At 36.6% G+C, this 72,089-nt stretch overlaps 1 long non-coding RNA gene across 1 annotated transcript; it reads left to right on the top strand.

Moving 5' to 3' along the window:
* Positions 1-49,723: 49,723 nt before the first annotated feature.
* Positions 49,724-54,131, top strand: LOC115285621. Its single transcript, XR_003905609.1, has 3 exons — positions 49,724-49,744; positions 51,938-51,996; positions 53,976-54,131. It is a non-coding gene; the product is annotated as an uncharacterized LOC115285621 (long non-coding RNA).
* The last annotated feature ends 17,958 nt before the right edge of the window (positions 54,132-72,089 follow it).

Here is a 72,089-nt window from a genome sequence, read left to right as displayed (position 1 = left end):
TCTTGGACAAACCAGTTTTTCTAGCTGAGGGCAATTGCCAGAGAACCTTGACAGCTAGGAGTACTCAGCTGGCAGCTGGAAGACTCACTCAGTCCTTGTGTCCTGGAAGGAGACATGGGCAACATTTTAGTATCCATTCCAGTCTTTGTGTCTCTCAGATTTAGTTCTTTGTATGTGTTCTTGGAACAGATCTTCCAGGACTCCATTTTATTTTTTGGGACAACTGCCCTAAACTCCTGATTATCCTTCATTGCGTTTGGTTATTTAGATTGAGTCATACCCTTATTGGCTACCATCTTTCTTTCTCCTAAGGGAGACATATTATATTAGTCATCTCCATAACTTTGTGAGTCAAGTCACCCATTTACTCCCTTCTATGCTATGACCTTGCCACTTACTACAATAATTCCGTCTACCTAGTTTCTGTTGCTTAAGTCTCCCCACCTGTATTTTATTGCTTGCAGCTTCTAATATCTCCATTACTCTCAGAGAATGCAGTTCTTTAACACTATAACCTATCATCCACCTTGGCTTAATAGAGAATGGACATCACTGAAATTCTTAGGGATACTGATTCCCTTATCACCAACATATTTATTATTGCTTTGGTATAATGAGCCCTCTGGGTAGTTCCAAGGAACACAGCCATTGGTGGTACTTCAGACCTTACAAAGTAAGGTCTAGCATGCTCTTGGCTGGAAATGTAAATCTCTTCTCTATCTGCTATAACAATTTTGACATTTCTACCTCAGCTTTTAAGATCTAGAAGTATGTTGCTGAGACCCTTGTTAGGTCCCTCCATGGCAATGCACCCATATAAATAAATTATCCAATTGTATATTCTTTTCTGCCATTGACATATCATTTTAAGGATCCAATCCCATGAGTACCTCACCTCCTAGTTCCTACTGGTATATATTGCCAAATTCTTGTAAGAATAGTTCTTTTTCTCCATTTTCAGGTGCAGCACTTCCCTAGTCTGGTTATATTGGGACTTAGTCCTAATTATCATCTTGGTATCCAGGAATGGAAGTAGGGGGGATTTGAAGGGGATGGTGGAAGGGGGCAGTTCATGTCCTCTTGTAGGTGGAGGACTGTGCATCATCCTTAAGCCAGAGAAAGCAACATCCCTTAATAAGGAGAAGTAAGCCACCTTCACAGGCTTAGAGAATTCAAGAATATTTAGTGATTCAATATTTGAATGCTGCAACACTGGCATCCCACCCCATGACTCTGGGCCCAGGACATAACTAAGTTTGGCATTTAACTCTCTTAGGAGCTTATGGTTAAATTCTAGACCTGGTCTGCAGATTTTTCTGTTCTCAAGCTTGAAGAAGTGAGAGCTTCTTTATCTTCTAACAGGAAGACTCCTGACTTCCACTCATAGTTCTAAATACCAGTTAATTCTCCCAGTCTTTTATTATCCTTTTCCAAAGCATCAATTATACCTAGCAACACACATCAAATTCCATTGTCCTATAGTTACTATTTCCCCATTGTTCTCAAACACCTGATACACTGGTCTTATTAATGCAACTGCTTCCATAGTCATATTATCCCAGTTCACTATCAGTAGAAGTTTTAAGGGTTACTTTTGATCCTTTATATGAGCAGCTATGTGCACCACCTGCTACCAGTCGTGGAGATCCCAGTGCCAGAGACCTGGAGGATAAAAGCTCCAGATTGTTATTTTAGCATCGACTTTCTTAAGGCTGCCCATGGAACCAATTCCTCCAGGTTGGGTTCTTCTGGAAGCAGAGTCTGAGGTGGAGATTAGCATGCAGAAAATTTGGTAGGGAGTGTTCTTGAGATTAAGACCTATACAAGGAAAGGAAGGAAGCAGAATTGGGTGAGGAAGAAGTTATATTGTTATACAGTCCACAGTAGACTCCGCTGACCCCTAAGGGAACTCCAAAGCTGGGATAACTCCTTAGATTTAACCTGCTTGTGGCAAGCACTCACATATCAGTCATCGAGTGTGGTCTGCTTCTGAAAAATAAACTTGACCTGGGTTGAAGAAGCTCCTTCCATCTGAAGGCAATTTCTGGAGAAGTTATAATGAAAGCTTTAAGCCCATACCACTCCTAGTATCTAGAAAAAAATGTGTCTTTCAGTTTTAAAGAAGTATCTGGGCAATGTAGTAGAACATCCATTAATGAGGAAATATAAAAAAATAAAAAAGGAATATTTTATATATTCATTTTATACAAAATTCCCTTCCTTTCCCTACCACCATTTACTTTGTATAATGACAAAATTTAGTCAGTGTAAGTAAATCTAAGCTATCACATAGAAGAACATAGAATTTAGTGAAATTGTGAGAACACACCCCCATTTGATTTCTTAGCAAAGTGTCACAGGTTACATAAGGTCAAGAGTTGACATATAAATTTTTAACATGTATGATAAACTCATAATTACATATATTGCCATCAAAATAAGCAAAAATAGTAAAGAGGTTGCAATACCAGGGTGAAAGTTGATTAGAGCTCAAAATTATAAAAATCTTTTAGAAAGCAGTATAGGAAGAGATCAAAGAAAATATTTATATTGAATAGGTCACGGTGGTATTGTGTAACACACAGAGGTTTCAAAAAGAATAAAGCTGCAGTTTATTTAAAAAATATTGTTATCTTGCAGTATTTCTAATTTATCACAAGAATTATACTGGAATGCTTGTTACAAACAGATTTCTGGTCTTATTCCAAACTCCTCAGATTATCTTAAGTTGGGTGACCCCAAAAGAAGACCCTGAGAAAAGTGTTTGAGTACAAATAATATATTTGGAAGAAGATTCCAGGAAGCAATGGTAAGGGAGGAGGGAAATGAAACAGAAAAAAAGTCCTGATTATTGGTCAGGTTACAATTGAGGATAGCTGGATTTCAGTATTGTTAGAGAATTCTGGGATCATGCAAATATTTACAAATAGTTATTTCACCCAAGAGGCAAGGAAGTTCAAACCCCCATTAGTCATTGACTGAGATCTGTTTCCAGGAATATTAGTGCTTCAACACTTTTTATCTGTCCCACATGATTAAGGAAGAACCCACAGGAGGAGAGCTGCAAGTGCTCATAGTAGATGTGTCAGAATAATGGGTCCAGATTGGATAGGTGACCAACGGTGTGTGCCAAAGACATTTTCCAGAAGAGGAGAATGGAATTAATATTTTTTAAAGTATATATATTTTAAGTTTATTTATTTATTTTGAGAGAGAGAGAGAGAGAGAGAGAGAGAGAGAGAGAGAGGTGGGGAGAGGCAGAGAGAGAGGAAGAGGGAATCCCAAGAAGGCTTCATGCTGTCAGCACAGAGCCTGATGCGGGGATCAACCTCACAAACTGTGAGATCATGACCTGAGCTGAAACAAAGAGTTGGACACTTAACTGATGACTCAGGCACCCAAAAAGCAGAATGGAATTATTATTTTTAATACGATTATTAGGTAAGTAATATGATCAAATAGTTTGTATAATACCACTCTATTACATATAGATGGACGTTAGACACATGTTAGAAATGACCAATATAATGATATTACCTCCATTGGGAAGTATGTAGCCACAAGGTGGAAGAGGCCAACTGACAGTAGGTGTGAATACAACCAACCAGCCAAAGGAATTCAATAGCCACCGAATCATAAAGCACTTAGATGATGAATTTCCAAGTAATCTTAGTATAATAGTAATTTGGGGAGCCTACTTATTTAAAGATGCTTTTGTTATTTGTTTATATGAGTTTAAAAAGATATATTAAAACTGATAAATTTTTAACCCACTCTCTACTAGTCATTTAATTTCTTGAGAATTTTTCAATACACCTAATAAGAAAGATGCTTTAAGGCAAAAAAAATTAAATTTAAGGTTGTCTTAGGTAATGAAGTTAGGGTCCTCCAGATGTGGACTATTTCCTCCTTCAAATGTAGAGACATTTGGGGGATCACAGTGATATTCTTTAAGCTTTAAAGAGTAGTCTCACCAACAGTAGGAATGTTTGCTATCCCAAATATAACTATGTTCAATATAAGATCTAAATTACCATAGTGCTACCTTTAATGAGATGTATTGGAAACAGAGTTTGAAACAAAAAGAAATATAAGAAGGCATCAGGTTGCACATTTGGTCACCAAGCTGAAAAATGTTAAAGAATCAATTATATTCACTTTTCTAGCTGTTTTGGGGGGGTATTTAAAACACTTCAGTTTTCATTTTGAGTCTCCTAAGAGTATGTTGCAAGTGGTGAGTAGGACATAAACCATGCATGGCCTTATCAGTCAGAGTGAAGAATTTGGATTTTACTCTAAGTGCATTTTTCTCTAAACAATTGAATTACTTTAAACAAAAGATTACACACCATTGTTTTTAAAGAGCTCACTCTCAGGAATTAGAGCCAAACAAAGGTGAATAATTAAGAGAGTACTGTAGTAATCCAGACAATAAAGAGAAAGGATTTAGGATTTAATGGAATAGAACGCACAGATTTGAGGTAAATGTTTCAGATGGATTGGTAGCTCTAACTGCTGAACTGGATGCAGGGCCATGAATACTTGGATATTTAGAGAATATTGACAATCTCTACCACAGTATGATGTAAGAACAAAGACAAAGTAAAAGTAATTTCCAGTTAACAAACAGTGAGCGTTTTCTATCATCAGATTTACTGAAGATTTTGTAAAAGCTCCACCTTAGGAAAATAAAAATTAAACCTGAAAAGCTAGATTAAAATACAACAGGAAATAACAACAACTGCTTTTGTTAATGTATAGTAAACATTTATTGCATAAAACAATGACAAAATAAGGATGTCTGTGGAATTTTTTAAATGATAGAATTAAAATACAGAAAAACAATGACATGAAAGTGTCAAGAATTAAACAAGGTCAGAGTATTTTAAATCCCTGTATGGTTTAAGAGAGGGTTGAGAAGTGGATTCATTTCAGACTTTGTTATGTATGCAAACTAAAAATGTGAGTATATAGTAAAAAGTAGAAAAACAATGTATAACTTTCAATCCAGAGTATGAAAAAAAATCAATAAGTGAAAGAAAGATAAACTGATAGCAAGGAAGAAAGGAAGAAAAAAGCATGGTTAAAAAGAAAGTACAAAATAAAATGCCAGAGGGAAGTGGAGAGGAGGAATGAGTAACATGGGTGAAAAAGAGTGGAAGATATAGGCTTCCAGTTATGGAATGAATAAGTCACAAGAATAAAAGGCACAGAATAGGGAATATTGTCAATATTATTATAGTGTCGTCTCATGACAGATGGTAGCTACACTTGTGGTGAGCATAGCATAACTTATAGAGAAGTTGAATCACTATGTCATATATCTGAAAACTAATGTAGCATTGTGTGTCAACTATACTCAAATAAAAAAATTAATGGCATAATAAATACAAATACATTGATAATGACAATAAATATAAGTGGATTAAATATACCATTTGAAATTCAAAGACTGACCTTTTTAAAACAACCCGGTTATGTGCCTTTTCAAATAAAGAAACGTACTGGGGTACCTGGGTTTCTCAGCTGAGTGTCCAGTTCTTGATTTCAGCTAAGGTCATGGTCTCATGGTTGATGGGACTGAGCCCTGTGTCTTGACCTTCTCTTTCGCTCTCGCTCCCTCTTCTCCAGCTCATGCTCACTTGCTCTCTCGCTCTCTCTCTCCCAAAATAAATAAATAAATAATCTTAAGTAAATAAAATAAGAAACATACCTATAGCACAATGACAAAGAAAATTTGAAAAATCAGAATGGATAAAACACATTAAGGCAACTTAGGCAGATACTATCCAGGATGTAGCTGGTATGGCTATATATAAACATCAAATAAATGATACTCTAAGATAAAAAAAATTATTAGAAATACAATGCTTTTAACACACTATATATTGATTGGTTTGCCATATGTAGTATATAATTATTCTAAATATGTATGTATTTAATATGAATTGACTCGCTGCATATAATATGTATTATATATATTCAAAATATGCATGCATCTAATAACATCACCCCAAAATACAGAAAACAAAAATTAACAGAATTGTGAGAAATCAACATGTCAATTCATGTAATATATAAAAATAGTAAACAATTTGTAGTTTTGGTTCTTGATGTTAAATTATTTATTTTCTTAGTTCTCTAATGCTATGCGAAAACCACCGCAAATCTTAGCAGTTCCAACCATTTATTTTTCTCTTGAATCTGTGGTATGAGCAGACAGTAAGGATAGCTTGTCTCTGCTCTACTGAGCCTCATGTGAGACGGCTTAAAGGCTGACGATCACCTGAGGCTTGGTAGCTGATGTTTGGCAGCTATTGTCACTCAGTGGAGGCCTTAGCTGGTGTATTTGTCAAAACACATATACGTGGCCACTATATGTGGCCTAAAAGTCTTCATTATATGGTTGTTGGGTTCCAAGGGTGAACATTCAGAGATAGGTGGGGTGGGAAGAGGCCAAGGTAGAAGCCATATCACCTATCGTCACCTGGCCTCGAAAGTTATACGGCATCACTTCCACTGCATTCTGCTAAGGCAGTCACAAAGATCTGCCTAAATTTAAGTGGAAGGCAAACAGACTTTATCTCTTAACTGATTAAGTGGCTAGGTTCTAGAAGAGCATTATAGAACTGGAAATTCTGCTGTGCCCTCTTTTTAAAAAATGTAATATGCCATATCCTTGGACCACAAATATAGCAAAACACCCAGCATTTTGTCAATTTGACAAATAATGACTTAAACTTAAGTACTCTGCCTACTTATCTTACTTTAAAATAAGTATCTTTACCCAGTTCTCTTTTAAAAGTTAAATCAATTTTTGAACTACATGAATTGTTAGGCAACCGAAAACTTATTATCTAAAGTAATTACCCATTATCAGAAGACAGCACTTCCTTCGTTGATAGGTGGAAGAAGTTGAAAAATTGCAATTGGGATAGGAAACAAATGAGGCCTATTTTATAGTTGCCTTACATGGAGTTTGCTCTGGCTGTTAAAAACCCTAGACCAGTTATCAACCTGGGTCAGATGGTGAGATACTCTACAAAATGCTTAACATTTGAAGTTCAATAAGTGAATAAGTGTTTACTTAGTTTCAAAGTCACATTTTTCTTAGTAAATGGGGACAATGTCAATATACAATTATACTGAGGTTTTATGAGCAATGCACCAAAAAAACTAGTTTTTTGTTTCTTCATGTGTTTTTGCCTTGTTTGCCTTCAAGGGATAGCATCTGTAGTTGATGACCTCCATATTTTTATTCATTTTTGGTCATAATCCTACTGATAGCAGCACTATGTTGAAATTTGTGTTTCCTCCATAGCATCCATCAGTGTATTCCTTATACTGACTTCATATGAGTTTAAAAATGATCACAATTGTTTACCAAAAAGTCATTGAAAATGACACATTAAAAAATATTAAGGATACAGAAGATTGGAACACACAATTAACAAATTTCCACTAAAGAACATCTGGTGTACATATGTGTTTTCTCTAATGATTTGAGAAATACATTATGAGTAGATAAAAGATTACATAAACTAGTATTAGGCCATACAGTAATAAACTATTGTTAGTAGTGTATGTCTTCTACTAGGTTTTTAAAAGTGCTTTAGAGTTTTTGTAGGTAAGTTTAATATAAATTTTATTTTAAATAAACTAAATTTTATAACTGTTCTTGGTAAATAGGAATGTGCTTTTATATACTAATTTACATGGAGGAATCTCACTGAACTCTCATTACTTCTGAGAATATATCTGTGGCTTCTCTCTGGGTTCAATGTGCTCGATGACTCTGTCCACAGAGGCCTCTGAAAGAGGAAATGAGAACATAACGACTGTTGGAACAAGTTCTGACATTTGTGGTGGAGGGCAGGCACTCTGTTCTGGAGTTCTTATTCCCAAAGCTTAGTTTGGTGGTGCAGTTCCCAGCCCATCTCCCTGGCCCTCAGCTGTGCACTCAAGGCATGGCCTCAGCTAGAGGCCCACACTCTCGTTTTCACCATTCTGAGTGCATCCAGTAAAACACTACGGGTTATGAACAGCTCCTATAAAGCAAAGACTCGTTATGTAGAAAACCTCTTTTACAGGGAAAAAAATCAATTATTACCCCACTTAGGTAATTACCATTAATAAATTGCTTCTTAATCCAATACTTAAATTTAATAACTGTAAATACTTCACTGACATATTTGTTTAATATTTTCCTTGGCTGCTCACATTTACTATCATAAATATGGCTTAATTATCTAGGGATTATATTGAATATTCCTAAATAAGTGAAGCCTGTAGTGAAATATTCTTAGTATACTGATTCTTCAAGTAGGATTAAAAACACAGATCAGTGAACTATACAGCTGTTTTATTTTGTAGAATTTGAGATATATTTTGAGGGCACCCCTGTTTCTTTTCTTTTTTTTAATTTTTTAAATGTTTTTATTTATTTTTGAGAGAGAGAGAGAGACAGCGTGAGCAGGGGAGGGTCAGCGAGAGAAGAAGTCACAGGACCTGAAGACAAGCTCCAGGCTCTGAGCTAGCTGTCAGCACAAAGCCTGACGCAGGGCTTGAACCCATGAACTGTGAGATCATAACCTGCCGCTTAACTGACTGAACCACCCAGGCGCCCCGAGGGCACCCCTGTTTCTACCTGAAAAGAATAGTTTCCAGTGATAAAGATCTAAAATCCTACAATGAGATTCAAATAATCATTGTTAAAATTATTAAAAATCAGATAATTCAGGGAAATTATATTATATTATCTGAAATCACCTATAGTTTAGTCTGCCTTATTATCATAAATACACAAACTTACCCTCAAATCAAGCTCACAAAATACCTCCTATACAGAAGAAACACAAAAATCACATGTCAAACAATAGGTCTGGTGTTTGGTTCCGAATGTAAGTGGGCCCTTGGTTATGTTAACACCTTTCAGTTATGAATGTCTTACGTGGAAATAGATTTTTCTGACTATGAAATAAAGCCCTTGTAGAAATGAGATGTTAAATATGGACAAACATGGTGAAGGTTGTGAAATCACAGCAAACACATCTGTAAATGGAGAGGCTGGGTAGAAAGTGTGTGCAAGAATGATACAAAAAATACACTCATGTTGCCCAAGAACACAATCAATCTGAACTCTGAACAATCTAAAATGTAGTCTGAGTGTCATACTCATCAATTTTCTTTTATGCAATTGATATGTGTCCATAGAGATCTTCTTGTTAACATATACACCAAAATTTCAAAAGATCATTTTTTAATTAAAATTTGAAGTCCAAAAAGAGTTATGTGATAAAATTTTGGAAGTCATGAGAGGCCTGAATTCCAGACACAAGTTGGGTAAATGCTAGTTAGAAAAATGTCTTTAAGTAAATATATGGCTCCGAGACTTGGTTTTCTCAAATAATAAAATGACCCTCATCAATTTTAACTAATTCTCAAGAAGACGCTTAAGTTGGTGATTTGGGAAGGAAATCATATAGTTATTCATTCATCAGGGCCTTTTTGAATTCTAATAATACACTACCACTCAGAACAAGAAGGATGAAGTCTTGGCTTTAATAAAGCTTACATTCTATTAAGGATGAATAGATAAAGATATAATATGCCAGAAGACAACAAATGTTTAAAACACACACACACACACACACACACACACACACAGATTAACCAGAGTGGTAAGTGTGGTAGTACGGTCTGGGGTTGTGTTCTACCAAGTGTGGTCAAGAAGTCATCTCTACAAAAAGCCATCTGAGTAGGGTTGTGAAGGATGCAAACTAGTGACTGAGCCAGTTGCCTCAGAAGAGAGTGATCCAGGCAAAGCAACATGCCAGGACAAGTGTTCCAGGACTGAAGCAAGAGTGGAATAGCCATAGGACAGCATGGAGGAGAGCATGATTGAGAGAAGTGAGTGAGGGGAAGTGGAAAGGGAGGTACTGCTGTCTAGAACTCATAGGGTGTTACTCTGAGTTACCCTGCAAGTCACTGGAGATTCTTAGAAGGAAAGTAGCATAGTCTTATGTAAATGTTAGCAGGATCACCCAGACTATGGAGGAATGACCCGGGGTTGGGATGGCATGAGTGGAATGGAGAAAACTGTCTTATTGTGACAACCACGGCAAATGATCAGGGTGACTAAGTAGGATGGTGGTTGTGAAAGTGGTGAAAAGTGGTCAGTTACCTTTGGTCTCTATTTTAATTTTTATTTGTTTATTTTTTGATGTTGATTTATTTTTCACACACACACACACACACACACACACACGCACGCACACACACAGTGTGAGAGAGGGAGGGGCAGAGAGAGAGAGGAGACATAGAGTCTGAAGTGGACTCCAGGCTCTGAGCTGTCAGCACAGAGCCTGACGCAGGGCTCAAACTCATGAACCATGAGATCCTGACCTGAGCTAAAGTTGGACACCACCGACTGAGCCACCCAGACACCCCGTGAGCTCTATTTTAAAGAGAGAACCAAGAGGATTTGCTGATGGACTGCATGTGGTGTACGAAGGAGTCAAAGATGGCTTCAACATTACCATAACATTTTTGAAATGGTACAAAAATTTTTAAAATAGATCAATGGACAGCCTTCAAGTGTTTTGTTTCTTTCCTACATGGTTCAGATCAGTGGTTATCAAACTTCCGTGTGTGGCAGAATCATCTAGAAAATGACCAGAGTGCAGAGGTCAGCATATCACTGCAGGATAGGACCTGAGATTCTATTTTACAAAATATCTCAGGTAATTGTAACACATGCTCGAGTTTAAGGACGACTGCTTTAGGTAAAGAAAATCTTTTTGAGATATTTGCTAATATCCTTTTGCAGCCAAAGCCAAATAATAAATTAGAAATTTACTTATTTCATTCTATGACTAGGGACTGGTTTTGTTTGTTTGTTTGTTTGTTTATGTTATTTAGCATTTACTGAGTAAAAAATGAATCTCTTTCAATTAATCATGGATTTCTTTTCCTTTCTGACATTTCCTTTTCTGCTTAGATTTAATCCCCAAACTGAATAACTTCTCCAGTTTCCCTATTGTGTTTGAAAACTGCATTTATTCTTGTTGCCTGTTGCCCATAACCAGGCAAGTGAGTGTGTGATTCTCTTACTGTTTCCATACACAGAGGAAGGAATATTTTCTGGCACAATGGAACGCCGTGCTAATAGTTTCTGCTTTGCTACACTCACCCTCTTGCTCTTTGGGGCTTTAAGTTTCCCATTGTGCCCTCATTCTTCCAACAGAGGAAATTGTGCCACCCACAGGGATCATGCTGTGTTTTCAAATCCTAGAGGTAATGCAACAATGGTCATTCCTGGAAATGGGGAAACACAGAGAAAGGAAAACAGTTTTTGTATCTGGGTCATCCCAGCTGCTGCTGGCTTATGAAAGAAACACAAGAAACCCAGGCACATGGAAATCTGTGGTTTGTACCTAGTTCCTTTTCACACAGCAGGCTGCCTCTGTGTGGCTGAGAGGGCGCTTGATGAGATGCAGTGGAGTGATGGGGACTTCAGGAGAGAGACTGGAATGTGAGGATAAAATATTGGACAATAATGCAAATGAAGTAAAGGTAATGGCCAGTATTACCAGGGTCCATTGCTTTCAATAACACAGATGCTTTCAAGAAGATGAATTTCTAGGACAAGAGACAGCACAGATACAATCTAATTGACAGAACTCTATGGACAACTGATTCTATTATTTTCAACAGGCTGAATCAGAGAATCTGTACAAACACAGACATACCTAGTAATAATATTCAAAAGAGAGGAATGTATAGAAAAAAGACAGAATTAACCTCTTTGTATTCTTTCACATAAATATCAAAAGATGCAAATTTTCAAAATGGCCCAAAATATAAACTTGAAAAATAGAATCCATGTGATGTTAAATGATTTCGTTAATGTAGTTGACATTTAGAGGAAAAATAAAAAGAAAAATCCTCTCAATCTGATAGCTCTTTTATTCATTAATCTTTCAAACAAAACTTCCTGAAAATCCATGCATCACCCACATCTGTGGAATTCTCTGAGGGAAATTAATTCTAAAAAACAATTACAACAGATTTCCATAAATGGTTGCACCATATACTAGTTTACAAGATCTTAATATATTGATAGGTACTTGTAACATTTTATTTAGATTTATTGATTAAACTATATAAAAGATATTTTTCCTTCATTTTAATGAATCGTATCCTTCAATTTTCTAATTAAATTTTTTTCTCAGTTTTAAACCAGAGAGAGAAATGTATATTAGGTTTTTTGCAAAGATATTTCTAAAACTATAAATATTTAATTTTTAAATTGTATTTATTATTTTAGAAGCAAGCAACCAATGAAAAACACATTGGAAAACATCTGCATTTTAGTTGCCTTACCTGTTAAGTCCTGCTCTACGAAATTTGTGAGAATATCATAAAGCTCATTAAAATTCTTAGGAGATATGTGCCTCATAAATGTAGGATTACTAACTTTTTTAAAAAATTGAGTTAGACATCATAGAGATTTAGACACATGCTGTACTTGGAAATCCCTCAAAACAGAACTGGCCTTACCTGTTCCCAAGGATATTGGTGAATCAATACTCTAGTAAAATGGACTTTGATTGTCTTTTAAATGAGACAGCACTTGTAAAACTATAAAGAGCTTACAGAGAACACGAGTTTGAGCATCATTAAAAATATCCATCTGGGTCACAATTGCAGTTTGAGGATCATAGTCTCTGGCTTTGAGGAGCAACAATTAAACAATGTAAATGTATTTTTTATAAGATCAAATAAAACTTTCCCAGTTTCCTAAATTCCATGTTCAATTAGGCTTAACTTAGAAATAGAAAAAATTTACTTAAGCTTCTGGCTCAATAACTGGTTTCTTTATTTGCCAAATGTTTATTAAACTATCATTCAAAGCACTTCTTTCTAAAGAAAGGGGGTCATAAATTTAGGGAGGTCACATTCCTTTGGGAATCAAGTGAAAACCAAGAATTCTCAGTCTCACTGCTGTGCCTATACACGAAGTTGTACTTACAGTGTCAAGAGGTCTTCTAACCATCTGAAATCCAGATGAAGAATTCCTCATCTCCAAAGGGCCTAAGGTTAATTCCATTAAACAAGCACTTACTGAGCACCTGCCTTTTTTTTTTTTTTAAAGAAATGTCCTAGGTGCTGAAGACACACAGGGAAAGAGGCACTGTGGCAATCCTAGAAAGCAATATACATATTTTGGATAAAACATATCTTACTGAATCACATGAATGACCATTTGGCTTCACAAAAGTGAATAAAAAGTAAATATGATGATTTTGAATTAGTCACAGAATTTTGAATACAATAACAGAATTGACAATATTCAGCTAAAGGAAACCATGAGCTTTTTGCCCCTTCCTTTTTCTTTTCTTTCTGCTTTTTGCTGCCTTATTATATTGTAGGTAATCATGAAACCTAAGTTTTGCTTTTAAAAAAAGTACACTATAGCTTATAGTTGAATTAAACATTTTTGAGTACCTACAATATGAAGAGTACTGCACTAGATACTGTAAAGATAAGAATTTAAATATTTTAGTGCTTTTATTTCCATCCATTTCTATGCTTTCATAATCATGTGTTCTCTCTCACTGAACACTTGCCTCTGAAAAATGGTATTTTAACACTTGACTGTCTCTTTAGCAAAAGTCATCTCATTGAAATGATAAAACAGACTATATCCTGCTGAGCACTATATTGTGTGAGCAAACAGAAGAAAGGAATAAAGATTTCCTCAACATTGATGAATGTAAGGAGAGAGAGATAAACAAAATGTCAAAAGATAAAGGATAAATGACAAAATGTATGTATATAAGTATGTGTGTGTATATAAATGTCAAAATGTGTGTATGTGTGTGTGTGTGTGTGTGTGTGTGTGTGTGTCTATACACATGTGTGTGTGTCTTCTATACAGCAAGGCCCTGAACAAAGAATGTGACAGTGATACTCAAATAAGGAAGTATAACAGTAAACCATTTCTCCATTTGTGTTTTATACTTTCTTATTTGGGATCCAATTCTCTGGGTCACTGGAAGGTAGGTGAGTGGACTGAAGTAGGCAATACAAACAGGCAAAATAATGGAGAAGGATCCCCTTAGAGGCCCCCTGGGAGGTGTTCATGAAGCGAATGTGCTTTTAGGAGAGAGAGACCAACACAACACTTCCATTTCAGCAACTATTCTTCACCTGCAAAGTAAAGCAAGAAACGCAAATAATAATCATAAAAGAAGGAAAGGACAGCAGAATAACAAATAACCACACACAGTCACTTCAGACCTATTCTGAAACAACAGAATACACTTTAAAAAGCAGTAAAAACAATAAAAATCCAGTCATTGTGAAAAAGGAGAGCCTTAGCTGCAATAAAGGCAGTCAATAAAGAAGCTCTCTCATTTAAACATCAAACGCACATTGTTTTGCAACACCTGTTATTCAGCCATAATAGCTTTCTTAACCTGTCAAAGTGTTTAAGCTGAGGAAAAGAAATGGGCCTCCAGCTGTGCAGTTCTGCGGAGAAAGCCTGTGCGCAGCGATATTAGTTTAATGAAATGTGTACAGATTGTAATTGTGGTAATAAGAGGGCAATTCCCTGAGGTGCCATAGGAAGGCGGTGAGCGCAGCCAGGCAGAAAACAGAAGCTTGCCGGCTGAGGGAGAAAATGCAGCCGGCTCTGGGGAGAGGGCAGGGAGTGAGCCGGAAAGACCAGGAAGGAGGAATCCTGCGAATGTGTTTTCCTCAGACTCGGTCCAGGAAAGAAACCAGGTCTACAAGGGGTTAAAACCCTCTCCTTGCAGCGCGGCTGACCCAGAGCTAATCTGAATCAGTGTCAAGTCTGTGCTGCAGGTGCTGGGGAACACAGGGGAGATAGCTCTCCGCCTGTGACAAGATGGCAGTGACCCTTCTGAAACTCATATTCAGGACGAGAGACAATGAATAATCAAAACTAAGTGAGGTGTAAATACAGTGATAGAAAAGAAGAAACCAAAATACATTACAGATCAAATAAGCATTACCTTATTTTTGTGTTTATCTAGACATCAATCTAGGATTTACTCTGAAAAGAACATACTCTAAGAGTATTCCTGAGAGAAGAAGCCATTTCTATCAGTTACTTGATAGACAATCAATTTGTCATTATTTTAAACTTCCTGAATAATTTAAAAGCCCGAAGGTGAGGCACACGTAGCAGGTCTCCATAGACCCGCATTATATTTCTAGTTCTTTTTCTAAGTAGCTGTGCGCCTTTGGGCAAGTCATAGAACCTCTCTGGACCCACACTTCATTATCTGGAAATCTGGGGAAGGCAGTCTAAGCAATTATTCTCTATGATGCCTGTGAGTGGTCCCTTATTACCTAATAACATTCATTCATTCGTTCATTGTACTCAGGACCCTCCTCTCTCCTCAGGGCTAATGTACTATGGCCATGACTGTAGAGTTTTGAAGATTATACCAAAATCCTAGTGCTTCCTTATATACCTGATGTGATTTAATTCCTCTATCACTTCACATGTGGCTTTCCTCTCTCAAAGTTTTATTCAACTGGCTCAATTCGGTTTGTTTTACAAGATGAAGCTGAAGGCGTTCTTGCTATGTGCTCTACTCTAGGCTGGGATGTCTCCCCCATTTCCCCCAACTCACTACGGTACTCCTTCTCTTCCTTCAATTAGCAGTTCAGACATCACTTTGTTCAGAACATCCCTCCTGAGTGCCCACATCTAGGCAAAGCACTCATCCTATATATTCCAATAGCTTCTTCTACTGCTCACACCATGTCAGTCTGTACTGTAATTGCATAATCCCCAATGTCAGTTAGATCCAAACTTCTTAAGACAAGGTTTATAAATTTATGTCAATTTTGTTTAGGGTGGTATTACTAGGAACTAGTAAAATTCTTGACATCTGGTAGATTTGCAGTGACTATGCCTTGAGTGAATGAATGGATAGAGTGCTAAGAGAGGGTTAGTTTGCACATCCAGGCAGGGCAAAGGGTCCATTATCCGTGCTGGCACCCTCCGTCCCTATGAGTCCAATATTCTCTCTGTCACCTCACTCACCAGAATATTAACTTGCTTCATGGCAGGAAGGCTACTAGCTTGGCACAACATCTTCACTACAGAGATGCACATTGAAACATGTTTACTGCTTTAGAGTTCTATGCAGACTATAGGATCAGCCTTTTCCCAAAAGGTTTTTCATCCCAAAGGGATTTTTTTTTATTTTAAATGATAAAGATTGACTAGAAAGTTATATATATATATACCCAATACATGACTTATTCTAGAAAACATATGAAATTTGAAGGAGGAAAACCAAAGAAAAAACAAATATACCATCAAAGTTGAATAAAGATTATCCAGTTTTCTTTCCTTCTCCATAGAGGGACTATGGGAAATTATAATTTTTGTGCTCAGGAAAAAATATGTAAACTGAAGAGTCTTCAAATGTTTTTGGTAACCACTTATGAATATAAAATGATTAAATTATATAAAACATTTTTTGGAACAAATTTATTTTGTTAATCCATAATATATGCCCAGGGATTATTATTTTTAAACATTTATTTATTTTTTGGGAGACATAGAGAGACAGATCATGAGCAGGGTAGGGGCAGAGAGAGAGGGACACAGAATTGGAAGCAGGCTCCAGGCTCTGAGCTGTCAGCACAGAGCCTGACGCGGGGCTCGAACCCACGAACTGTGAGATCATGACCTGGGCCGAAGTCAGACGCTCAACCAACAGAGCCACCCAGGCACCCCAGGGATTATTTTTTAGCAAATTAGATTAATCCTTTAATAAAATTGATTTGATAGGGCTTGAGCTCTGGGAATTATCTGTTAAATCATCCTTTCTTTGATATGCATCCAGCCCAGTAAAAAGTGGCTTAGACTCTGAAATTAAAAATTAGATTCATGTCCTGGTTCTCCAAGTTTGCTGGTTGGCCTATCTGAACTCAGTTTCCTCTTACAAAAAAAATCAGAATAATAATATGTTTTATGTAGTCCTGTCAAGTTCACATCCATAGTTGTTTAGGGGCAGATACCATGAAGATTCGAGCTAAGAAAAGAGAGATCCAAGAACATAGCGAATTAAACCTATATTTGCATTTTTGAGATTTGATATTGGAACGGATTTTAAAAATCTGTTTAATAATTCGCAATAACTTGGAGATGGAGTATATCCTCCATGTAATTGCTAGTATTGAAGGAATATGGATATTTATTAACTACTTAGAAACCACAAAGTGCTAAGCAGTATTACCTGTTACTAAACTAATACTTACATATAGTTTTATAGTTTGTGCAACATTATTTTAGGAATAGTTGCTCACTTAATGTATGTGAAACACTTATTACCTTATTACCTTAAACTTGTGGCTAGGAAATGGTCAGCCCTTTATAAATGGTAAAATTTCTATAGTTTATCTTCAACAACTCTTACAAAGAGAAATAATATTTTAGTCCATGGCTTACAAATAGAAAAACTGGCTCAAAATGTCAAGTGACTTGCCTAAGCTTACCCATTAGGAATTATCAGGTTAGAATTTGAAACTAGATGATATAATAGCAAATTGTATAATGTTATTGTTCTATGTAATTACCTATTCATGAACATGAAATATGACTAATTATTATGGAAAAAGAACAATATTAGAAGTCCAAAAATGTAGATCTTACTAGTGACTCTAAGTATTGCAAGTGTCATTTGCTTTTACAGATAATTGATTAAAGTTTCTTTTTCAAAATTATGCATTGTTTTCACTCCTATGAGAACTGTGCTCTCCTGTGATATTTCCATCAGAGGTGTTATCTTTTAGATAATTAAGATACCACTTGAAGACACACTATGTGTGAGGCCCTGAAAACCCAGGAGCTTTATTATCATCTCATTTTATCCTGCCCCCAAACTTACACAGCAAATAATATTATGCCCCATTTCCTAGATGAGGAAATTGAGGTTTAGGGTTGCTAATGGATTTGGCAGGTACACACAGTTAATGAATGGAGTTAAGATTCTGAGCCTAATCTACTTTCATTGTCATCACCACACCACAATACCCTGAGGAAGTGAAGAAACAAGTGAAACACAGCTTTTTTGTAGAATGATTTTTTAGAAATTCTCAGGTCTTCAAAATACTAATGCCCAAAGAGCCTCTCCAACTGAGGGTGTAGAATACATCATGGCTCACGTTTTTTTCGACAATGGAACTACATTTTTTCTCAGAACATCTTGTGGAAATACCATCCTAAGTCCATGTACTTAAGTAATTAGGTGACTTCTAAGAAAACTTTCAATTGTAATATCTTGTAGTTTCAATCCAAACTTTGCAAACTGGATCTCTCTTCTCTTTCCTATCTGGATCCGCTTTTTAGCTAAAAGCAGTGTTCATTTCTTCCATGCAAAATAACGTCACATAAACATAGAAGGTTGTAAGAAGGTCATAGGTGTCAATGGGTGCCAATAATAAAATAACACAAAACAAAAAGCATTTATTTCTAACAGGTAATAAGTGCCATGTACATTAAAATAATATCAGAATAGATTGGATTATTGGTTGGAGAAGCGAGATAGATTTTCCTAACTTAAATATATTTTTAAAGATAATATTCAAATAAATCAAAGAATTTAGCAAGTTTCCCATGACATGAAACGTGGGCTAAGGTAGTGGGAGAATTCTAATATCTATCTCAAACTGAACAAGATCTCTGAGCTTTGCCATCTTTGCAAACTTTGCAATCTTTGTTTATTCTCACATACTCTTTTAACTTTTTCTGAGATAAAATTTTGTGCCAAATAAAAATCAAGCAGAGTGAGCTGAACTTTTCATCTCTAATTTGTGTTTACTTTTAATAATAGTTTGGAGGGTTTCTGAGACCTTCCCCAGCTGAGACCTCATATTGCAAGGGGACACCATTTTTTTTATGGTATGAACTCTTCTCTGATCCATGATGTCATGTGGAGCATCATGACCAATAGAACCTGACACGCCCTGTCATGGAGCCAGATGCACCAGCTGGGGAACCTAGTGAGCAACAAGCTTCAGCAAAGGGTTACTTGGAGGTTAAAAACTTGGCTTTTTCATTTGAGGACCAATCTATTTGAATTACAAAGAACCTTTTTCAAATCTAAGCTGAGCAAATGATTTAGAACTGGTTCCATGGTCACTTTTGAATATAACAAGATTCTGGGACAATCCTATATTCAGAATTCTTCTGATTCTTTTTAAAACAAAAATTAAAAGTTACTTGGCTTCTCTCTTAATATTAAAACAAAACAAAACTATTATACTGTTCTATTTGTTTTAGACTGGTACAGTTTTTAAAAATTTTTTATTGTTTATTTATTTTTGAGAGAGACAGAGAGGCAGAGCAAGAGGGGTGGGGGGAGGGGAGAGAGAGAGAGGGAGACACAGAATCTGAAGCTGGATCCAGGCTCTGAGCTGTCAGCACAGAGCCTGACACAGGACTCAGACTCACAGACTGTGAGATCACGGCCCGAGCCAAAGATCTGACTGAGCCACGCAGCCACTTTTAGACTGCTGCATTCTCAAACTATATTAAATCAGCTGATCTAAAAACAGAGTTTAAATATTGGCTTTCTATTGAATTCTGAGTATTTTAAGGAAAATGGTGATTTTTCTCACTGACTTATGGAGTAACTTGTATTTTATGTGTGGGGGTGAGGGCAAGATGTTCTCACATGGCTACCAGCACTGGCTCCCGTTTTTTAGGGAGTAGCTGGTGATATTGCCGTGGGCAAAACGCTGCGATGTGACTATACTCTTATTATCTAACCTTATAAGATAAGTCTCCATTTTAAGAAGAAAACCTTACCTCTGTAAATGTCAGGGAAGATGAGTTTTAATTTTGACTGTTCCATCAATCAACTCAACTATCCCAGTAGCCCTATATTTGGCACATAAGACTCCCAGGGTGAAAGGCCTCTGCAAGCATTAGAGTAGTACATGTTGCCCCAACATCGAGTACCCGAACTTTTCCACATGCTTTTTCCTACTTCTTATCATCTTCTATTCAACATCTGAAACCTAAGAAATTACCTCTTCTTTTACCTGATCTTCCTCAATCAACTAAAAACAAAAGAATCAAACTCAGGTTCATATGAATGAGCTTTACTGATATATTATGCTTCCATAGATACTTAGGCCATCCCCCTAATCAAAGAAACAAACACTTGTAGTACCCCATTAAAAGGAACATAAACTTCATTGAATGTGGTGAAGATAGAAAATGTAATGTTTTAGAAAGCAAAATCCCCTAGAGTTTCTGTACAGAAGTACAATTATGACCAGGATTTTATTAGAAAAGGATTTAGTCCTTGCTCTATGTATTGATTTGACATAACCTCTACCTGTTCAAATGTTTTCCAGTTTAAAACTATGAGGTTTGGTCCCTCATAGTTTCTGAATGAGTTCTACTAGGGCTATCATTTTTGCTGTCAGTAAATGTCACCAAGGTGATAACTGTCTATTTCTTTTCTACTTCAGCCTTTAGCTTCAGCAGAAAACTTAAGAGAAAATGCATGAGCTACCTGAAAAGGCCTTGGTCATTGAACCTTCCATATGTGTTCTCTGGGCATCCAGAAGTTCTGAAGTGTTTTATTCAAGTTGCTCAAATTTAAGCATCTATTCATACTACTTTTAAATTGCTATAGTCATAGCTGTTCCAAAACAATCTACTGATTATGTTTAAGACATTCTACCCCATGTCTTGCAGAAAATAATCAGAACAGCTTCCCTTTCTCATTTCCGCACTTTATTATGAATTTGGCATTTGAAAAAACACAGATCAATGATTTTACTTTATCATGTGACATAGCTGTATTTTTGTTGTATGTTTGTTTGTTTTTTAAAGAGAAGGCACAAGTTAAGTGAGAGGCAGAGAGAGAGGGAGAGGGAGAGAATTCGAAGAGGGGCAGAGACGGAGAGACAGAGAGAGAGGGGGCGAGGGAGAGAGGGAGAGGCACAGCCTTGAAGCGGAGGTTGAGCTTATCTGAAATGGGTTTGAGCTCACCGATGTGGGGCTCAAACTCATGAACCATGAAATCATGACCTGAGCAGAAGTCCAAAGCTTAACTGAGTCATCCAGACACCTGACATAGCCATTTCTTGTGCAGAGAGTAGATATGATAGATTTTCCCAGGTTACTGGTTATGATACACATGAAGTTGGCTTAATGAGTCAATTTGAAGCCTGTAACTCATCTACACTTTGTTGGGGTAATTTACTTCTTACCTTTACACATATCCCTGCTGACAGTTTCAAATGGTGTATATGTTTCCATTTACACAAAACCGAGTGCAGCAGTAGCTTTCTCCACCCAGAAGCCAAGACAGTATTACAAAAGCTGAAAACAGAAGATTTTTAAAAAGATCTATTATAAGACTGAATTATTAAATCTGGCTTTACCTAGCATATTCCTCAAATATGGGAGACGGTATTGGCTATTCGTTGCTATCATCACTGGCATTATGCAACTTGATTTTAATTTATTTTGGTGATCTGGCTAATAGCAATATATATATTAGCAAATATATATATATATACATGTATATATATATTTGTATGCTCACACCTAAACTTGTCTATCTTTACTATTAGAACATGAATTTTCAGGGCATCTGGACTTTTGTTGGGCATATCTGAGTCATTCTTTCTGGTATCAGAAAACTTTGATCTAGGTGAACACATAACCAAAGGAAAAAGTATTTTCTCCTGTTAGCTTATACTTTCCACTGTTAATATGTCGACTAGCATAGCATGGTTGAAGTAAATGGCTTTTTAGCAGTTTTAATCCAAACTGAGGCTAGGAGACTTCACAGGCACCACTGATTTCATGAGAAACCTAATCATTTTCTCTTTTTTAAAGTAAAATCAGAAAGTATGAAATACAAATTTTAAGAGCACAAACTTTGAAGTCAGCTAGGCTTTACCAGTTATTAACTTACTTAACCCCCATGATCTTCAAATTTTCTCTCTAAAGTAGGGATAACAAAGGGTAAGTGGAGATGAATCATATAGCATAAAATGGTGCATAATAAATGACGAATAAACTATTAATACTATGCTGTATTTTCTTAACATTTCCCAAGAGCATAGAAAACTTCCTCCAAGTATCACTGAAATTGGGTAATAGTTCTAGACTCTTTGCCTAAAGTTAATCACTAAAAGTACAATAACCAATGGACATTCAAAACATTCCTTTAACCTTATGTTTTTTTACAGGAGTAAAAGGGAGCCATCTGCATTTTAAGCCTCCCTTTAACCCATTTCCTGAACAGAGCTTCACTTCAAGTGTGGTTACTGAACAACGGCCAAATTGATTGTGCCCAATGATTTTACAGCATGTTCTATTTCTTACAAACAATGGTGTTTATATCGAGCAGGAAGATCCTGCTATTAATTCCAAATGAGAATTCCTACCACATGGCAGATGGCATAGATCATAACAATGTCAACCCCCAGAAGTAGAAGCCCACAGATTTGGCTCACATGCACTTCAAAGTCACCAAAGTGAATTCAACACACAACGCACTAGTTGGAAAAAGGCTTACTCACAGAATTAAGAGATGCAGCAAGATCAGCATCTGTAGTGTTCACTGCCTTCCATGTCCATCAAGTCCCACCCAAAAGCTGACAGAGGCAGCAGACTGTAGCACCCTTGTCATGCTGCAGGTGAAGACCCCTTTACCTTGAGAGGAGGGCATCTTTACTGGTGGGGCTGTCCAAGTGTCACATGACACACACATAAGCAATTCAGGGAAGTTCATTGTGTAGCCAGAACATGGGGAAGTTTCCTCCTAATAACACAGAAGAATCTGGGGCCAACTGGCAACTCAGCACCTGTTTTCCATAGAGGAGAATATTTCATGCCCAAAACACTGACTGGGAAATCCCAGAGAGGGGTGGCAGGTTGAGCAATGATGGTTTACCCAACAATTTGTTGAAAGAAAGAAAGAAAGGAAGAAAGAAAGAGAGAGAGAGAGAGAGAGAGAGAGAGAGGGGGAGGGAGGGAGGGAGGAAGGAAGGAAGGAACGAAGGAAGGAAGGAAGGAAGGAAGGAAGGAAGGAAGGAAGGAAGGAAAGAAGGAAGGAAGGAAGAGGAAGAAAAGAAAATGATGATGGAAAGATTGGAGTTCTGTGACTTAGCAATGAACGTCTTTGTATTAAATTAGCAGGCCTTTGAACTAATATGTCTCCTAAATGGGTAATTCCTATCATCAAATTTCATTTTCTTTCTTTATGATTGTATTTCACCCATCACTAATTTTCTATTTCTCTTGGTTCTCATTAACTGCTTTCTTTATATCTTTTTGTTTATCAGTCCTTTGAGGAAATGTGTTCTGCAACATGTTTTAAACAGGAACAAGTTCGTATTTATTTACTCACCAAGCTGTCATTAAGAAAGCATCTAGTAGATGCAAAGAAATGTGCTAAGGATGGACAAGTATACAAGGATAAACAAGATAAATTTACTGTCCTTAAGGACTTCACATTTAGTAGAAAAAATAAAAAAGTACTCACAGCAAAGAATAACATAAGGCAGATTCTGATTAGTTCCATCAAGTTATCACCTCATTGGCTTATAATAACTGATTTCACAGTGTCCAGTCTTGCATTGCTTTAATGTGTACCTCATCTTGGAGTTAATTTTGGTCTTTAAAAAAAACAAACAAAACAAAAACCAGGACACTCAGGTGTCTCAGTAGATTGGGTGTCTTGCTCTTGGGTTTGGCTCAGGCCATAGTCTCATGGTTCATGGGTTCAGGCCCCACATTGGGCTCTGCACTGGTACAAGGCCTGTTTGGGATTCTCTTGCCCTTTCTTTCTGTCCCTCCCCTGCTTGAGCTGTCTGTCCCTCTTCCTTTCTCTCTCAAAATAAATAAATTTCCTTTTGTTGTCAAGGAAAGCTTCAAACTCCACAGGATGCCATTCAGTGTTTTTCATTGATTTGGTCTTGGTTTATCTTTCAGTCTCCCAACTTGTCCTTATCTCTCCCAGCTGTACCCCACTTTCTGTTTACTTATCTCCACCACAAAGACAATGTGCTGCTGCTCACTCTATCCTTAGCACCTACCAGTACCTACCTCATTGAAGCCAATTGATACATATTTTCATTAAGGGGGAAATTATGTGCCTTTTAATATTGAATTTAAAGTTCTAGCATAATATTTAGACCAATGTTGGCTTAAGGCTTGAAATGGAAACAGGAGCCCATCACATAGAATTATATACAGACACATGATCCTTTAAAGCATAGCAATAAAAAAGATACCAAAATAGTTTAAAATGGTGCTAGATATTGAGTTAAACAAAAATCTTTTCATTTTAAAACTTGAAAAAGAATCTATGATGAATCATCATGAGTAGTATAGTATGGAGTATTACCAAATTTATGTGACAAAGGAGCATTTCCCTTGGCTGACCATCTTTGGCTTATAAACATTTTGAAAGAGAGGGAGAAAGGAAATAAGAAGTGATCAGAAAGGTAGAAAGAGAACTAAGTATATTAAGTGTCTTGAAAATAAAAAGATGTTTTAAGAATAAATTGGTGCTTAATAAATTAAGTAGTAATGGAAGATCAAGAAAGATTTGGGGCAGCTGGGTGGCTCAGTTTGTTGAGCGTCCGACTTTGACTCAGGTCGTGATTTCACAGTTGGTGGGTTTTAGCCCTGCCTTGGGTTCTATGCTGACAGCTCAGAGCCTGGAGCCTGCTTTGGATTCTGTGTCTCCCTCTCCCCTGGTTCATGCTCCGTCTCTCTTTCTCTCTCTCTCTCTCTCTCTCTCTGTCTGTCTCGCAAAAATAAATAAGCATCAAAAAATTGTTAAAAAAAAAAAAAAGATTTGACTCACAAGTATTTCCAACAAAACAAGTGTAACAAAATATACAAAATGGGGTAGAGTGGAAGAAAAAGAGAGAAGGATAGTAAGAGATGCAGGCACAGAATGAGAGAGTCTCATAGAGGGCAAAAGTGGAACTTGAATACAGCCATCCTGAATTGTCCTAATGATAAGATTGAGGTGAAAACACCACTTTCAGCTTCCAGCTACAGGAACCATACCAAACTGGGCCAAGAACTCTGCAGTCTTAATTCGTTCAGGGCATATAGACATAGCCCAAAATAGAATTTGGATGACAGTTGTGCCTCTTGGAATTATATAATTGATGGACTATAGTCCCCAAATTGAGCTTATTTATTTATTTTTGACAGCCTAATTCATTAGAACAGGCACATTGACTGTTTAACATTCCAGAATCATTTGCTAAGGGACAAATAACAAATCTGACCCCAGAGAGACTGCTGACTGCCAATATACCTATGCTTATTTTATATTCTCTATCCACACACCCCACTTTGATTCCATGTTATCTGCCATTTCTCTGTTTTACTTGACTTTTTCCCTTTAGGACCAGGCTTTCGGTGAGTCTTATTTTCTGCTTATTTTCCACCTTCCTTTTCTTCTCCTTTCTCTCTGACCAACAAATGCTATATAGCAGACAGACTCATTCATCTCTAGAACCTTATCTAGGGGAGCATATGTTTCTTTTCTTTGAGGTCAGATTAACTACTCCTTATATGTAACAAAGAAGAAATATGCATTGGCAGCAAATTCAGCTATGGTAAACCATCATTTCTGTCCACTATGTTAAGCCAATTTAACATGCTTAAACATGCCTTTTGTCATCCTCAACAAAAGCAAAAGGCAACTGAACTCTGGTTAATAAATCATTTTCTGAGGCAGAAAGACTGCTTGGGAAATATGATGCCAGACATTTAAGACTATTCTCTAAAGGGTTTTAGTCAGGAGTTCACCCAATTTTCTTATGATTAAAACTGTTTTAACAAAAGACATTTTAAAGAACATGAGGAGTATCTAAATTGAAAAACCAGCTCACTAAGTAGTTGAGGTATACTTTGTAGTTGCAGAAGAGTTTATTGGATGAATTATTACTCCATAGTGTATAGTAATGTAAATATATTACAGACATATTTCATGAGGATATGAATTCCAAGAAATGTTAGCTTGTGCATTTCAAAAAAATTGTAAGACTTCAGTCTCTATTTGACAGATCATTTTTATTAAATTAAATGCATTAATAAAAAGCATGTACCCTAAAAGACAAAATATCTCAACACACATACACACACACACACGAAACTTCTGGAGACCACATGTTCAGTTGAAATGGCCATCTATGTTTTGACCACATACACAAAGATATTTTATGACTATTATGGTAAAAACTTGTCAGGATCAGGGTTTGTAATTATCACTGCCAAATATTTGAGAAGATAGCATAAACAAGACTAGCTATTCACACTCATGTTTTATTTTATTCCACAAAGAAAATAAATTATGTGGTATTACATCTTCATTCATATTAGGTAGTACATACTTTCATTTTAGGTAGGACATTTTCTGATCAGATGATACATTTAGAAATACGTCTTCAGGTGGTCTGGGATGAATTTTTCTGGCCCGATTTTTAGCTTCTCCTCCCTTCCAGCTGGTATATGACTTTTAGAGCTTGGTCATGCTTCCAAACTGAGCAAACTCAGAACAAAAGGGAGTAAAAGCCTTTGAACACACAGGTGCCACTATATGCAGAATCCCTGTTGCCATGCTTACTGATGAATGTGGGGGAGTGACAAACAACCCTGGCCAGATAATATAGTAATCTCCAATCTCCAAAATGACATTGCTTCCCAATAAATGACTAACATTGCAAAATACCATCATCCATATGGACACATAGAGTAAAATTGGGTTGAATGGCTTTTAAGGTGATACAGTAAGCTGTGCTTTGAAAAGAACCATCCACAGCCAAGAGAGGCAAGTAGCAAACCTCTGATTAGCGTATAGCTTGATATTGTCTTTTTAACAACATATTATATTTATATAAATGGTTTAGCCTTAAAATAATTAGGTTCGTAAGTGTAAGATTTAATAGATGGAGGCAGAGATGGGAGGAAAGGGACTACGTAATGGAGCCAAGAAAGCCTTTATTGGGATCTGCAATTACCACGCGAGGTCCCATGGCCCAGGGAGTGGAGAGTCCAGGAAAGTCGTGTCTGGTACGGGAGGGGCGAGGTATTTTATGGGTGAAAGACTTCCGGTCAGGTCCTGGGAGGGCAGACCACCAAATAAGGGCACTTCAGGGAGGTGGCGGGATGGGATAGGTTGCCTCCTCTGTCAGGGTGGTGGGAAGCTGGGGCTCCATGATTGGCTGTTTTCAAACTGGCGTGGAACATTCCAGGTCTGCAGGTGAGGGTGGGGGTCGTCGGTGCAAGGTGTTTTTCCAACCCACAGCAAAATAGCCGCTCGATCGCCATGCCAAGGTGACTCCCAAGGTGACTCTTACAGTAAGTTAGCTAAAATGCCTTCATAATAACCATGACATTTTTGTGCCAGTTACTGTACAAAATGCTAAAACACTCGTTATCTCTCTTTTGTATGAGAACACCGAGCTGATGGAGCAAATCATTTAGTATGCCCCTTTTTTTGTATTTTTGTTCAATTTATTTAACAGGGAAAGAGTACTACTATAAGACCATTTCAAAATGTAAGACTAGTGCTCCATATGATTAATTCTACCCTTGCCATCTTAGTAAGCAAATATTTATTGAGCACATACTATTCTACAGCCATTGTTCTAAGTGCCTTACTCATTTAATGTTCGCAATAAACCCATGAAATATTATGATCACCGTCTTACAGGTGAGAAAACTGGGAGCAAAAAGGTTGGTTACCAGAAATTGCACATGGAATAAGAGGCACACACAAGACTTGTTCCCAGATATTCTGAGTATTCTTAATCATTTTAATGTACTGCCTTTCTTACAACCCTGGAATAGCTCACTCACTTCTGGAGGCTTTTATTGCAAAAATGTTGTGAGTAATGTTGGTGAAAGAGTGTTGCCTAGTGAAGAGTACATGCAAATAGTGGTGATTTATTCATCCATCACTCCTTCATTCGTTGACTGCTTTGTTCTACTAAACAATGAAAGCATCAAAGTCAGAGAAATGTATTGGTTCAGATGCAAAAGTGACTTCTTACTTCCTATCCAGCAGCAAAGGGTCAAAAACACTGATTACAACCCATTCACATTTAAATCCAAAAGTAATTTACATTTGTCAACTCATCTGACCATTTTGTATCTTTCCCATGCAAATAATTAAAACTGTGAAACTTTAAAATATATATCCGTAAGATGCTCACTTTAAATTGAGGTTTAATTTAACAATACCTGCATCAGTTTCTCCCAACTTTCCAATAAAGCTTGGAAAAGCAACTTCCTTCACTAACATAAATATCCTCGAGAAAATAATTACAACCTAAAGTCAACTGCATGGGATACGCTATGTAATTAAGTGCAGTTTACTCCAGGAATGCACAGATGGTTTAATATCAGTACATTTACCAGTACAATTAATCACTTTATTAAGTGTTTTAAAAAGTACATTCATAGGAAGTAGAAAGCAGTTTTCAATCATTTACCACTTATTTCTGCCTCATACAGCAGCCAGATACATCATTTTAAAACATAAAGCTTGAGATGTCTGGGTGGCTCAGTTGGTTGAACATCTGACTCTTGATTTCCACTCAGGTCAAGATCTCACAGTTTGGGATTTTGAGCCCTGCACTGGGCTCTGTACTGACAGTGAGGAGTCTGCTTCAGATATTCTCTCTCTCCCTCTCTTTCTGCCCCTCCTTCCCACTCTCTCTTAAAATAAATAGATAAACTTTAAAGAATAAAATAAATAAAACATAAAGCTTATTACATCATTCTTTTCTTCAAAATTCTCCAATGGCTTCTCACACTGTTTGAAAACATTTCGATGTTCTTACAGTGTCCTGAACGATTTCATATTATTTGGCTCCAAATCATCCCCCTGATTTCATCTTTAAGCCGCAATTCATCTTTTTTTTTTTTCCATCTGTTTCTAAGAACCAACTCACATATACCCACCTTGGGGCCTTTGTAATAAAAGTTTTTCTAATAGGGGCGCCTGGGTGGCTTAGTTGGTTAGGCCTCCGACTTCAGCTCAGGTCATGATCTCCTGTTTGTGGGTTTGAGCTCCGCGTGGGGCTCTGTGCTGATAGCTCAGAGCCTGGAGCTTGCTTCAGATTCTGTGTCTCCCTCTCTCTCTGCCCCTCCTTCTCTCATGCTCTCTCTCTCTCTGTCTCAAAAATAAATAAAACATTTTTAAAAACTTTATAAAAAAAGTTTTCCTGCTTAAAACCCTTTTCATTATATTTTCATGTAATTTTCACCCTCATTTCATTCATATTTTGCTCAAGTAACACTCTTTAGGGAAACTTCCCTGTGGGAAATGGATTTCTTTCTTTGTCCCCATATCAAGGTACTTTCCAACCTTGCTTTACTTTCTTTATAACATGTATCCATGGAAAATCATATTTTATGTTTATGCATTATTTTTCTTTCTGCCTCAGTAGAATAGTGCATGACATATGCTAGATGTCCAATAAATGTTAGCTGAACAAAGTTGTGAATTCAAACTCTATATGCAGGATGATGAATATAATGATGTGTCTTATCATCATCAAGAAGAATTGGGCCAAACCAACAGCCCACGTCATATTTAAAGTAAAATTTTGTTCACATACAAAACACTACATAGTGTACATGACTTCAATGTCGAAGAAGAAAAAAATCAAAGAACATATTTATAAAAGAAAAGACTCATAGAAATTATACCTACAGTGGATTTCTAAAGTGGAATCTTTAAGATGTAGAGCAATTACAAGATTTTCTGTTTGTTTATTTTTATTCTCTTTTGTTTGGTTGTTTTCTATCTTATCTATAGTGATTTCCTCTTTGGTTTTTATATCCATGTGCTTGGTGTGTATGGCATTTCTGTGTGACAGATACACTGTACAGCTTTGCTGTAATATGATGAGACCCTAAATCTTGGTGTGGCTGTATTAGGAGATAGGCCTTCTAAGGAAGGAAGTGACTGAAGTTAAAGGAGGTCATTAGGATAAGACCTTGATCCAATAGGATTTGTGTCTTTACCAAGAGAGATACCAAAGATCTCACTGTGTCTCTTCAAACACACATCAAAGAAAGGGCATGTGAGTGCACAGCAAGATGGTGACCACTTACAAGCCAAAAGAAGAGGCATCAAAATGAAATCTACCTTGCTGGCACCTTGGTCTTGGACTCAGTCTCTAGACTGTGAGAAAACAAATTTCTGTTATTTAAACCACCCAAAGTGTGAGACAGCCTGAGAGACTAAGATGGTGGGTAAAATAAACAGAAGAAGAAATCAATGCGTGATCAAATTGTTCACTGCCAAATTATACAGTGAACTTAAGGACAAGAATCAGATACTCCTTTTACTTTCTATAATGTTTAAATTCAGAAAATGCAAGAAAGCTTCACATTAATTCAATTGCTACATAATATCTTATATACTACAAGATTCTTTTTTTTTCTTTTTTTTGAGAGACAGAGAGAGACAGCGTGAGCAGGGGAGGGTCAGAGAGAGAGAGAGATACAGAATCTGAAGCAGATTCCAGGCTCTGAGCTAGCAGTCAGCATTGACTCTGATGTGGGGCTCAAACCCACGAACTGTGAGATCATGACCTGAGGTGAAGCCAGAAGCTTAACCAATTGAGGCACCCAGGAACCCGTATACTACAAGATTCTTATGGGTAAAGAATAAAAATGTGTGTTTGAAGATATACAAATAAGAATTTTATGCTAGACACGTTAAACTCCTCTGGACCCAGTAACTTTAAAAATCCACTCAAAGGAAGTGTTGAAATCTTGTTAGTTAAAGACGTTCAATACTTAAGGATGTTGCTTAAATGATATAATGGCAATGGCTAGGTAAAGTAATAATTTAAGGTATATTCTCACATTGGAAGTATACAAATAATAAATATCACATTTAAAAGAGTAATCACATAGAAAATCACAACATAAAATTAAGTGAAAATAATAACTTAAAAAGAATATATCCAGGATTTAATTTTCCAAAATATATTTTACATTGTACAAATAGATCCAAAAGAAATAGCATAGTAGTAATCTTTTAGGTGACGGATGTGTTAATAACTTATATAATTATTCTTTTTATACTTTTTAAAATTTCGAAAACTCCTACAATTAGTAAAACCAGAGAAAACAACTGTAATTTTTTGAAGGGCAACCTTGCTTCTTATTATAAGCCTGAATACTTTTGAGACTTATTAAAGATTTAATATTTTGTAAGTGAAAATGGCATATAAGAAGAATATATAGGGAATATCTGTGCTATTATGTTTGGGAAGCACAGAAGTAATGTAAAAAGATAAAAGGGAAGAAGGTGATACATTCACTATTCATGGAAATGCATCATTTTCCTTTTCCATAAAACAAAACCTAGGAATTATCTGTAACCCCCTTCTACCAATTTAGGATCAGTTTTAACCCCCAATTATTTATCAAAACCAACTATTTCTTCATCTTTAGTTTCCCTCCCACCTGCATTACCTTTCTTCCAACAGAGCTGCTACATCAAAGTCAGAATCATTTTTTGAAAACATGATTTTATCCCTACCCCCACCTCTAATCTCAAACTTTTAGTGGTTCACCCATGATCATTAAATAGAAACAAGCCTTCTTTTGAGCCCTGAATGATCAAAACCTGCCAGTTTCCCTTTGTGAAGCAATTCTTCTTCCTGATCTGATCATAGTGTGACCTCATTTCAATCGCTCAGAGTACCAGACACCCTCCAACCAGAGAGGGGAAGACATTCTTCTCTAGCTGCATTCTTCAAATTCTGGTTCACTGGTTGGTTCACCAAAACACTCTATGTCTGATCTGTAAGGTGTGTTCACTCCCTGGAAGCATTTAACATCTTAGGTCTTTATTTCAATACACTTAGCTTGAGGGGCGCCTGGGCGGCTCCGTCGGTTGAGCGTCAGGCTTCAGCTCAGGTCATGATCTCATGGTTTGTGGGTTCATGGCCCACGTTGGGCTCTGTGCTGACAGCTAGCTCAGAGCCTGGAGCCTGCTTCAGATTCTGTGTCTCCCTCTCTCTCTCTAACTCTCCTGCTTATGCTGTCTCTTTCTGTCTCTCAAAAATAAATAAAAAACATAAAAAAATAAAAGACACTTAGCTTATAGCAATCCATTTGTTTTAGTAATGAGTTAATAAATATGGCTCTTTGACTCTAAGGTCAGTAAAGCTCTGTAAAGTCAAGGACATCACCTGTTTTCACTTACTATTTTACCATCTTTCCCATTAGGCCTAGCAAAGTGTCTAGCATTTAGTAGTGATTAATAAGTATTTATTTTATATATTTTTTCAGAATATTTCAAGAATCTGCAAATCAAAAATTGAAATAGTAGAATACTCATAGATAAGAGAGAAAAGACATAAAAAGACATAAGCAGGAAATTTATTGATAAATATATAAAAATGTAACCCTTCAAATCACATTTACAAAAGATATAGCCTGTATCTGCAAAAGCTAAAAAAATTTCAATTAACACCTTAATGTCAACAGTGGCATCTCCAAATATCACTGTTAAAGATCTTTTTATTTTCTTTGATTCACTTTTCAATATGTTTTCTTACAATTATAAGCACCCATTAATGTTACACTATTTTAAAAGAAACCAGGGCACCTGGGTGGCTCAGCCGCTTAAGTGTCTGGCTTCGGCTCAGGTCATGATCTCGCAGTTCGGGGGCTCGGGTCCCGCGTCGGGCTCTGTGCTGGCGGCTAGCTCAGAGCCTGGAGCCTGCTTCAGATCTGTGTCTCCCTCTCTCTCTGCCCCTTCCCCACTCACTCTGTCACTGAAAATAAAATAAAGACATAAGAAATTTTTTTTTAAAAACCTAGGTTTTTTAAATAATAGTTTATTGTCAAATTGGTTTCCATATAACACCCAGTGCTTCTCCCCACAAGTGCCCCCCTCCATAAAATCTGTTACCTTTTATCTGTAGGCATCTCCTTGATTTGGGACCTCATGGTCCCAAGTTTGTTGACAGTTTAAGTGAATCATTGTCTTTTGTTCAGATCTTGTGAAAGAGCTGAAGAAACCTCTCCTCTAATCATAGACTATGTAATTGAGCAAATTTAGTTCCTTATGGCCATGCTGAATGAGTAATGTCACCAGGGCAATGCCATGCATTTATTGATAAGTCAGGTTCTAGTGTCCAGATTAGCTTTCTCTCAGTCACATGGTAGAGAGGTGGATACATGAAGAAAAATGGAATGCTGTCATGGAAAAGAAAGATGTGAGAGGTAGATACTAGATAGGCAATTAAAACTATATCTCCCTTTATCAGCACATATTAGAATTTTTAAAAAGGAAGGGGAAGGAGAGAAGAGGACTGGAGAGGGGAGAGGAGAGGAGAGGAGAAAAGACATAAGAAAAGAGAAGAAAAGAAGTAAAACAAGGCATAAATATCTAACCAAGCACAGTAATGAGTGCCTTATACACATTTTGGCTTTTTATAATTTATATTAAGAGAAAACACAAATTTTATCCCTACCTAACTGATAAAATCTTCTTAGATTAACAAACTCATTTTGGATAAACAATACAAATTTACATTTTCAAGTATAGAGATCTTCTCTGTATGCTACACATTTAATTCAGCCCAGATCTAGGCAGATCTACAGAAATAATAAAGTGGAATATTGAAATGCATCCATTTGGCTCAACAACATGGTACAAATAAACTAATCAAGTGCACCCAACCTACTTTCACAGCTGTATATGATAAAATTGATACTTCAGCAAGAATTATAAACTTCTGTCCACTAGTCTCTAATCCACAAAGGACAGAAATTCTGACTTTACAAAATTAATACAATGGACAAGTGGTTGTGTTTACAATGCATTCACAGTGCAGCAACATATTAAAACCTCAGGAAATAATCATTCACAGAACATGAGAAGTCCAAAAAGTGTACTTCAGTATTCTGACATACTACACAGCTATGGATTCTCTTTTATGTAATCATGTTGATTCCCAAACATGTAAATTGAGTTGAAAGATATGCATAAAAGTAGCTCTTTTTTATAACATTTGCATGTTGCTTGTGTGGGTAGTTAGATTGTTTGTGAACTCTAATAGCTGTAAGTTCTTTCTCTCACTGAGAAACTTGACTGACTGTTGATATGAATAATTGTTACCTTTTCCACCTAAATATTTGGGTCAAATGGAGGAGATTCCACTGAGATCAACACATCTTGGGATTTCCTACAACTGATGTAGAAAGGAGAAAAAAAGCAAATGTTAGTTTTGATCCCTCAGAAGTTTTTCCCTGTAAACTCAGTTTCTCAATAGATTTCTTAAAGAAACTCTTATGAAAGTCTGCTAGCTTTAGATATGCTATCAGAGCATCTAACTCTGTCTAGGTCTTTGAAGTTACAGACAGATATATTCGGACTTGGTTTCTACTTCATGCTTCGGCATGAAGGAAAAAAGAGAAAAAAGAGAGAGGGGATTCTTTCATTTGTGAGGGCACCTAATGCAAAGGAACTTATTTTACTTCTTTAGCTATCACTGAGGAGCATTGTTTACTTGCTCGGTCTAATCAGATCACTAAGGCGGTGAGCCAGTCCACATTCCCCCATCTTACACTTATATAAAGGGCTTCCAGCAACGTACTTGCTTGAGGACTGAAATAACAACAACAAACTCAACAATTGGTCTGTATTTTCATCTTTTGCCACAAGGCATAAATATATACAAAAAACTACTACTATTACATCCATACTTGCCACATAATTTTAATAAATTATTTTAAAAAGAAACAGAAAAAATTAAAAGAATAAATAAATAGACCCTGTCAAGTTCTAAGAAATCACCTTAGTATTATTAATAAACATTTTTATAAATATTCTAGTGAAAGGAGTTAATATGTAGTATATAACATATCTTTAGGCATGAAGGTAATCTTGGTGAAATAACTGTGTCTCCTTTCCTAATATGATTTCAGGTCTTTTTAGATAATTCCTGTTGTCCTTATGAAGTCGTAAGGCAAAGAACTTTATTCAACTTTATTCAACACAATTAAGAATAGAAATGTGAAATGAATTGACCCAAACAATATTAATGGGTGCATTATTTATTTATTTATTTATTTATTATTTATTTTAATGTTTATTAATTTTTGAGAGAGAGAGAACATGGGGATTGACAGAGAGAGGGAGACCAAGAATTTCAAGCAGGCGTCACACTGTCAGCACAGAGTCTGACATGGGGCTTGATCCTATGAACTGTGAGATCATGACCTGAACCAAAATCAAGAGTCATATGCTTAACTGCGCCACCTGGATGGCTAATTTACAGTAAGTAGTAGTACTTACAAAAGAGAATTTTGTGGAACATAAGAAGGAGCTTAAGATGTGAACTCCCTTTCAAAGAATTAAATAGGGCAAAGTGAGTAGATAAGGCATTCATAAAGCATATGAACAACAATGTTTGTGAGTATTTGATTACATGCAAATAATGGGTTCCAAGTGTAGATGTCATAGAAAGTCAAACAGAAGATTATGAATGTGAGAAAAATTAGAAAGCTTTTCTTAAGGAGGCAGAATTACACAGGATTAACACCTGTGATACAGACTGTGGGGTACCTACCTCCCCTTCCCCTTTACTCCTCAGTAAATTTACACAAATTTTTAGAATAGATTACCACTTAGAATATAAGAATACGTTTCCCAGTCTCTGCTTCATTAAGATGTGGTCATGCGACTAAGTCCTGGCCTATCAGGTGTAAGATGAAGTTGAAGATTATAAAACTTCCATGAAGATTGCTTAATAAAGACATGATTTTTCTGGAAGAGACTCCCTTTTTGCCATTTATTTTCTCCCTCTTTGAGTCTGAAATTTAAATGTGATGATGCTAAGATTGTGTCATCATCCTAGGAGCTGAAAGGTAGACTCAAAGAAGGATTCTTTTGTATTAGAAAGAAGTCCCAACTTGTTTATATTACTGTCATCTTTAAAAGTATGCAGCCAAATCTAAACCAACTAATATAATAGATAGGGAAGGTAAGTGTCCCTGCCTGGAGCACAAATAAGTTTTCTTTGTATTGGCTGCCTTGGAGAACATATTAAAGAGACCATATCTGCTTTCAGGGATTTTATCCTAAAGAAGAGAAATATGCTGAGCAAAAATATTGCTTCTTGTCTTGATATCTTTTCCTAAATTGATCTTGAAGGTGCAATATTGACTTGGGTTCTTTTTGAATGACAAGCTAGAGGCCAATTTCACATATGTCAGTTTTTTCTGAAGCACAGATCATGTGATCTTAAAGAACTTTCATCATTCGGTGCTTTGTGTCAAGCATATTCAAAAAAGTCAACAAATACCTATGCATTGGATTTTACTTAATAAAACAAAGACATATAGAAAATAGAAGCTAGATAGGAAAAAATTCACATATCCAAAGCATTTGACCAATAGAAATGGCAAAACATTTTTTGAAAAGAGTAAAGATTTTTTCTTTTTTTTATTTTTATTTATTTTTGATACAGAGAGAGACAGAGCATGAGAGGGGGAGGGGCAGAGAGAGAAGGAGACACAGAACCAGAAACAGGCTCCAGGCTCTGAGCTAGCTGTCAGCCCAGAGCCTGATGCGGGGCTTGAACCCACGAATGTGAGATCTGATCTGAGCCGAAGTTGGAGGCCTAACTGACTGAGCCACCCAGGCACCCCAAAGATTTTTTCAATAGATGTTCCTTAAATGTTAAATGTTTAAGAACCAGAATTACAAAAATATATTCTCAATATGTGAAGTATTTTACAATATCTTCACAGTAATGCTTAAATTCAAATACTGTGCATGATTTCAGCAATCACCAAAAATGTTTTCCTCTTTCAGTTTGCCTTCATTCCACCACATACTTATATTATAAAAATTTAATATTACAAATATGTGTTTACAACATCTGTGATAAAAAAGAATAAAAAAATGGTACATTTATAAAGATAAATTTGGAACATCACACGCTCCACAAATGGCAGAAACACAAAGTTCAAAGGCACTGATAAAATCAAGAAAGCAATCTGATAAGTTGCCAACATGGTTTGTCTCCCTTAAGTTTTATAAAATCCTTTGTGCATATCTGGAAAGATCAAGTGCAGAAGGGTTTTCAAGGATCATCTTACAATCCTTTCCAAATGTCATTTGCCTCCTTGCCTAGAATAAAGCTTCAGTTCAAAATCAACACAACCCCCTTGCTTAGGTTTAGTTTGGATACATTCATTCTTTAAGGAGCCAGACATTTTTTACAACTAGTTAGAGTCCTGTTTGGCAAGCAGTTGGCAGAGGGGATCCAACCCCCTAGAGTTTTGACTATGAGGGTCTATCAATGTCAAATCTAATTGCTCTCAGTGTTTTCCACGATTGATAGAGTTGAAGCCAACAAGTCCATAACATATCTCATCATTATAGCTTTCTCACTGTGGGGCTGATTGGTGCACCTGCCCGTGTCTGACCAAGGGTCAGTCGGATTTGGTTTTTTGTCTCTTGTCTGCTCTTACAGAGTAGAGCTGCCTCCTACTCTGAACATGGATTTACTTCTCATTTAGATGAAATATGGGTCATTACCAAATTCATAAATGAAACAGTATGACTAATTTTAAACACAATATGGGCAAAAGAAAAACCGATATTCTTTGCATATGAAGTATAACAGGCATAGATTTAAACTATAAAATGGGCATAGGATCAAACTATAATATGGGAAAAACTACAAACTAACCATAAACTATAAGGTAGGTTTCAACCAAATGCAACACCTCATCATGGAGAGGCAGTTTAGGAACACACACCGAGAAAAACTACAGCTCTGGTGGCTGCAGAATCCAAGGGTCATCCATTTATAGCCTTAGAAGTTCATAAAGATAATTTCTGCAATATCAAAAAAAAAACTATAGTCATTAGTCATTAAGCTCATTCTGTATTCCTCATGCTAAGCTAGATCAGATATGGCAACCTCTTTGAAAGGGAACTATTTTGAAAAGAATACACAGAAGTGATTTAATGGGCATAGCTACAGAGGTCATTTTCTCTTACTAGAGAAATAATTGCCTATCTAGACAATATCTTAGAATGTTCAGATGAGTCACTGTACAGTAAGTGCGAGCACAAATACTGCACATGTGTCTATACATGTGTAGTACATAAAGACTACAAAATTAGCATTCTATATTAAGACCTGGCAGCATATAATTAATAATTTCATAAAGCTGTCTCAAATAGCTGTAAATATCATGTTTTACTATAAATGTAAAATACAGAAATTGATGAGACACCAGAAATGATTTTCAGCATAAAAATTCACTTTGAAAAAACAAAATTCTGGATGAACTAGTCTAACAATTTTTTTTTGGCTTGCAATCTTTATTTTAACATCAACAATTAATCAACATAACTTATCATGGTCAATTGGCTTTCCATCCCAATGGCCATTATATAGCATGGCAGTATGTTTCCTCTTAGAGACTGTGCCAGTTTCACAGTGGAACAGATGGCAAGTCAACTGGATTTAGGAGGGTTAGTCTAGATAATGCCATATTAGTGACATCTTCCAGCAGGAATCAATTTCATTGGACACTGGTACCACCTTGACACATCACCAGGCTATCTGCTGCCTTCCATCACACCTGTTGCCAGTGTCACATGAAAATAGAGGATCTTGGATAGCCACCGGGACAGATCTCCAGGGCAGTGTTGGAGATCTATTACAAAAGTGCCCCTGCTTCCGGGTGAATTTATGCCCTTTAACTGTTCAAACAGAGAAGGGAGTGTGGTTCTGGTCCACATTCTGCAAGAACTATTGGTTTAAAAAAGTAGAATGCACCTTCCCTATAGTATCAAACACACAATCTGCAACTTTTTGTCTGGCTGAAAACAACAACAACAATGGTATTTTATTCCCTTTATCTCCTGCAATATAGTTGCCTAGAATAATTGAAAAACAGCACTTTCACAGTAAAGCAATAAAAATACTAATAATGTATAAAATCCCTTTTCATTAGTATAGTCTTACTAAATGAAAATATCTGTCACCCTATTCAGTCTAAAGCCAGGTTAAATTTGGCGTGAATTTGTACATCCTTAGCATGAGCTTGGAGCAGACATAATTTCCTCTCCTCCTCTCCTGGAGCTCTGACTTCTATTTGACTTTAGCTCAGCGCTTCCATTTTTATACCAGAACATGAGCCCTCACTGGTATGCAGTTCCCCTGAATTGAAACAATGTCTCGGCTAAAGAGTGGCTTCCAGGAGGGATCATGTAACTGGCGTAGCCACAGCAGAAGCAGCACCTCGCTCTGCCAACATTCCCATTTCATCTGCCCTGGGTAGCTTTATTGTTGTGCATGTTTATGAGCATGAATCTTCTTGTCTAAAGATTACAATACAAAAGAAGCAGATCTCTGCCTGTGAAATGAGGACTAAAGCTTTAGAATGCGGTGCCTTTGACAGCAAAAATTGTTGTTGGGCAATTTACATCTCAGCGCAATAAGACCCATCTTTTTGCCAGATTGTAATCAGTTTCAATTCGGTCTTTATTTTACCGGCTGAAAGAAATACGCAGATTGCCTTTCAACAGCACCTTTTAAAATGATTTTAATGCCTATTTCATTATTTTTTGAAGAAAATAAGCAAAACTTTCCTGTTTTCTATGCTTAATTTTATGTTTTAGTATTAAGAAATGATTGTGAATTGGGGCTTTATTTTTCATCTCAGTCCAGTGTGCCTAAATTCGTATCAACATTGAAAAAAAGAAGCATTCTCTATTGTCATCTTTGTCTTTGGGTTTAGCTTTAAAATCCATCATACATAGACCTGCTTTTCATGAGGATTAGCCAAAATCTTCTGCTCAAAGTTAAGTGCTACAGAGCATTGCCTGGCGGCTAGGGCAGATGACAAGAAGTGATGACCAGCAAAATGTCAGTGGATCTGTGAAACCCAGGATTGTTCTATGAACCCAGGCAACCTCTCCCCTGCATCTGTGGTTTGGTAATATTCCACTCTCATTTGTCTGTCTGCATGCATAGGGCAGAGAAAATGTCCACCCATGAAAGAAAGATGGTTATTTTGGTTTATGAGATGACAGAAATACCTTTATCTTACCCTCTACCCTCAATCAAGATTTATTTTTTTGCCTCTATTTGCCCAAGGGGAAGTTAAGAAGACTACTCAAGGCAGACACGATATGGCGTTACTTTGTTCTCCCAACAACCATGGAGGGAGGCATTATTGGCCCAGTTTTATAGTTCAGAGAACAGAGGCCAGGGGAGTTTAGCTAACTATACAAGACTTATAATTAAGAGATAAGAGTCAAGATTTGAACCCAGGTCTACATAACTTCAGAAGCCATGCTTTTTTTTCCATTATCAATGATGGCAAAGCAGTTTTTCATCTCTTTATGACAACTCCAACTGATTGGCAGTGGCTCTTTGGAAATTTGTCCTTAGGAAGATTCTGAGGTCAAGTTAAGACCCAAGAGAGAAATGTACCGGATTCTGTTAGTCTTGCCTGAGAAAATGGGGGAGGAAGGAGCTTTGTCACAGGTGCTGTGCACTCCACATGAAACCATTTGGTCTCCCAGGACCAGATCTGTTCTCTGTTCTCCAAGTTGGAAAACGGGCTTTTATATGTCTTCATGTTGCCACTCAGAGTTGAAATGACATCATGGTGAGCCCTGCTATGATGCCTCTTCTTGAAAACAGAAATCTGTTGCAAAGAGATTGATGGTTAAGGAACAGATTGAACATGATGCAAATTCCACATTTGCTTATGTGCAATTTCATTAGTGAGAAAAACTCCACGACAGCAGAAAGCTGCACCCTTCTGGACCAAGATGCGTAAGAATGCACAAAAGACGCCATGCGCACCAGCCATCCCAGCTGTGTTTGGAGGCACCTCCATCCACAGCTGGCACCGCAGCTCTCCAACAGATTTCAGATCACTCTCACTTCGCCACTTTACTAATCCTCAGGCTGTAATCCTGAGGCGCCTCCCAAGTGAGCTTCAGGTCTCTGTCAAGGTAAAGTTTCATAGTGTATTACTTATTTCCTAACCACTTAGAAAGTGTATGCTACAGTGTTTATCAGCTTCCTATCTTTTTCTAATGTGCCATTAAAGTGTTCAAATGTTTGGAGTGTCTGGGTGGCTCAGTCTGTTAAGCCTCCAACTTCAGCTCAGGTCGTGATCTCGCTGCTTGTGGGTTCGAGCCCCGCATCAGGCTCTGTGCTAACAGCTAGCTCAGAGCCTGGAGCCTGCTTCAGATACTGTCTCTCTCTCTCTCTCTCTCTCTCTCTCTCTCTCTCTCTCTCTCCCTCTCTCTCTCTCTGCCTCTCTTCCACCTCTCTCTCCCTAAGAATAAATACACATTAAAAAAATAAAAAATAATAAAGTGTTCATGTGTTTGTGCCTTAATCCATTTTTGTCATAGGCTTGGTTATCTTAATTTGTGTGTGTGAGGTTAGCTAAACCTCTCTATGACACTGTTGCCTGGCATCCATTTTGATGGCCAAGTGGCCTGCAGGGGCCTTGAACTGACACTAGCCCCCCAGGCAAGCTCATGCCCTAGACAACAGCCCACAAAGTCACAAAAAGAAACAAAATGTAAGTTTTTGATACACTTTCTCCAACTGCCCCTGTGATGAGCAGTTCCCACCCCTCCCGGGGCCTTCCCCTTCTGCAACCCTTACGTCAGATCCCTGCAAAATTGATAAAACCTCACTCTTTTGGTTTGAATTGACCAATCTGGCATTAGCCCAGAACCACAAGGTCCTCTGCCCATGGACCCTACGAAAGTCTTGTGCCCCAGATCCTGTTGCCCTTCTCTGCCTGTACCCTGCCTTGACTTCCCCAAGTGGCCTTTCGAGATGTGCTATAAAACCTCCTCCAGGACCTGTGAGCAATAAACTTCTCAATTCCAATCCTCTGTGGTCTTTTGTTGAGCCATACTGCATCCTCTCATTCCTCTGAGCTCTACTTAACAAACGTTATTTTAACAAAGTCACAACAGAGGGAATTATAGTGATTTTTTCGGAACACGCATGTCTCATTATAGCTGCACTTACTGTACCTAAAATAGTCAAATTAGACTTTGATAAATACCATTTAAAAAATACACCTGGGAAGAATCTAATTGATTCAGTGGCAAATCAAAGGTGGGGCAGCGGGAACAGTCACCCTGTGGACAGTCAGTGCAGGGGTGCAAATCTCTGCTTTTTCTTATCACCATGCTCCAGTGAGCCTAAACAATGTCAGTGGGGAATTACTCCTCTACGAAAAAGTCTTTTGATGGTTACAATTTTAAACAACTGCTGCAGTTACTATTAAGTTTCAGTAATTTACAAAGAAGTTTAGCATGAACACATTTTTATGGCATAACCTTTAATAAATATTGTTTTCTGCATTAAAGTTATTTCAGGCAACTTCCAATATAAAATTGGCCCTGACCCAGGTGAACTCAACTATACAAATTAATTTCAAGAATAAATTCATCAGTGCAGAATTTTTCAAGCTCATTTTGGAGAAGTTCATTTCTCTGATGTCTGTGGAAAACCCTGTTGAATAAATTAGATTAGAAATAACCATATTTTTTGTGTTTATTTGTTAGAAACAAATGAAAAGAACATAGTGATTGTAAAGACAAAAGACAAAGGAAAACAGAACTTGAGTTCCTTCAATTCTGCCAGTCCATGTGAGCGTTTGGAGTATTGTGTGTGAGTGTTTAAAATGTAAAACAAAGGGCAAGCTAGAAGACATAGTACTTCTGACTGGTATGTTAGGCAAAATAATTACCCCTCCACACCCAAAGGTGTCCCAGAATCTATGAATATGTCGCCTTCCTCAGCAGAAAGGACTTGCAGAGGTGATAAAATTAAGGATACTGGGATGGGCAGATGATGGTAGATTATCAGGATGGGCTCCGTGTGATCACGAGAGTTGATATAAGTGAGAGAGGGAGGCGGGAGACCGAGAAGAGATGAAACAAGGGAAGGAACAGGAAACGATAAGGAAAGAGCATCTCCTTTTGAGGCTCAGGAAGGAACACAGCCATGCAGCAGCTTGTTAGTCCAACAAGACCTAATTCATACTTCTGACCTCCTGAATTGTAAGGCAATACATTTGTGTTGTCTTAAGTCACTGAGTTTGTGGTATTTTGTTGTAGTAGCTAACTACTAAGAATTGTATTAGTAAAAAACTAATACAATTGCTAAGTGTGATTTTAGTGCACACATAAAATATTTTAATGCATTTTAGTACCTTTAAAATTTTTAATGTTTATTTTTGAGAGAGAAAGAGAGAGAGAGAGAGAGAGATCAGATATAGTGCAAGCACAGAGGGGCAGAGAGAGGAAGACACAGAATCCAAAGCAGACTCCAGGTTCTGAGCTGTCAGCACACAGCCCAATACAGGGCTTGAACTCATAAACCACAAGATCATTACCTGAGCTGAAGCTGGACCCTTAATCAATGGAGCCACACAGGCACCCTGCATTTTAGTACTGTTAAAATTGAAAGTAATTGTCTATTTAAATTGTTAATTGTAGGGGCACCCAGGTGCTCAGTCGGTTAAGCGTCTGACTTCAGCCCAGGTCATGATGTTCTCATTCATGGGTGTGAGCCCCGCATTGGGCTCTGTGCTGACAGCTAGCTCAGAGCCTGGAGCCTGCTTCAGATTCTGTTATCCCCATCTCTCTGACCCTCCCCTGCTCGCACTGTCTCTCTCTCTCTGTCTCTCAAAACTAAATAAGAAAACATTTTAAAACTTTTTAAATTGTTAATTGTATTCATAAAGAACAAATCAATAAAATCATGATTATTTATCGTATAATTGTTACTCAAAATAATTTTGTCACAGAGAAGAGAGAGATTAAAGAAAAGAATTCAAGTATGCTAGATACGTCAGTTACGGCACCGGCGATGAAGCCCAAGAATTCTGTCGGCTCTTCCCTGTCCTTCACGTCGATGTCGTGTTTGCTCTGATTTAATTTTCAACCTCTGCACCCCCTTATCATCCTCTCGACTTATAACCCTAAATGACTGGTTAACCACATTGTTTAAAAATCTGTGTCGACATACTGCAGGAAGAAAACGGGAAAAGATAAATTGCTTTCATAATATGAACAGTCATTGTTAATTTCTTTGTGGGCAGAGACCACGTTTTATTTATTCTTCCTCCCAATATCTAACATAGCATCTGGCATATAACAGAACAATCAGTAATATTTGATTAATAAATGAATGATATAAAAAGCAGGTATGTATTTTGCATGTCCCTACTTCCCATATATCTCCTATATAACTCCTACATGTCTATTAATATTCTGCTTCTAAGCCATATGTCTACCAAAATTTTACTAGGTACCCCTACCCCCAAAAACGAAGTTCTTTCTTCCTTAAGTTCTCAAGGCCTCCTTGTACCTCTGTAAAGCTCTTATCATTATCTGCCACACATTAAATCTAATTATACATGATTTTACTTCCTTTGCTAAACTATAAAGTCTTAATGGTTAAAGGCATAAACTTTATTCATAACTGTGGTCACCATAGAACCTACAGAATAATTTCCAACGTTACATGATCATAAATCACTGTTCAATTTAAGTTGAAAGCGCCATCTCATCATTGCCTATTTCACTTCTATCTAATCATGTTTGTAAAAGTATGAAAATGTCAAACATCTTTACATATGCTGTAAAACCTGTACATGTAAGATCATGCCGTTACCTCATTACCTTTACTATTTTATGCATCAAATGAAGGAATTTCCTGCAGGAAACTAATTCTTGGAGATCTCAATATATACTACATGCACTTATTCATGACCCTGGCTATAAATGAGTTATTTTTTCCTTCCCTTATCAAAACTGAACAGTTTAAATGGGTCTCTTTGATGTAAATGCATTTTCCTACATTTTCAAAACATTTTCCTTCCTCCTTTTTATCTCTCTAAACCCTCACCTTACTCTTGCCCACATTATATTACCGCATGTCATATCCTTATTTTCCACAGCTAAGTGACCCATTGAGATTTATGGAGACTAAATGGTAAGGACTTTAATAAAAGATGTGATGTGAAACTGCCTTTGCAATTTAAGAGGAATGTTTCCCACAGTCTTTCCTGGACACTAAAATAATCTGGGCATCAACCTTATGTCTCCATGGACAAAGGAAGCTTACAGCTGGAATTTCAGACAAGCTGTTCCCCCCCATCTGCTTTCAAGACACCCCAAGCTCAAAGCCAGTGACACTACTTCCTCTTCTGCCACTAACATCATTACATCAAAAAGCCCTAGGGAACTGCAGCTTTTCCTGAGTCTGACGCAAAAACATCAACAGAGTCTGTCACAAAAAATAGTATTTAGCTTGACTCTCTAACATTTCTATCACAAATAATCCACATGACAGTATCTTGGATAAACCAAGTCCAAGATGTCCACACGTAACTGCTAAGATTTTTAGGAAATAGAAAAGGAGTTTTTAAAGCTAACATGAAGAGAATATTTGAGAAAAATGAATTTGGCTCCAGGATATGGATGAGAAGACATTTTCCCTCAGAAGCTGCTTTCTGAAGAAAGAAAAATAGTTTCTGTGAAATGCACAGAATAGCTCATTAACAAATATAAAGACTATACATATATCTTGTCACAAAATTTGTTTTAAATACACACAGTGGTTAAGGGTATGGTATTATAGACTGTAAGGATTCACATATTTCAGATAACATTTGTAGATTTTCCTTTTAACAGAACATGAGAAATAAGACATGGTGAGACTTATTGTCTAGGAGGAAAACAGCTTTACATCTGTCTCTCTCCAGTGATCAGAGTGGGAAAGAAAGTAGTCACTTTTAGAGAGAATGAAAGAGAGGACGCCTTTAAAACATGGACTATATGCTGGAGCCAACTCATACTGATTCGTGAGTATTAAGGAAATTGTGGAATTATTATGGAATTCTGCAGAATTATTATGGAATTCTGTGAAATAGCTCGAAATGGTCCACAATGGAGGTGTCTACAAACAAGGAAATTATTTATAAGTAATTATTCAATCCACATTAATTTATGAGGCATTATTTAGCCTAGTGTAACTTATTTTGCATATTTGAAAAAAGAAAGTATACATTTAACTAATTTAGACTGGCTTTTTGTTACAGAGGTTTTACTGTATGGGTTGTTAGTAGTTTTGTAATTGCTATCATATTGTTGCATGTGTCTACGTTTTATCTCCTCAACTAGTTTCTAAGGACCTCATAGTCAAGAACTATATTTCTTGTTTTCTATTTCTGTCTAAAAGACTTGAGTGCAGTACTAGCTGTGGGATTACAATGAATACTTAAGCGAACATACATCCCTTACCCACCAGATCATTAACGTTATAATTATCACACATCATGCAGTTTCTGGGAAACTGCACTGTACACTGGGGGAAAATGAGAGAAAAAGGGGCCAATGACATCTTAGTAATGTTTTGATTATAGCATTGACCTTTCAGGTTCTCAGATCACACTTTGAGGACCGCTGATCAGAGTAAATTAAAATAGTCATGTTCCTCAGGTTCCTAATCTCCTTCTAGCTTGCTGTATAGTCCATGATTGGACTCTGGCCATTAGTACTGAAGCAGAATTCACCTGAGGAGGTTTCTGGAAGAACTCTTATTTATTGATAAAGGGGAGGAGTGTACCTGGCTCTCCATTTCTCCCTTGTCATCGACCTGAAGGGGGTTAGATAGTGCAGCTGGCAACAGCCCGCTTCCAGCAATGAAGGTACAAGGGGAGGATGGGCACCGGCCCGCTGTAATGGCAGAAGTGGCCTGAGGCTCATTTCCTCAGTTAGTACTTCGGTTTTTCTGTTATTTGAGGCTGAACATGCTTGTTTGATCCTCTGTGTTTAACCACTTTGGAGATCAGAGTTTTACTAACATCATCAACTAAGTTCCGAGCACCCTTTCTTCTCTTTTGTGGAACAACTTTGTAGAAGACAGGGGTAGCATTTTGCTGGAAAGTCTGGTTGACTGATACTGCATGTTAAATATTATGTATAAAGCTGTCTGAATTTGACGGGCCTTTTTGCATAGGACGTCTCTCATAAGATTTGCACTTTAAATGATATTCTTACTATTTCAGCTTCATTGGTGGTTTTGATATATTCAAATTTTTATTTCTCTTTATACTACATTTTGACATGTATTTTGAAAGGAATGTTTTCATTTTATCTAGTTTTCAAGTTTATTGCTGTTCTCAATATTTTTATCATGTTCCTTTTAACCCCACTATGTTAATTCTCTTAACATTCTGTATTTTGTTTACTTGCATCTTTTATTTTTCTTTATCTATCTTGCCACGGGGTTGCCTCACCTATGACTCTTCAAAAAAGCAGATTTCCGATTTTCTATCTGTTCTACATTTTTCTCCATTTTAATATTTTTTGTTTCTTTGGTTGCCATTTTCTGATTCCTGGGGTTAAACATTTGGCTCTTCCTGTTTTCTGTCTTTCTAAAGCTAAGGCTCGGAATGCTAATGCGACAATCTAGCTAAAGCTTCATACTGTTCTGTTTGTGTCTCATAACACTTGACAATCGGCCCTTTCAATATTATTCAATTTCAGTAGTTTTAATTTTCCATTTTTAACCCCAAAGTTATTAGCATTTTCTCCGTTTCCAGCATTCTAATATTTTCTAGTGATTATTATTTTTTATTTCCATTAACAGTCACTCCCATTTTCCTTCTTCTGCCTCTATAGATTTTTCTTTTCTGGTATTTTACATAAAAAGAATCTTATAATGTGTGGTCTATTATGACTGGCATCCTTTAATTGGTATAGTGTTTGCAAGGCTTACCCATGTTCTAATGTGCCTCAGCTTTTCATATCTCTTTAGTGCTGAATAATATGTCATCATGTGGGTATACTGCATTTTATTTCTCCATTCATCAGCTGATAATTGTGTTACTTGCACTTTGGGGCTAGTATGAATAGTGCCACTATGAATATTCATGGGCAAATTTTTGTCTGGATATATGTCTCAATTTTTCTTGGCTATATACCTAGGAGTAGAATTTCTGAGTTATATACCCACTCTGTGTTTAAATAGTCTGACTCTCATTCCTCCACCTTTTACATCCCCACCAGCTACATAGGACGATTCCAATTTCTCCACATCCTTACCAACATTTAACCATTTTCTGCCTTTTTTATTATAACCACCTTAGTATCTGTGAAGTGCTATCTCATAATTTCATTTTCATTTTCCTGATGTCTAGTGATGTTGAGCATTCCTCAAGTACTTGTTAGCCATTTGCATATCTTCTTTGAAAAAAAAATGTCTGTTTAGATCCTTTGCCCATTTTTAAGTTGTGTTATTTGTCCTTGGTTATTGAGTTTTAAGAGGTTTTTTTTTTAATATATTCTGCCACATGTATGATTTAATAATTATGTATAGTTATAGAAATTTTATCACATCCTGTGGATTGCCTTTTCACTCTTTTGCTGTGTACTTTTGGTGCTGTACTTTAACATGATAAAAGTGAATAAATATTTATTGGCTAAATTCATTAACTCTTAGATACATCAAATTATTTATTTTTTAAATATTAAACCAAAAACATATTTGTTTTCCTCTAAAAGGTGGTTTAATTTAGTGCTTAATTCTGGACATTAAAAGTAAAAAGTTGAGTCTATGTTTCAATTTTTTTCCTTTTTATTTTGTTCACAAACCATTGAGTCCTTATCCATGTAAGACACAATTGTACACTTAATGTAGAAGGAAAGTTATATAGTGAGTTAAATTAAATGCCAAACATTGAAAAACACTATCTTACTAAATTCCTGAGCAATCTCTGTAAGATTTTAATTTGAATATCACTGATACATAGATAAGAAAAATAAGATTCAGGGAGTTTAAATGTAACTTGTTTAAATTTTATAATTGAGAAAACTAGAATAAAGATATAGGAGTTATGATTCCAGAATTAGACATTATTTTCCACTGTCTTAAGCAAACTAGTATTTTTTAATAGTTCAGTGAGGGTTTTTTAACTGAAATATATTTGGCATATAACATTGTATAAATTTAAAGTGTACAACATGTTGATTTGATACATTTATGTGTTACAATATAATTAAGATTATAGCATTAGCTAACACATTTCTCATGTCACATAATTATCATTTGTTTTTTGTGGTAAGAATAATTAAGATCTAGGGGCTTCTGGGTGGCTCAGTCGGTTAAGTGTCCGACTTCATCTCAGGTTATGATCTCACAGTTTGTGGGTTCGAGCCCTGCGTCAGGCTCTGTGCTGACAGCTCAGAGCCTGGAGCCTGCTTCATATTTTGTGTCTCCTCTCTCTCTGCCCCTCCCCCATTCATACTCTTGTTTCTTTCTGTCTCAATAATAAATAAACATAAAAAATTTAAAAAATAATTAAGATCTGGCCTCTTAGCCACTTTGAAGTTTATAGTTAATAGATAATTGCTGAAAATTATCACGCTGTGCATTAGAACTTATTTATCTATAAGTTGCAAGTTTGTACCCTTAAATAATATCTCCTCACCCCCACTTCCTCTCAGCCTTTGGTACCTCATTCTTCTCTCTGTCTTTATGAGTTCAGCTTGTTTAGATTCCACGTATAAGTGATGTCATACAGTTCTTGTCTTTCTCTGTGTGACTTATCTCACATAACATAATGCAGGTAAGGTCCATTCATGGTGCAAATGACAGCATTTCCTTCTTTCTTGTGGCTTAATAATATTCCTATGTATGTCTGTGTGTGGGAGGAGAGGGTGTACATATATACTTCATTTTCTGGCAGACACTTGGGTTGTTTCCATATTTTGGCTATTGTGAATAATGCTGCAGTAAACATGGGAGTGCAGACCTCTCAATATCCTGTTCTCATTTCCAGTAGCCACGCAAGATCACTCAACAGTGGGATGACTGGATCATACAGTAGTCCTATTTTTAGATTTTTGAGCACTCCATACTGTTTTCCACGGTGGCTGACCCAATGTACATTCCACCAAAAATGCACAAGTGTTTCTTTTTCTCCACAACCTTATCAAAACCTGCTATCTCTTGTCTTCCTGATGATAGCCATTCTAACAGGTGTGAGCTTCTGTTGCATTATGGTCTTCATTTGCATTCCCTGATGATTAGTGATGTTGAGTTTCTTTTCATGGACCTCTTGGCCATGTATGTCTTCTTAGAAAAATGTCTGTTCATTTCCTATGCAGATTTTTAATAGGATTATTTGTTTCTTTGTTATTGAGTTGCATGAGTCACCTAATTATTTCTACATTTCAATTAATGCATTCTTCATTTATAAGGTACTACTTTCTTGTGGGCTTGTATTCTTCTGAATATATCAGCTACAATGACGGGTTATTTGCCGCTTAGTGGAGGAGCCAAACATGGCACAAAGATTTTGCCTCTATGGTGATTCAGGATATGGATACATGGGGCCCATCTCAAGGAAAAGGGTTTCTATTATTACAATCTGCTCAACCACCTCTGATCCACTCCCTCTCCACATGCCAGCCTCACAAGTTTACCCTGTCTCAAGCAAAACTTCCCATATCTTGACCAACATGATCTTTTAGATTCTATTTTGGTTACATTTAAAATCAATATCACAGCTTCTCTTTGAACTGATATTTTCCAGTATATTTTTTGGTCCTTGGCATTATTCTTTTCTCTGATCTCCTTCTCAAACTTAAAATCCCTTAGATGAAGAGTGGGAGAAGAAAATGCCCACTCATTTGTTAAAATTACTATCTGTTCTTCAGCTCAGCTGATCCCCAACATTGTGCTGATGGTACTCTGTCACCTCTGGCCAATTCTGCTTGATATCACTGTTTCTCTGTCCCACTATAGTGCAGGGACAGCCAATTATCCCTCCGCCATCATAATTAAGTAGTGAAAAGAGAAAGGCACAACTATGAAGCTCTCACTCACTTGGAGGAATCTATTTTTTTGCTCCGACCTGAACGCTCAGTGTCCCCATTGCAGATGTGACCCCAAATGTCCTCTTTCTCCAAGAGTTTTCTTACCACTTGTCTCAAGTTATTGAACCACTGAAATCCTTCTCTTTTCCACTTCTGGTTTTAGGTTTAAGGGGTAAGCCAGTAGCCATGCAAAATCATCTTGTCTGGAATCAGAAGAATGCTTTTCTTGTTAATTATTTGTAACTGGAAGTTTCCTGATACTTAAAGGATTCTAACAGGGTATCACGGAGTATCCTTGCCACTTTCCCTAAAGGCTTAATAACATTTAACTAAGATCTAGAAATAACCTTTAAAATACTGTGTATAAAGAGGTTGCCAGGGATTCACTGAACACTTGCAACTTAAAAAGGTTTTAATAATGTAGGAAAGAGGAAGCATGGAAATAAAAGGTTTGAGAGCAAAGTGTAGAAAGATAGAAAAATGTTTTATCAAAGACACAGTATGGATAAAATTTTAAATAAAGGTAAAATTTGGAGCACAAAGAAAAATTGGGGGAAGTAAGGACAATAGGGCATTTTAGATAGGTTGTCTTTTTAATGTCCTTAAAATGTTAAATTTTGCCTACTTTGTTTATGTAGAGTTGTAATTTTGTTAACTGCATTCAGACCAAGCTAGACAATTATGCCATGTAAAAAAATGAAGCTTATTTCTAACAATTTTTTTGTGGCTGTGTTAAGAAATCTACAGTCTGTAAAAGAAAAAGTTTCATTTGCAGAATAGCCATTTCTTTTTTCTAGTTATAAGACACAAAATCTCCAGAAAAAGCAGTCCTCTCAGAGACGTTACCTCCTTCATTTCTTTTAATGGCATATAATGTACTTGTCAAAGAATTTGGATGCCACTAATATTGAAATAACAGTGACAGTTTTTCTGTTCTGTAGTGTTATTTATGGACAACATTCAACAAGAAAGGAAAAGGATCTGCCAGTTGGAATTTCAGGTTGTCTCCCACTCCAGCAGATGACAGATGAGTTTCAGAGTTGTCATTACATATTGATAAAACTGACTTAGAGACATCCCTGGGTCTGCAGACCAGAGTTAAATCTCCTCCTTGATACAGAGTGTACTTGGCTATTTCTGTACCTCTCTAACAAGGCAGAACGATTGCTGTTCATTGTGAAAACCTGCACTATTCATCTTTAGCATCCCTCACATGTTATTTCTGTCGTTATTTTCACCAGCCATAAAGTCAACTAAGCATCTAAAGTAAATTATAATCTGATCAGATTGAAAATGGAAACCATTAGGATATTCACCTTAAACCACAATTGTGTCTTTCATTCAAATGACCCAAACTTTTTAAATCTAGTTAACATAGAACCAAATCTATACATTTTCCAAAGCCATAAAATAGTAAAAATGTAGAAATGTCAATACTCTACACATTAAATTCAAAATATTTCCCATTCCTTATAGTTCCAAATCTAAACTCCAATATAATATGGTAATACTGCTTTGTTAGTTGTTCATAAACTGAACATATTTTTACTGAGCCAGAAATTCTTCCAAGTTCTAAATATTTGGCAGTGTACAATATAGTTAGAAGGTCCCTTTCTCAGGGAGCTTACATTTGGATGGGAGAGACGGACAATTCGCAAATAAATAAATAGATGAGCTAAATTCAGGTGATATCTTCACTATGAAGAGAAGAAAACAAACAAACGTTGTATTGGGGTGGGTGGACAGTGGGGTGGGTGGCATTAGAGAAGGTACTCTAGGAAAGAACTCTCTAAAAATAAGATATTACAGCTAAAAGTTTAATCATTAAGAGTCAGCCATGTGAAGACCTGAGGGAGCAACATCTCAAATAGTTTGAAAGACCAGGAACAAAAGAGGAGAAAATCAAATAAGGCAAACAATTAAACAAAAACTTGAAACTTGATTGAATTCAATAATTATCTCAGTTATGAAACAGTCAGCACATGACCATATGTGTTCGTTTGCCTGGAGTAATCTGGGTAAGTCTATTGCCCAGACATAATTACCCATAGCTCACCTATTCACTCCTTTAAAAAAAGTTTTTTAATGTTTTTATATCTTTATTTTTGAAGGAGAGAGAGAGAGAGGCAGAGAGTGAATCGGGGAGTAGCAGAGGAGAGGAAGACAGAATCTGAAGCAGGCTTCAGGCTCTGAGCTGTCAGTACAGAGCCTGGACATGGGGCTTGAACTCACAGACTGTGAAATCATGATCTGAGCTGAAGTCAGACGCCTAACTGAATAAGCCACCCAGGCGCACCACCTATTCACTCTTAAAATGTTCTGGTTTCATGAAGAAATGATGTGTTCCCTCTGGTTATAAATGTGAGATAATTGAAGCTTTTCGCAGAGCATTATTAGACATATTGAATATTGCGGCACCTAGATGGCCCAGTCGGTTCAGCATCCAACTCTTGGTTTCAGCTCAGGTCACGATATAATGGTTTGTGGGGTCCAGCTCCACATCAGGAGCTGCTGACAGCGTGGAACCCTCTTGGGATTCTCTCTCTCTTCCTGCCCCTCGCTCATTTGTGCATTCTCTTGCTCTCTCAAAATAAATAAACTTTTAAAAAAGTTGTTTAAAACTTTTGAATATTAATTTCACTCTTTTATTTATTAAACTCAGAAATCTGCTTTCACTCGTTACAATCTATTGTCATAAGGCAAAGCTTTTAATTGAGAACCATCCATTTTGTTTATCATCTTTTCCTATGATCTTCATACACCCCTCTTGTAATTATCTATCTGTCTTCTAAAGCTGAAAAAAAAACTAAATTAAAAAAACAAAATTGAAAAGATACCTCCTATTATTAGGTTTCTTTCATTGTCATTATTTTACTATTAATCTTTGTAATATACTTGGGAAGTAGGACTATACAAATAAGAGTGATTGATTAAACTTTCACCATGATCCTTCATGTGTGCTCATGGTTTATTTTCCAGTTTTCTTCATTCTGTACACAGAAAAGTCCTGCGTGATCTGGAGCCAGTTTGAAGGCTGACACCACACTTGCCGAAGATCTGGATATAAAGACCAGCAGTTTACAAAGTAGAATATTTGTCAGTATAAATGTGGGCAAAGGGGCATTTTTTTCAATTTTCAAGCTCTTTGAATCATTTTAATCTTTTTTTGAGAAAAGCAGTGTGATAGATATTGATATAGATGGATATACATACACACACACATATATATATATCTTTGATAATTGAAAGATACTTTTATTGGCTTTTTAAAAGACAAATGCAATGAGAGTATCTTATTCAGAAAATTAATTTTCGAAAATGTCTTAAATGAAATAAATATAACATCTACTACAATCTCTTCCTGCAAGAATCTCTAAGATGGCAATGCTAAAAACCACGCTTCTCAACTGAGAATCCCTAAAACTTGCATGTCCCTTAAAAAAAAAAAAGAACCAATAGATTTATTTTATAAAGGACATTTGGAATACCCACATTTTCTTAAAATTTGTCCTAAAACTATCTTTAACACCCAAATTTTCTCTATATATTAAGTTCACTTAATTTTAAATTAATGGAAAGATATCCAGTTTCTAAGAAAACAATGCAGAAACTAATTTATGCATGGTTATTTACAGAAGAGTATACTAAATAATAATGTAAATACCATGTTCAAAAAATCTGACAAAGCTTTTCTATAATCAGCACTGCAGGTTTCAAAAAACTATATCTACCAAAGGATGTTTCATGTGTAGAGTTACTAGATGAATCTAGAAGCCAGAAATTAAAGCATTTGACATGGTTAATAATTTCATTTTTATTATACTAAATGTCAGGTCAGAGGTCAATGGCATTTACATGCTGGAAGACTTTCACTCATCTCTTTCAATTATATCGAACACTGATTAACCAAATATGACTGAACTTTACTGATAACAACTTTATGGTCTCTTTCAAGGATACACATATCTTTTAAATGGGCACATATGCAAATGTGCAAAACAGATGAAATATAAATCTTTCAGAGAATGAACAGAATTGGCCTTTAAGCATAAACGACCCTGCCATTCAATTTTGAAGATCTATCTTTTCTTCACTAATTTGTCTTCTGCTTTTAGTAGTCTTCTATCCTATTAAAGTTGTATGTTTACAGATGATCTGGAAATTTCACTTTGATATAAGAAAAGAATATCTGGTCGATGTAGTCTCTATAATAAGAAGAAATATCTTGTTCTATGAGCAGCTACCATACTCTCAGACATGTTTCTGACTTTTAGATAATTAACAAATCCTCTGAAGAAAAGCAGCAGGCCAAGTACAAGGAATATCCACCAAAGCCAATACTGTCCATTGAAATATCCAGTAAAATAATCAGAAAATGGCAAGAGACAACCAGAAAAGAACATTATCATTCTAACCAAAAATATTTACCAAAGCTAGTCTTTATTTACTTCTGGGTGAAAAATATAATTACCCTCACCTTGAAGTCAAAGAGAGACTTTGTAAAAGTCCACTATGTAAAAAGGATATGTTATGCCCAGATTTTAATATCGCCCCCAAAAACCAGAGACCGCCAGGGAGACCGAGTCACGCATGCAAAAGCAAAGGGCTTTATTACGTACGGGTTTAGGCTCGCCGGGGCCTAAACTCGGGCTCACAGACTTTACCGGCGTGGTGGATCCATGCTGAGAGCAAGCGAGCCTATATATTTTTAAAGTATTTACATACTTGTAAAATATTACATAATATATATAAAAACTACACTTTAAGAGGAGCATAAACATACAGAAAAAAAAGCACTAGCATTTAATTTTAAAAATATAAGATTTGAAATAGTGAAAATAGAGTATGTAATATACTGGAAATATAATGAGCAGCCAAAATTCATTCTTTAAATTGTTAAGCATCTCTTATATATCTGACATTTTAGTTTTCATGCTTACTAAATTCAATTCTATTCCCACAGAGCTTATATGTTATTAAGAAATTACAATGATCTTCCATAGGAAATTAAAACTCTTGAACTGGGACCCTTGGGTGGTTCAGTCAGTTGAGCCTCCAACTCTTGATTTTGGTCATGATCTCACAGTTTATGATTTGGAGCCCCATGTGGGCCATGTGCTTATAGTGTGGAGCCGGCTTGTGATTCTCTTCCTCTCCCTCCATTCCCTAGATCATGCTTCCTCTCTCTTTCTCTCTCTCTCTCTCTCTCTCTCAAAATAAATACATAAACATTTTAAAAGAACTGCCTTGAACGATATGAAGGGCTACTTATGGGAGCGGGATTAGACTGATCATGTACTGTCTTGGAAGAGAAAATAAGGATCAGGAGACCTAGACGCAAACTGGTAGGAGTCGGTAGCAAGAATAAACCTGTATTTCACCCTCACTATCAAGGATTTGAAAAAATCAATATTCTCACATTTGAGTATTATCTAATTCTTATTTCTAAAATTATGTTCTTTGTTGTCAGTAATAAACATCTGGTTCTAGCCATAATTATTAGGCAGGGGGCGGTACAGAAGTATATACATTTATGACCAGTTTAATATAAGCTCTCTGCTATAAATTTACTTTCTTGAAGGCAAAAACACAGAAATAATCCACATCACCTGCAACTGTTACATTATCCACATTAGAAATGTCTGTTTTTAAAGTGCGGAAGATACACCAGGAATAAAACATGTCAGAGGAAGGGCAGGAGCACCTGAGTGTTTCTGCATATGGCACCTTCTAATGACCATTCTTTCTCAACCAGGATGGCTTGGTAAATTGGAATTTATGATATGATTCACTGCTTACTTATTTATCTAAATTAAATTCTAAATGACTTAATCCATTGCCGGGAAAATAAAATCAATGAGCTATTCATGCTTGCTTAAATAATATTGCGAAATTCTTTTTAATTTTTAATGTTTGTTTATTTATTTATTTATTTATTTATTTATTTATTTATTTATTTATTTATTTTGAGAGAGAGACAGTGTGTGTGGCCAGGGGAGAGGTTGAGAGAGGGAGAAAGAAAACCCCAAGCAGACTTCATATGTTGAGGGTGGGGGGCTCAATCCCATGACCCTGGGATCATGACCTGGGCCCAAATCAACAATTGGATGGTTAACCAACTGAGCCACCCAGGTGCCCAAATATTGCTAAAGTTTTAATCATGCCCAAATCTAACATATTTCTTGACACTATAGCAAGAATAAATAGAAATAGGAAGAAAAAAACATTTTACTTCCTGAATGGTTCACTAAAAATTACAGAAGTGGCTGTAGGATTCAAAAAGATCTTTCCAAAGTCCAAATGCTATTTGGACACCGAAATGTCTAGCCCCAGCCCAAGTCCTGTGTGTTGACCTTGAACTTTCAGGCCCAACCGCAGGCAACTAAAACTAATTACAAGGTTTTGCTGACTGGCCTCACAGTGGTGGGGATGTGGGAGTATGACTCAGCCCCACCATTTCCAAGGCCTAATCAGGCTTCTACTTCATATGCATATTGGCAGTTCTAACCCAGGCTCTTCCATTTGATGTGGAGGGTCTCAGCTGAGGCACTTTTATCCACTTTGACTCAGCACTTCTCTGCTTCTAGCCTTTCCCCCATCTCTTCCCTGGCCCACAGGTCCCTAAAAGGCAGGAGTGTTTGTCTGGGGCTCCTCATTAGGGAAATGATTTCTCCCATTTTTGTTGCATCTGCCTGAGCCTGGGGGAGAAATGGAACACCGGGAACCAGGAGTGGTGCCTGTTTCCTTGCCTTTCTTTGCACTGTCACAGTAACTGAATAAAGGCTTGGTAGTTACTTCTACTTTGGCTCATTGTCCTAATTGACACACTGACACCTGACTGTGTGGCAACCACTAAATGGTTTTCATACACAGGGTTTACCTTGAAAGTTGTGCACATAAGAAGACAGCTAGAATCCTTTTTGCAAGAATTATAAGGGGAGTTATAACATTGCCATCATGGCACATGTTACTTGTTGCTATGAATGGAAGTTAAAAATCATAAAACATCATACAAGAACCAGCACAATCTGGATTTTCTCAGAAATGTCTATGAGCCAAACAACATTACTAAAATGCAAACATTTCTATAATTAATTAAGGAAATACTTCTGATCTTCCTAAGACCTGCTCAGGTCATATAATCCAATTTCCTCTACATCAGTTCCCATGACATTTCTAATTGACAGGTGTAGATAATCTATCCCTCTCGTATTATTTTATTGTATTTTCCTCAGATTTTGCTTTGCTACTACTTTCCTTAGAATACAGTTACTTGTGCACGCCTCCATCTCCCTCCGTACACGGTAAGCCTCTAGCATGCCAGCTCACATCCATTATCACACCCCGACTATTTTAGTTAGCACTGTTTTGATTATAATAATCACTCAACAGGGGCACCTGGGTGGCTCAGTTGATTAAGTGTCTGACTTTGGCTTAGGTCATGATCATGTACTTTGTGGGTTCGATCTCCACATCAGGCTTTGTGCTGACAGTTCAGAGCCTGGAACTTGCTTCAGCTTCTATGCTTTCCTCTCTCGCTGCCCCTCCCTCACTCACACTCTATCTTCCTCTCTCTTAATAAACAAACATTTAAAAAATTAAACACTCAACAAATATTTGGTAAGCTGAATTATTAATTTGGATTTGAAAATTGTGAGAGAACTTCATTACTATGTAGCTTTAATAGGTAAGCCTCATCCAAGAAGTTCTCCTGGTAGAATAGTCGGTTAAGGCTATTTTTTTTTACTTCTTATTTTGAGATAGTTTTATTTTTGAGGTACATTTACATACAATTATAAGCAAATGATACAGAGGTATCCTTTATCCAGTGTCCCTCAAAGGTACCTCTTGCAAAACTATAGTACAACATACCAACCAGGATCTCAAAATTAACGTAATCAAGGTATAGAACAGTGCTGTCACCAGATCTTACTTATCTTTTATAGCCACACCCATCACCCTTCTGCCTCTACTCCTGCTTATCCCCTGACAACTGGTAATTTGTTATCCATTTCCATAATTACGTCAGTTCAAGAATGTTAGGTAAATGAAGGAATAATTGTGGGTTTGTATGTACTTTCTGGGATAGTCTTTTTTCAGTCAGCACACTTCTCTGGAGATCCATCCAGGCTGTTGTGTGTTTCAGTAGTTTTTCCTTTTTATTGCAGAGTAGAATTCTATACCACAGTGTCTTTAACCATTCATCTTTTGAAAGACATCTGTACTATTCCCAAGTCTGGTTATTAAGAATAAAATTGTTCTAATATTCACGTATAAGTTTTTGTATGAACATTAGTTTTTACTTCTCTGGGATAAGTAACCAGATCCAACAATAGTTGGGTCATGTAGTAGATGTATGGTTAGTGTATTAAGAAACTGCAAACTATCTTTCAGAAAGGGTGTACCATTTTACATTTCCACCAGCAACGTATAAGTCATCCAGTTTCTCCATATCCTTGCCAAAATTTGGTATCATTGAAATTTATTTTTAATTATAGCCATTTTGGTAGATGTTAGTGATATCTCATCATGGTTTTAATTTCCATTTTCCTTCCCAAATGGGTAATGATGTTGAACATCTTTACATGTGCTTATTTGCCATTTATGTAAACTCTTTGACAAAATATCTCATCATGTCTTTTGCCCATTTCCTAATTGAATTTTGTTTGTTTGTTTTTTACTACTGAGATTTGAAAGTTCCTTATATACTCTAGGTAATAGTCCTTTGCAGATGTTTTCTCCCAGTCTGTAGCTTGACCTTTTACTATGTTAGCAAGATCTTTTCAAGAGCAAGGCTTTTAATTTTGAAGTCCAATTTATCCTTTTTTTTCTCATTATGGATTGTGCTTTTGATGCCAAGGGTTTTTTTCTAGCTCTAGATAGTAAAGATTTTCTCCAATTCATTTATGCTTTATAGTTTTATGTTTTAAAGTTAAGTCCATGATCCATTTTGAGTGAATTTTTTGCATAAGATGTGAGATGTTAGTCAAGATTCCCTTATTTATTGATGTATTTATTTAACCTATGAATGTCCAATTGCTCTAGCACCATGTATTGAAAGCCTATCTTTTCTTCAATGAATGGTATTTGCATCATTGTCAAAATTCACTCGGGCATGTTTGTATGGGGCTACTCCTAGAGTCACTGTTCTGTTTCATTGCTCAATGTGTCTATTCTTCTGCCAATATAATGCAGTCTTGATTACTATAGCTCTGTAATAAGTCTTGAAATTGGATAAAGTGTTTCTTCCTACTTTATTTTTCTTTTTCAAAATTGCTTTATTCTGGAATCAGAAGATGGTGGAAAAGTAGGAGGCTCATCTTATCCCATGAACACAACTGAGTAACTACCAAATGACCCTAAATACACCAGATATTGAATGAACACTGACAAAAAACAACCAAACACTCCACACCTAAAGATAGAAGAAGCCACATTGAAGAGCTAGGAAGTGCAGAGACATAGTCTAGGAGAAAAATGGATGGTAGGTGCTGTGGAGGGGAGGCAGGTGTGGTATTAGAACAAGGAGAGAGAGAGGAATGCATAGGGGAAGACACATGGAGAATATTTCCCCAAAGCCATTGGCTTGGAAAACAAGAGGAGCTGTATTTTGTGAGTTCTCAAAATTAGCCAGGTTTAAAGCATAGAGGTTTAAAAGTCAGAAGGCTTGGCAGGGATAGAGCCCTGAGGGCACTACCCTGCTCCTGGAGAGTAGGCAGGTAAATAACCCAGGGGCAGACAGTGTGGAAATAGAAATTTGAAGAAAGTTTGATGCACAAAGTGGAGAGATTATTCATCTTTAGGAGTTCCTGAGAGGCAGCAGTTCAAGGAGAAGACTCTTTGGGAACAAAGGAATTGGCAGGTTCCATTTCCCTCCCCAACGTCTCAGCATAAACACAGAGCCATGTAGGAGCATGGACACTGGATGGCTAACTTGCTTACACCAACCCCATGCCCACTGTGCTCTGGCAGGATTGCCCTTCTCAGACAAACGCCTCAGTCCCAACATGACAGGGCATAAACCCTGCCCACCCCACCTCTCCTGACCAGAGAGGTCTGTAGGGCCTCAGTTCTGGTAGAGTCGGTGTCAAGTCCCACTTCACAAGCAGACCTAGTTAAAATGCAATACATTCAATTCAGGGACAAAACACTGCCCAGAGCAGGCAAGGAGAGCCTCTGCAGTTGACTAGTCAGAAGGATAGAGCAGCCAAAACACAACAGTAGAGCTCACACAGCAAACACTGGAGACATTCGCTGAAGTGCCAGACCTTGCATCCTACATGCACTCTTCTTTATAAGGCCATTACTTGCAGGAGCAGGAGATAAGCTGATTTTTCTAACACACCAGAAGGCAGAGACTTAGACAAAATGCCAAGATGGAGAAATGTATCCCATATGAAAGAATGATATAAGTCTATGGCCAGAGATCTAAGCAAAACATATACAAGTAAGATGCCTGATGGAGAATTTAAGGCAACAATCATAAGGATACTGACTGGACTTGAGAGAAGAATAAGACATCAGGAAGACAAAAGAGACATAAAGGAGTTAAAAAAGAATCAGCCAGAGATGAAGAATGTAATGAGTGAGTTTGGAAACAGACTTGAAGCAAAGAATAGAAGGGTGGAAGAAAAAGAGGAATGAATTAGTGACCTAGATGACAAAATCTGGAAAATAATGAACCTGAACAAAGGAGAAAAAGAAAAATTATGTAATATAAGAATAGAATTAGGAAACTCAGTGCTCCATCAAGATAATAACATTACTATTATAGGAGTCCCAGAAGAAGAGAGAAAAGGGGGCAAAAAGTCTATTTTAAGAAATAATAGCAGAAAACTTCCCTAATCTGATGAAGGAGACAGATATCCAGGTCCAGTGGGTAGAGAGAACTCCCATTAAAATCATTAAAAGCAGGCTAACACATACTTTAATTACATGTTGTAATTAAATTTGCAAAATATAATGATAAAGAATATTAAAAAGCAAAAAGACAAGTTTTTATCTTACAAGGAAAGACCTATAAAGCTAGCTGGAGACTTCTCAACAGAAACTTGGTAAGTCAGAAGGGAGTGACATAATATATTCAAAATGCTGAATAGGAAAAATATGCACCCAAGAATATATTCAGCAAGGCTATCATTCAGAATAGAAAGAGAGATAAAGAGTTTCCCAGACAAACAAAAACTAAAGGAATTTGTGACCACTAAACAAACCATGAAATATTAAAGGAGACTCTCTGAGTGCATAGAAAAGACCAAAAGTTGCAAAGACAAGAAAGGATCAGAGAAAATCTCTGGAAACAATGAAAAAATAATAATAAAATAGCAATCAATACATATCTATCAATAATTACTCTGGCGCCTGGGTGGTTTAGTCAGCTAAGCATCCAGCTTCGGCTCTGGTCATGATCTCACAGTTAGTGAATTTGTGTTCCACGTTGCACTCTGTGCTGGCAGCTCAGAGCCTGGAGCCTGCTTCAGATTCTGTGTCTTCCTCTCTCTCTGGCCTTCCCCTGCTCATGCCCTGTCTCTCTCAAAAATAAATAAACATTAAAAAGTTTTTTAAAAATTACTCTGAATGTAAATATATTAAATGTTCCAATCAAAACCATATTATGTCAGAATGGATTAAGAAACAAGACCTATCTGTAGGTTGCCTACAAGAGACCCATTTTAGACCTAAAGACACATGCAGATTGAAAATGAGGGAATGGAGAAACATTTATCACACAAATGGATGTGAAAAGAAAGCTGGAGTAGCAATACTTTTATTGGACAAACTAGAGTTCAAAACAAAGGTTATAAAGAAGGACATTATATAATCATAAAGGGGGCAATCCAACAAGAAGATATAACAACTGTAAATATTTATGCACCCCAAAAAAGCACCCAAATATATAAAATGGTTAGTAATAAACATAAAGACACTAAGTGATAAAAACACAGTAATAGTAAGGGACTTTAACACTCCACTTACATCAATGAACAGATCATTTAAACAGAATATCAATAAGGAAACAATGGCTTTGAATGACACACTGGGAACAGAAGGACCTAACAGATGTATTCAGAATATTCCACCCTACAACAGCAGCATACACATTCTTTTAAGTGTACATGGGACATTCTCCAGAATAGGGCACACATTAGGTCAAAAATCAGGCCTCAATAAGTACAAAAAGATCAAAGTCATACCATGCACCTTTTCTGACCACAATGCTGTGAAACTAGAAGTCAACCACAAGAAAAACTGGAAGGACAACCAACACGTGGAGGTTAAACAATATGCAACTAAACAATGAATAATAGATCATCCAAGAAATCAGAGAAGAAGTAAAAAGAAAAAACACATGGAAAAAAGTGAAAATGAAAACACAACAGTCCAAAACCTTTGGGATACAGCAAAAGTGCTTCTCAGAGGGAAGTATACGACAATACAGGCCTACATCAAGAAACAAGGAAAATCTGAAATAAACAACCTATGCTTAGACTTACAGGGGCTAGGAAAAGAACAAAAACAAAGCCTAAAGGTAGCAGAACAAAGGAAATAATATAGATTAGAGCAGAAATAAATGATATAGAAACTAAAAAAAAACTAATAAACAAAAAAACAATAGAACAGATCAATGAAACCAGGAGGTAGTTCTTCGAAAAAATTAATAAAATTGATAAACCTCTAGCCAGACTTACCAAAAATAAAAGAGAAAGGACCCAAATAAATAAAATCACAAATGAGAGAAGAGAAGAAAATAAACAATTTCACAGAAATACAAATAATTATAAAAGAATATTATGAAAAACTATATGCCAACAAATTGAACAACTAAGAAGAAATGGACAAATTTCTAGAAACATATAAACTATCAAAACTGAAAAAGAAGAAATAGAAAATTTTATCAGACCAATAACCAGCAAAGAAATTGAATCACCAATCAAAAAACTCCCAAAAAACAAAAAGTTATCATCATAGGTGAATTCTACCAAACATCTATAAAAGAGGTAATACCTAGTCTTCTAAAACTATTCCAAAAATTAGAAAAGGAAGGAAATCTTCCAAATTTATTCTAGGGCACCTGAGTGGCTCAATCAGGTAAGCATCCAATTTTGGCTCAGGTCATGATCTCACAGTTGGTGGGTTCATGCCCTGAGTCGGGCTCTGTGCTGAATGCTTGCTCAGAGCCTGGAGCCTGCTTCTGATTCTGTGTCTCCCTCTCTCTCTCTGACCTTCCCAGCTCATGCTTTGTCTCACTCTATCTCTCAAAAACATAAATAAAAAAGTATAAAAAAAATTAAAAAAAAAAACAAAAAACAAATTCATTCTATGAAGCCAGCATTACCCTGCTACCAAAATCAGATAAACTCCACTAAAAAAGAGAACTACAGGCCAATATCCCTGATGAACATGGTTGCAAAAATTCTCAATAAAATACTACCAAACTGAATCCAAGAGTATATTAAAAGAATCATTTGCCAAGATCAAGTGGGATTTATTTCTGGGTTGCCAGAGTGGCTCAACACTTGCAAATTAATCAATGTGACATACCACATTAACAAAAGAAAGGATAAGAACCGTATCATTTCAACAGATACAGAAAAAGCACTAGACAAAATACAATATCTACCAATAAAAACCCTCAACAAAGTAGGCTTAATATTTGTTTCTGAATAATCTTTCAGCTTCCTAGAGGTCAGTAAACTTTCTCTGAAATGCCAAATAACAGAATATCTTAGCCTTTGTAGACCATAGGAACTCTGTTGCAACAATTTGACATTTCCTTTGTCAGGGAGGAAAATTTTTTCCTCAACCTTCTTAAGTTGTTCTTAGGGGCCTGCAAACTGAACTGACAAAAGGCAGATTAACAAGAGAAAAGACGAGGTTTATTCTTGTTTGTTCACAGGATAGCTCACAGAAAATGTTGCATGAAGAGGGAGTTAGAATTTGGGGCTTCTATACAATATTATAGTGGGGAAAGTTGGAGGAGAAAGGGCACTTATGGGAAAATAAATCACTCATAGGAAAAATGAATGGGCACTTAGGAAAATAGATGGGAGATACGATAGTTTTGTAACAATTTCTTAGACAATTTCTTATCCCAGTGCTGGCTTCTCATCTTGTTGATAGGGGTCATCTTCCCTGGTTATGAAATTCTGGGGAAAGGATTCATGACAGTTGAACTCCTTGGGGAGGCTCAGCTTTTAAGCAGGTAAGCAGAGTTGAGACAAAGCCTTTTTTACATCTCTTATCTCTCAAATATCTTCAACTCAAACTAATTCTTATATCAGAGTAGTATATTTTGGATCCCTTCATAATTTTATTGTGAAAGCAGGCATAGACCATATGTAAATGAATGGGGATGGCCATGTTCCAATATATCTTTACTTACTAAAACAGGCAGATACTAGGGGGCGGTTGTTTGCAGATCCCTACTCAAGATGTTCTCTATAATTTCAGAGCATGCATATTAAATATAGATAATAGTTAAGTAGTTAACTTTAATTAGTAATAGTAGTGAAGATTAATTTTGTTAGCAAAGAAAGTGACTTAATTTCCTATAACAGTTAGTTAAGACCCTCTAATAGTATATTTCCATAGTATTTATAATTTTTGAAATAGTGGGAAATAATAGCATATAATGTTTAGAGAATTAGATAGTAATTGTCTATGTGAAAGAACATGACTTTGGAAACACATAAACATAGCTCATATTTCTGGCTCTGCTATTTACTAATTGTAGGTCTAAGGAAAATAGTGTCTGCAAGCCTTTGTTTCTTCATTTATAAATGAGAAATAATATCTATTTCATAGGGTTATTATGAGTATTCAATGGAAAATATTTAAAAGGGGTTAGCACACTCCCTAGCATGTAGTAACCTCTAAATGACTAATGGCTATTACTGTTTATAGCTTATTAGTTATTATTAAATAGAAGTTTTATTGGACAGACAATGGAGAAACGAGCAGTTGGGTTATGCTATTTTCCCTGTAATTGATTTGATATCTTGAAACATTCAGTTTTAAATATGATAATTACCACATAAAAAAAAAAGTGGTCTAAATTTTATAACCAGGGCCATCCCATATTATTTTGTTTAGAATTCTGAACAACAACAAAAATCTGTCCTAAAGTCCCTGAGGTTCAGTACTTAAGATGAAAGAAAGTACTGGACTAGTACTAACATGGTAGGGAAAGGTAGGATAAAGTAGACAGAGAGGGAAAGTTAGGACCTGAGTGGGGAAAGGCACGTATTTTGACCAAGAGCAAACTCCCTCAGGCTTAAGATTCCTCTTAAGAATGTAATAAACACCACTTACTCCCATCAAGTTCCCCTCAGAAATTTGATAATCACACAACTTAACCAAAATAAATGTCATAAAACTTATGTTATGTGAAGGACAAGATGACCACAGTCTGACTCTACACACAGTGGAATAGAGCCAATCAGGAATAAACAACCCAGCACCTAGAGTTATCAAAGCAATAAGGGTAGGACCTGAGAGGAAATAAGGAAGGAGAAACAAAGAGGAATGGAAGGGAGGACCCATCAGAACCTTATCAAACTAAGACCCTTGCCTGTAGTCAGGAGCATTCACCTTCAAATGTCCCCTCTGTGTAAAGAGAGCTTTGATGCTACTCTTTTTTTTTTTTTTTTAGCTTTGATCATTTTTTTTCTTTTTCAAGAGTATTTATTATTTTTTTTTTAATTTAAGTCCAAGTTAGTTAACCTACAGTGTAATATTGGTTTCAGGAGTAGAGCTGAGTGATTCATCACTTACATATAACACCCAGTGCTCATCCCAACAAGTGCCCTCCTTAATGCCCATTGCCCATTTAGCCCATCCCCCACACCCAATACCTCTCAAGAACCCTCAATTTGTCCTCTGTATTTCAGAATCTTTTACGGTTTGTCTTGCTCTCTGTTTTTATATTACTTTTGATTCTCTTCCCCTATATTTATCCGTTTTGCTTATTAAAGTCCACATATGAGTGAAATCGTATGATATATGTCTTTCGCTGACTTATTTCACTTAGTACAATACCCTCTAGTCTATCCAAATTGTTACAAATGGCAAGATTTCCTTCTTTTGGATTGCAGAGTAATATTTCATTATATTCTTACTTTCTGATCTTATATTGTAATAAGCTCTTGCCTGCTGCTTATTTTATTTAGCATCCACCTCTTCATCCTTCGAAACAGTGAGACAACCAATCCCAGGTATTGAGGTAAAAAAAAAATCCTGCAACACTAATGAAATAGACACAAGTGGCAGTTTAAAATCTTACGATTTGGAGAGGAGTCTAAATCAGTTATCATCGGAAGGTCAGGAACTCATGTCCTTTTTTCTTGACTTCCTAGTTTTATGCAGGGTGACTAGAAACTGAATAAGTGCATTACATTAAATTACAATACAAAGACGTAAATTGCTATCAAGCCTGGGAGAAGCTGATGACATCACAGTCTCAAAACTCCTCTAAAAATCAAAAATGCTTTATTCATCCTTAGCTCTCATCAGGGAGCACTGACACACTAATGACATCTGGGTTTCTTTCAAACCAGTGGATTTTGGACAGGGTTGAAAGTTTTTTCTTTCAATGGTTCACAGCCCCAATTAGGAATAAAATTAGCCATTATCAGGGGATGGATGATTCTTTTCACAGAAGACATCTTTCTAGTAAATTTGAATTGCAAATGTCAAACCCCCTAAAGAAAATAAAGGCAAAATAAATAAATAGTGAGGCTTTTTTTTTTTTAAGAGCAGCAGTAATTCATTATCAAGCAATTAGGCTTGCAATAAGCTCCCATTCCTCAGTTTAGAATATTGTGGTCAATATTGGCAATATAATTATGATAAAGGTTGAAGACACAGTGCAGTACTCAAATGTTAACCATTTACAAACAATTTGTCTTTAATGACAGACAGGAGAGCATCTAATTACACTCAGCATTTCAAGAAAGGCTGACTATTTGCCAAACAGCAACCATTTGATTGCCTTTAAAGCGCAGCCCTGGGTTGTTAAAGGGAAAATAGGATTTTTGGCTCCAGGTAATTAACTTTCCCGCTGTTCCTTTCTGAGGCCTTAATGAAGGCGCTTTGAAGTCTTCATTACCAATGGGTATTTGTCAAGGCCAAAATAATAATGCACAGCCCCAAGTCCTTCAATAACAGTTTCCTTTATCATTCCTCTATAAAATCTTTGAAATGACTAATGATGGCCTGAAAGGTGCAAAGGGCAAAACTCACTGTCTGAAATGAGATAAGTAGGACTGGGACAGGACAGCCAAAGAAAGGAAAGTAATATGGAACTGAAGGAGGATAGAGAGGGGTTATTTGAAATCTAGATTGTTTTCAACAAGGTTCCTTCTTCAAATCTTTGTGACAAAAATATAATGGTAAAACAAGAAAGTATGAAAAGTAAAGTGAAAACAATAAAGCATATGTTAAAATACATACATAATCATAGGAACTTATTACTGACAGAATACGCCTATATTTAGTATCATTTGCCTTGAAATAGGAATAAGAGTGAAATCAGTCACAGAGCTGGTCTGCTCCATTTGTCTCAGGGATCACTAGATATATTTCTAGCATTGCTTCTTCTCCAAGGACTCTAGCATTGATAGACTCTATTGGAAGATAACTCAGAAGTACATTCCATGGGCTCTTCATAGGCTTTCTGAATTATGTGCCAGTGTGCCATGGATTTTCTCAAAACCCCTTCCTTTATTAATTAAGGTACATGAAGAGAGTCTGAATTACTGGTTTGCTTTTGTTAAGACTTTTCTGCCAGCTTCTGTAGTATTCCATTCAACACAAGTTTTCTGAGAGCTGGTAATGAGCTCTCTAATTCTGACACATTTTGGTGTCTCATATTCTTATACCTTTTTCAGAATATTCAAAATAGAAGAGAACCAGCATTGATGAAATACTCACCGTGTCACATTATCGTATTCTCACTTTAACCTCCCAGTTTTTGTGTGGATGAAGGAATAATTTTAATTAGTCCCCTCCTGCTTTCAATTCCTAGGGAGCAACCTAGAGTTCACCTTCACAATTTCCCTCTTCACCACAATGTTTACATGTCTGACAAAACTCAGCTCATGGCTACATGCATGTCTCCTCTGCAAATCTTAGATTTCATTTTCATAATACATACCGATTCCAACCACTTCTCACACTAGTTCAGATCAGCATGACCTGACCTTCAAATAGATTACTGCGATGTCCATTGACTTCTACCATTGTTTATATCGTGATGTTCCCCTCCTCAGCTAAGGACACTGAAATCCTATGCCAGATGATATTATTCTTCTGTTTACAACAACCCATCAACAAATTCACTCAAAAGAATATGTATATATTATATAATATATCTGTATACACACATATAAATACATCTAGAACATATATATGGCTCGTTTCCTCATTCCATTCAAATGTTGCCTTATGAAAGACACCACATCCGATGACGTAACTAAAAGAGTATCCCTGTTCCAATATTCTCCATCTTCTTACCCTACTTCATTTTCTTTCAAAGCATTTATCCATCATGTCCTCTATTTGGGTTTTTTCTGCTGTACCCCCAATAGCATTCCATCTTTAGGAGTGGGGATCTTCACTGTATTTTCACTGCTATGTCCCTGAAATAGGGGACAATGAGTGAATAGACGATAGATGATTCTATTGTCTTCTATTTTGCGTCCTCAAGTTACTAAAAATTCCAAGTAAAAATGTATCATCACTTTTTTATGTTTCTCAAGACAATCTGTTCCCAATTTTGAGATGTTTGAAAACAAAGGGCATTACATTTCAAAGTTTACTAGTATTCAGTAACTTGTAAATACATGTTCATTCATTTGTTCATTACAAGGAGCCGACATTTCAGGTGGATGGCAGGTTGGGGGATCATTAACACCATTTAATGCCTTATAGCACAGAGACCATCTTCAAGTCCTACATTTGCTTTTATCCTCTTGCCTAAACCAATTCCACTTTAGAGATAATTTCAAATCTTATTTTTGGGGGGAAAACATGACAGACTGAATATACTAGGTATTAGTTTCATAGAACTGCCCTAACAAAGTATCACAAACTGGGTAGTTTAAATCGACAGAAAAATATTTTCTCACAGTTGTGGGGGTTAGAAATCTAAAACCAAGGTGTTGACTGTGCCATACTCCCTTCAAAGGCCATAGAAGGGGATCTTCTTTTGGATCTTTCAGTATCTGGTCCCTTGGTTTTGTTCAGTCTGTACACCAAACTTCAATCTTTGCTTCTATCTTGGTGACCATCTTCTCTGTGTCTGTCTCACCTCGTTGTATGAGGATACCGGTTGTATTGCATTATGGGTCCACCTTACTCAGCATGATCTCACTTGTAACTAGTTACCTCTGCAATAACCCTATTTCCAGATAAAATCACCTCCTGAAGTGCCCAGAGTCAGGACATCAGCATTATTTTGTGGATCACAAATCCACCCCATAGCATGAGGGAAACCAAATCTTGTGTATTTCCTTCCCATAGATGCTGTTCCTTTTTTCATTTCATAGACGTTTACTCAGCAATTCTTTTTTGTTACACACAATGCTAGATTCAGAGCAGTAAAAATGAATTAGACCTAGTTCTTATCTGAAAGGAGATACAGAAACAAACAATTAAAATATGATGCTTAAATGCAATACCAGTGGTATGACTGGAGTGCGATAGAGGCATAGATTAGTGTGTGATTAAGTCTGTCTGTGAGACCAGACTGACAATTACAAAGATAATTTTTTGAAGTTAATATTAATGGAAGTATAAGATCTAAGCAAGCAGAAAGATCAGGGGAGGCATTCCAGATACGAGTCCATTCAGTGCACATATATAAAACACCTGTTTTGTGGTAAATATACAAGTTGGGTGCTGGCACACAGATATAATTTGTGTTCGTTTCTGTGGATAGAGACATTGAATGCTCTTGTCTTGACAATATTAATTTAGGGGGGAAGACAGAAAAGCAAACAGCATATCATAATAGAATGTGATACACACTATGATGGAGCTATAAAGGAGTAGGGGAAGAGAGATACTTAGATTTGAATGCCACGTTAAATGACTTGGCAATTTTATGACGAGTGTACAGGAGTTTATAGGAGAGTCACGTGATAGGACATTTGGCTAAAATGAAAACAAAAAAGACCCCTATAAAGCACCCTACTGCACAATGAAGAATACTTCATACAGTGCAGTGTCATTCTTGTTTGTATTTCATTTTAAGTCCAGAATCTCATGGAGTCCTACTCATATGCCCTTTGCTAGGTGTTGCTTGGATGTTGTGTTTTTTATCACCATCCATAAATTAGCCACCCAGGATCTAAAACAAGGAGATAAGAAGAAAACAATAAAAATGGGAGGCATATTTCTATCTTTCTCTTGAACATTAAGCTATGAACATATGGAAATAAAAGTAAAGTACCAAATCAATAAGTCTTTGGTAATATGAACTTGAATTTAAAGTATTTCTGAGCATTATTAAAAATGTAATCTCCTTTTGAATCATTGAATTCTGCAGTAAGAAAGGATTTGAGAAAAATCTTCATTAAACAGAGCCCACACTTTTTACTAAACGTATTTTCTCATGATTACTTTTGTTTTAAGGGTATCTCAGAAATAACAATATAGACGTATATGAAAACTATAAGGAATTAATTTATGTATACATATTAATATACATGTTATAATTTCACCTTTTTAAATGCACATACATGAAATTCTATAATATATTGGCATCTGGAAGCCACATAAAGAACAATGACAGAGAAGAACTTCAAAAATTGTTAAGCATGAGCATAAAGCCCTATTTTCAAGGAAAAACTTCTCCTCTACCATCTTAGTTAATTCTTAGGAACCCATGAATTAGTTAAACTGACAGAAGACAGATTAGGAAGAGAAAAGCTTGATTTTAATGCATAAAGGGGAACATCAGGGAGTTCACCAAGAAATGTGACTTCACTGTGGTAGTTAGAATTAGGAGCTCATAGACTAACAGGAAAGGAAGAAGGACACTTACTGGGGGGAAAATAAGTCTTTGAAAGGGGTGTAGAGAGAAAGACACTT

This window comes from Suricata suricatta, chromosome 1 (genome assembly GCF_006229205.1).
Source record: "Suricata suricatta isolate VVHF042 chromosome 1, meerkat_22Aug2017_6uvM2_HiC, whole genome shotgun sequence".
Classification (NCBI taxonomy): domain Eukaryota; kingdom Metazoa; phylum Chordata; class Mammalia; order Carnivora; family Herpestidae; genus Suricata; species Suricata suricatta.
This window is presented reverse-complemented; position numbering and strand designations above follow the sequence as displayed.